The sequence below is a fragment of the Gymnodraco acuticeps genome, unplaced genomic scaffold (assembly GCF_902827175.1).
Source record: "Gymnodraco acuticeps unplaced genomic scaffold, fGymAcu1.1, whole genome shotgun sequence".
Classification (NCBI taxonomy): domain Eukaryota; kingdom Metazoa; phylum Chordata; class Actinopteri; order Perciformes; family Bathydraconidae; genus Gymnodraco; species Gymnodraco acuticeps.
In genome coordinates this window covers 2418447-2479394 of record NW_022990023.1, presented here as the reverse complement: position 1 = coordinate 2479394, position 60948 = coordinate 2418447, and the positions used below count along the sequence as shown (strand labels likewise).

Sequence of the window (60948 nt, the reverse complement as noted above, 5' to 3'; positions counted from 1 at the left end):
AGCATGTTCACCACTTAACATCAAATCTTTTATATTTGTTCTTAATTTGCTAGCTTTATTTAGCTTAGCCTTTCTGCCATGTTGCAACCTCTCAAGTTTTTCCGCAAGTGCTTTGGCAGATAGTTTAACTACCCGCTTAGTGCTTTCCGCATCACTACAGCTGGCCACGCTATCCAGCTTGCCAGCTGCTGGCAGCACGTAATCTGACGCTCTGTCAGCTGCTGGTATGTCCGCAGCGCGCTGCTCCATATTTGAATGTCTTAAAGTCAAACGGATTGTCACAAATCAATCAGTACAATACAAGCGCTTATTGTTCATCCCTTTCACAACCAATGCATTGGAATTACGCCCCTTATGTGTGCACACAACTTAATTCCTATGGCCATTTAAACCGGTTGTAGCGCGCTACACATACCTCCTTAGATGAACGTAGTTCCGTGCCAAGCGGCGAAAAGCTTCCCGGCACCATTCAGCGCGTTGCTCCTGTCGCCTTCCTGTGCAGCAGATGAGCAAACGAGTTGTAGCCGTCCTCCTCTCGGCGTCAGGAGGCTGCTAACAGCTGAGCAGCCGGCGTGTTGTTTTCCTCCTCTCGGCGTCCGGTAGAAGGTGAGCAGCCGCTCTCAGCGTTCGATAAACGCAACGAAAAAATGTCTTCTTGTGTTACTCCAAAAAAGGCTAGTTTTTGACTATTTTACTCCAAAAAAGGCTAGTTTTTGACTATATGTAGAGGCTAAGCCAACGCTTTAAGCCTCTGAGGATCCGCTTGGTGGGTGTAATTGACGCACACCTTGTTTGCTGCCGAATTAAATGTCAGAACCAACGTTTCCAGTTCGAAATAGTCCATTTATTTCCCTTTTTTACTGGTTTCTTTGTTTAATTCACCACACGATATTTATGGTTTACACAATACCTTTTGCTTTGTTTTTAATCCTCTGTTTGTGTGCTCTCCGTGTGTGGTCAAAAACTGTATGGGCTTTCCGGCGGAACCTCTCACCAACACACATAGGTTCCTACCTTTATACCCACATGTAATTGGCTCCTACATGTATTAAGAGCCATTTTTTGGGAGGGATTGGACCAAATGTAATTGGATAGAGAAAAAGTGGTAAACTTATCACATGCATCAATATGGCCTGAAATTTACAAAATTCTGAGACAGACCTGGCTGTCAGTGAGGTCCTTGTTTTCTGTGAAAAATATTGTTTCTACCTTCAGCAGGAAATTGAGTTTGTAAATCCTGGAATGTGTATGCTAAATACACTGCTTCAGATTGAATAGAGTGCTCCTTGTGTCATTTAAAAGGTTTCAACTTTGCAAGCTTGTAAAAGCTGAAAGGCAGCAGCAGACCTTTGCAAAGCTATCTTTTACTGCCGTTGGGTGTTTTTATTTTGCTATAAAAGTTTGAGTCCAAAGGTGTGTTTCAGTGGGTTATTATCAACATTTTGTCTGACAAAAATACTATTTTTTATTAACTAATTTGCTGAACTCTCAAATTAAATGTTCATCAATCTTTTCTATTCTTTGTTTGTGATGTAAATTAGCCAAATGTATTGAATGGGGATTTATAAATTCCTCCCACTAATTACAGTTCAAGCAGTTCATATAGTATTTTTTAGCAAATGGAGTTCCTACGTAACTGGGAATGTTGAATAAGGGCTCCTTGGTGTAGGTCTGCCTGTGTCATGTTCCAGTGATCGCAGACAAACAAGAACCTGGTGCAAACAGCTTACAAAAACAGAAAGAATGAGACCACCCCAATTGGTTCCTTGCCAACAGATAAGGACACACGGCAGAGATGATGAATGAGTGACCAGGACATGTAAACGATTTGCAGAGAGCTGGCATGTGAATGTTTGACAAAGGACCAAAAGCCACAAAAAAGAGGAGCTACCTCAGGAGGAACCATCGTACCGAGCCTTTTCTGAAACATTTTGGTTTCTGGATTTTAGTTTCCTTTAGGCCTACTACCTAAACTGCAGTCATGCCAGGTGAGGAAAAGTTGTCGTACCATGAAGCCATTGAGAGGGCGAGCAGCTCTTTGTACCGCTTCCCTCTGCTCCCAGTCAGAGGAATTCCTCTCATGAACCATATCGCCAACAGCTGGGACACTATCTGGGCTTTCCGTCCTGACCCCTCAGACATCCTCATCGCCACCTACCCCAAAGCAGGTAGGCCACTCCAATTCTATAAAGAAATCAGTTTTGATCAGGGTCATTTCTTTGTGTCATGTATTTCTTTTGAAAGTTTTGTGCTGTGATTATAAAGCGTTGTTATGAATAAAACTACACAACACTATGGCTATATGGATGTTAAATATTGCTCCTTCTTAACAAACTATGCAAAACACCCATTGCCATCATAATGATCAATTTTAATATATATTAGTAAAATACTCATGAGTAACTTCACTTTGATACTTTTGTACTTTTGACCGTTTCTCACAGAGTAGTTTTGCTACTTTGACCAAAGTAAATAATACTTCTATCAGCTAACTAAACAGGTATTTAAGGAAAAGTACATAAACTAGTAAGCTGGTATTTGACCCCAAACTTTAATACAAGGAAAGTATCTTTGTATAAATCAGAGTTCATTTGTGTTCCTGGCACATTAGGGACCACATGGACCCAGGAAATCGTTGACCTGCTTCTTCACAACGGAGATGCTGATGCCTGTAAACGAGCCCCAACACCGGCACGCAGCCCTTTCCTTGAGATTGTCTCCCCGCCACCAATCCCATCAGGTGTGAATTCATGTGGTTATGTTACTTTACAATTGAATTAAGTCCATCTTCAAGAGCACTTTGTTCCAGCAGCTAACGCTAAACTGCATTTATGACTTCCAAATACATCCTCAAACTAGGTCCTTCTGTGCCATGTTACCAATCAATTCCAGGAGAAATGTCACCTTAACCCATACAAATCTTTCTTGCCCCAATGGTAGGCTACTGTAGTCAAAAACCTGCTTTATCTATGATTTAGCAACGTTCATTCATGCTAAGAGTGGGACTCACTCTCACAAACATAAGCATACAATTGAATAAAATAAAATCTTGTTCCCTGACCTTATGTTGAAGGAATTGATCTTATGAAGAACATGGATCCTCCAAGAATCATCAAGACACATCTGCCTTTTCAGTTGTTGCCTCCTGCATTTTGGGAAAACAAGTGCAAGGTAAGACTGTCAGACTATAAGTGCAAAGTCCTCCAGTGAATTTAATCGTCTTACATGGGACCATAAAGGTTGATATAAAGCATGACAATTGGGCAATTGGGTGAGAGGTGAACAATACAATGCCATACAACTCTCCTTAGGTCACCTGATTTTCTGCATTGTTGTTGCTAATCCCTTTTTAAATGTCCCTGCTGATTGTGTTCAAAGACGATCTACGTGGCACGCAATGCCAAAGACAACATAGTGAGCTACTACCACTTTGACTGTATGAATAAGACCCAGCCTGAGCCAGGACCCTGGGAGGGATACATATCCAAGTTCATGAGGGGAGAGTGTAAGTGTCACGATCTGTCTTTATGGTGTTTTGTCTTGTCTTGTTTCATGTTTTATGTTGAAAGGTCTTCACTTCCTGTCTTGCCTGTTTCTGTCTGCGTTGTGTCTTGTTTAAATCTGTCTGTGGTTCCCGGTCGTTAGTTTCCCTGGTGTGTCTAATTTACCCGATTGTGTTCACCTGGTGTCCCTGTGTTTTCTCCTCCCTCCTCACCTGTGTCTTGTTTCTGTGATTAGTCTTGTGTGTATTTAAGTTCTGGTTTTTCTGTCTGTCTTTGTCGGTTCGTCTTGTGTCATGACTAGTTCGTCGGTGAGTGTTCTGTTTTGTCTTTGTTTAGCACCTAGCCTTGAAATAAAGGAATTCTCACTTTAATCTGCATTTGGGTCCTACCTGCTTCACACACCGTGACAGTACGAACCGACCACAAAATGGACCCAGCAGATGATCCATGGGAGGTTGAATTACGGCATTTAACCTTCTATCTGGCTTGCTGCTTCGATTGGTGGAAGGGAGCGTCCAGTGTTCGGCAGAAGAGGGCCGCTCTGGTAGAGGCGCTCCGGTTGGCAGCAGAGAAACCATGTTTTGTTGAGTTTTTACCTGACTGGATTTTGGACTTCCTTCAAGCATGTGATTCCCGGCCTGCTAGCCCCAGGCATGCTAGCTCCCTGTCTCCCAATTCCCAACCTGGCACCATACGCCTTGGTGGGTTCCGCCTGAAGTCAACCCGTGCTTCTGCCCCAGTTTCTGCTCCTGTCCAGGAGTCGTATTCCGGAACTCGTCAGGCTTATGGAGGTCCACGGAGTATTCAGGAGGCTGCTAAGAGGAGTCGTCGCAAGGCCAGGCTAGCAGCCCGAGCCCCAGCAGCCATGGTTCCGGCTCCAGTACAGGACCCAGCAGCCATGGTTCCGTGCTCCAGTACCATCCCACATAGCCATGGTACCGTGCTCCAGTACCACCCCACACAGCCATGGATCCGTGTTCCGGTTCCTTGCCCAGCAGCCATGGTTCCGGCTCCAGTGCCGGCCCCAGCAGCCATGTTTCCGGCTCCAAAACCGGCCCACACAGCCATGATCCAGGCTTCAGCTCCGGACCTTACAGCCATGTTTCCGGCTCCAGAACTGGATCTTACAACCGTGGTCCCTGCACCAAAGCTGGCCCATACAGCCATGGTTCCGGCCCCAGTTCGAGCCATGATTCTGGCTCAAGTACCGGGCCCAGCAGCCGTGGTTCCGGCCCCAGTTCCAGCCATGGTTCCGGCTCAAGTACCGGCTCCAGCAGTCATGGTCCCGACTCCAGCACCTCGTCTCCTGCTGGCTCCCCAGCCGACGCCAGCTCCCCGAGTCTTGTCGGCGTACCGGCCGACTCCAGCACCTCGTCTCCTGCTGGCTCCCCAGCCGATGCCAGCTCCCCGAGTCTTGTCGGCGTACCGGCCGACTCCAGCACCTCGTCTCCTGCTGGCTCCCCAGACGACGCCAGCTCCCCGTGTCCTGTCGGCGTACCGACCGACACAAGTTCCCTCTCAAGTTCCTACCCGAGTCCCCTCTCAAGTTCCTACCCGAGTCCCCTCTCGAGTTCCTACCCGAGTCCCCTCCCCTCTCCAGTCTCCTCTCGAGTTCCCTCTCGAGTTCCCTCCTTTAGTCCCTCCTCTAGTCCCTCCTTTAGTCCCCTCTCTAGTCCCTTCTTTAGTTCCCTCCTCTAGTTCCCCTCGCGAGTCCCCTCTCGAGTTCCCTTCTCTAGTTCCTCCTCTAGTCCCTCCTCTAGTCTCTCCTCGAGTCCCCTCTCTAGTTACCCTCTCGAGTCCCCTCTCGAAGTTCCCCCTTGGTTCCCCTCTCGAGTCTCCTCTCGAGTCTCCTCTCGAGTCCCCTCTCGAGTCACGTCTCAAGTCCCTACCCAATGTCCTGGTCCGTTGGAGGTTCCGCTGGGGGTCCTGCCAACTCCATGTCCTGTCCCGTTGGAGGCCCCGTCGACTACTCCTCTGCCGGGGGTCCTACCAATCGTATGTCTGTCCCGTTGGAGGTCCCGCCGTCTACTCTCCTGCCGGGGATCCTGCCAGCTCCTTGTCCTGTCTCGTTGGAGGTCCCGCCGACTACTCTCCTGCCGGGGGTCCTGCCAACCCTTTGTCCTGTCTCGTTGGAGGTCCCGCTGTCTACTCTCCTGCCGGGGGTCCTGCCAACCCTTTGTCCTGTGCCGTTGGAGGCCCCGCCGACTACTCTCCTGCCGGGGGTCCTGCCAACCCTTTGTCCTGTGCCATTGGAGGCCCCGCCGACTACTCTCCTGCCGGGGGTCCTGCCAACCCTTTGTCCTGTGCCATTGGAGGCCCCGCCGACTACTCTCCTGCCGGGGGTCCTACCAACCCCTTGTCCTGTTCCGTTGGAGGCCCCGCCATCCTCTGTCTCGCCGGGGGTCCTGCCAATCCCGTGTCCTGGTCCTCTTCCGTGGGGGAACCTGCCGAGGCCTGTCCCACCAGCTCCGGTTCCTGTCCGGCCGACACCGGGTCCTGCCCGGCCTCCGGCGCTGGCCCGTCAGCGCCTTCCTGCCCGGCCTCCGGAGCTCTCTGGTCTTCGCCCTCGAGCCCGGCCCCCTGAGAGCCTCGGTCTTCGCCCGCGATCCCGGCCCCCTGACTCTTCCTGCCGCTGCCCTCGTCCTCGAGCCCGGCCCCCTGACTCTTCCTGCCGCTGCCCTCGTCCTCGAGCCCGGCCCCCTGACTCTTCCTGCCGCTGCCTTCGCCCTCATGCTCGGCCGCCTGAGTCCCCCACCTTAGACTCTGCCTTGCCCCCGGGCCGTCCGCCCGAATCCCCCTTTTTGAACTCTGCCTTGCCCCCGGGCCGTCCGCCCGAGATCCCTTCCTGGTCCTCTGCTGTGCGGTCAGCTCAGTCCCGTCCTCCTGACCCCCTCCACCCACCCTGGTGGCCTAGTGATATGAAACAATTGTTCTTCAATCCATGACGCCCTGTGAGAAACGTGGTATGATGACACCGAGACTTGTCACCTCCGGTTTAATCCAAGTGGTTAAACTTCCTAGATTATTTGTTAGCATCTCTCTTTTTGATTTGGGGCCAACAAGTAGGACTTCAGTTTTGTCCTCATTCAATTTAAGAAAGTTATCGTTCATCCATTTGTTTATTGCAGTTGGTAATGGAGTTTATGGCTGTCACATCATTTGGTTCAGCGGATATGTACAATTGTGTATCATCCGCATAGCTGTGGAAATCTATACCATATTCTCTGATGTCGCCGAGCGGTAACATATAGAAAGAAAAGAGTAATGGACCTAAACAGCTCCCTTGTGCAACCCCGTAGCGGCTTTCATGTTTCTCTGATGTATGGCCTCCTAGACTAATGTAGAACATCCTTCCTCTGATATATGTTTCGATCCAGTTCAACACGCAACCAGAGAAACCAATAAGCTTTTCAAGTCGATTTATTAGGATGTTGTGATCAATAGTATCGAAAGCTGCACTGAGATCTAATAGGATAAGGATGGAGATTTTATTTGCATCAGAGTTGAGTCTGATGTCACCAATTACCTTTGTGAGTGCAGTTTCCGTACTGTGGTATTTTCTGAAACCTGACTGAAATACTTCTAAGATGTTGTTTTCTTTAAGAAAGGAATTGATTTGGACTGAGACAATTCTTTCCAATATTTTACTGATAAATGGTAGATTTGATATTGGTCTGTGGTTTGCTACTGTGTTGTTATCCAATTTAGGTTTCTTTAATAGAGGCTTTACAACAGCTGTTTTAAAGGCATCAGGGAAGATGCCAGTTTTAAGGGATGTGTTTATAAGGTCCAGGACTGGAGATGCTATCAAACACTCGCTTAAAGAGTTTTGTGGGGATAGGATCAATGTCTGAGGTTGTGGAGTTTGCTTCTGAGACAGTTTTACACAGTTCGCTTAGTGTGATCCATGTAAAGTTACATTACATACTCTACTGAGATCGGTTTCATCTCCACCTCCACTAGTATTGATACTAGCTCTGATTGAAGTTATTTTGTTCTCAAAAAACAGAGCAAATTCCTCACATTTAGCTGTTCAGGAGGGTGGGGGGGGGGGGCAGAGACAGTGTTTAGCAGCTGATCGATAGTGGAGAAAAGGACTGGAATTTCCGGCATTTTCTGTGATAATATTGGAAAAATAATCTTTCCTTGCTAGTCTGATGGTTCTGTTATATGCAGTTAAAGCATATTTGTAGATATCACAGCAGATAGTGGTTTTTGTTTTCCTCCATTTTCTCTCTGCTGCACGACATTTCCTTTTTTCTTCCTCGACAACATTATAGTTCAACCAGGGGGAGGCTTTGCTTGTCGATTTCTTTTTAGTGGGGCAACAGAATTTAATACAGATGATAGTGCATCATTGAGATGTTCTACCATTTCATTCAGAGAGCTGTCGTGACTGTGTGGTTCATAGAGTCTGATGAGATCGGTGAACTTTGATTCAGCTTTGTCGTTAAGGAGCCTTTTTTGAACTATGACTTCTTTTTTTTGTTTTAGTAAGGGTTATTTCAGCATCAAAGAATATACAGTGATGGTCAGAGAGAGGTAGCTCAGTTATTGAGATATTATTGATGTTTAGTCCAGTTGTTATCACTAAGTCTAATGTATTACCATGTCGGTGAGTTGCATTTATTATATGCTGTGTTAGATCAAAGCTATCTAGTAGATTTGCAAGCTCTATAGCTTTGGAGTCCGCTTTTTTATTTATATGAATATTCAGGTGACCTTATCGTAACTGGTGACACATAATGAGATCAATTCAGAGAACTCTTGTATAAATAATGGTGAGTGTCTAGGTGGACGGTATATTGTGACAATTATGGTTGATTCAGTTTTTAGTTCAATGGCTAGATATTCCATCGACATGAACTCACCTAGTTATGTTATTCTGAACAAAAATGTTGAGCAAAAAATGGCTGCAACCCCTCCTCCTCTTCGGTTCTTTCTGGGCAATTGATAAAAGCTATAGTTTGGTGGACAGGTCTCTATCATTATTGATGTAGCTGTGTCGTTATTAAGCCATGTCTCCACTAAGCAGATGCAATCCAAGTTATTTTCTTTAATCAGGTCATTAACTAAAAAGATTTTATTATTCAGAGATCTGACATTTAGGAGGGCTAATTTTATTTGTTGGACTTCTATGTCATGAGAGGAGATCTGCTTTGGCTGGACTTTGATAACTTTGAGGTTAACGGCACGTGCAGGCCTATTAGATGGTGCATAGTTTTTACCATGCCATTGACTGGTTAAGATTACTGGTATGTTGGAGATGGCATGGCATCTGTACTATCGTTGTTTTTCTTCGGGCAGTGAGTCCACTGAGATTGCACTGAGTTCAAGATGTTGTTTCGTGCAAGTCAGTGGGTTGCTTGTGTCCATGCAAGAGGTTGTGTCATTCGATTTAGATGGAGCAGAGATTGGGGCTTGATTCTGTCCACTTAAGGAGGTCAAGAGCATGTGACTGATGTTTGCTGTTAGTAGTGGAGAACCTCTATAATTTGGGTGAAGTCCATCAGATGCAAAGCGGTCCCCACAATTCCAGAACATATTGAAATTGTCAATGAATCTGTTTGTGTGAGTGACAGACAGATGCCAGCCAGGTGTTGAAAGACAGGAGTCGACTGAATGCCTCTTTTCCTCTACGATAGCAAGCAATTGGTCCACTGATGGATACATCCTGATGTTCGGTTAGTGTATTCAGTAGCTTGATGAAATGTTTTTTAAGTGTCTCAGTGCCAGTTTTTTTGTGCAAAAAAAAAGTGTGGATGACAATCTTGGTGCGGTTTGGTTTATCTTTGAGGATTTCTGGTATCACTGATGACAGGTCCTCGACAGATGTGTTGCTCACACAGATATGATCTGCTTGTGCAAGTTTCACATGCTTTGTCATGGCATCTCCAATCAAGATAATATCCGTCTGTGGTGTTGTCCTTGCATTCCCCACGTCACTTTTTAGGCCGCCTCCTCCTTTATCAGTGTTGTTTGGGTCAGCGCCATATATATATATATATATCAACCCAGTCTCATGGCATTTCGTGTTCACCAACACGATTTTTAATCTATTGATTCGTGTTCACCAACACGATTTTTAATCTATTGATTCGTGTTCACCAACACGATTTTTAATCTATTGATTCGTGTTCACCAACACGATTTTCCCCTTTTTTTCGTGTTGCCCAGCACGATTTTAAAAGCAATGTATTTCTACTGGTAATGACGCTCATGGAAGCAAGGCATTCGTTTGTGTCGGCTGCCCTTAAAGGCAATGTGAGCGTCCATTCTCATTGGATAACGGAGAATAGTACACCCGGAAGTAAGTATTCCCCTTACTGTTGATTGATTTTACAGTGATATCTGCACTACTCATCGACTAAAAAAACACCAGATTATCCTTGTTAATTACACAACATTGATTGGTTTAAATTGTGTGCAATGCTTTTGTATTTTTCCCCTTCGATTCGGAGAAACAAATATTTTTTCGGAGTAAAGGATGGCAGAAGACACTACACTACCCAGAATCCCCAGCTATCGTTTAGGACTACACCATGTGCTCTGTTTGACAAACCCCATTTTTTTTCCCACCATTCATTCCAATGGCTGGCGTCTATGTCACGTGATCTTCAAATTTCTCCCTGCAGAAAAAAAACATGGCCGAACTTCGTTTTATTCTCGGTGAAAAATGCCTATTTTAAAGTTAGTTTGGCCATTAAAATGCGTTTTGATGTCATTTGATGCGAGAAATATGAGTTGTTATTTCAGATTATGTGTGCAGTGGATGTACATGATCTTTAGTTTGCTAGTTATTACGAAGATTACTTCAGGAAATTGCGTCCATAGAACGTTTTCATTGTTACCAAGGTGGTTGCTAGGGACGCTGCTATAGATATTATTTTTATTATTATTACTATTACATTGCATTTAGCTGACGCTTTTATCCAAAGCGACTTACAATAAGTACATTCGACCAGGAAGACACAACCTTGAAGAAAACAGAATCATATAAGTACATCAGGTTTCATAGAGCCAAACATTTCAAGTGCTACTCAACTGGCTTTAGATAAGCCAGTCCTTTATTAGTATATAAGTGCTTTGGTAATAGTTCTATCGCTCGAAGTGGAGTCGAAAGAGATGAGTTTTCATTCTGCGCCGGAAGATGTGCAAGCTATCTGCTGTCCTGATGTCAATGGGGAGCTCATTCCACCATCTTGGAGCCAGGATAGCAAACCCACGTGTTTTTGCCGATGGGAACTTAGGTCCCCCTCGCAGCGAGGGCGCAGCGAGTCGTTTGGCTGATGCAGAGCGTAGTGCACGCGCTGGGGTGTACGGTTTAACCATGTCCCGGATGTACGAAGGGCCAGATCCATTCGCAGCATGGTAAGCAAGTACCAGTATTTCTGTTATGTTGTGTAACTGTTTAATGGTGTTATCTTTATTGCTACCCCCTTCCCCGTCAATGTATAGTGTTGGTCCACAGCGCAAACATATTAGTTTAACAAAATCCGCATCTAAAGATAGCCTACGTTATTTTCCCCCGTGCAATTCCAGTCTCACATCTCACAGCACATCGTCATTAACAAATACCGGAAACAGACCGAAAACATTTTTATTTTTTTTAATAATACTTTATTCCGAGTGTGCTTGCTTTTCTCTTTGAAAAGTCATCACATAACGGCATTGTAATACACGGTTCGGCTGCATTAAATATTACATATCTGCCGTAGTTCTGTATTTATAGAGCCCTGATGAGAAGACTTCTAGACAAACATGAGGAACTGAAAACGTGACGTGGATCATAAATATATCAGCCATTAAACAACATCTTACATTTATTTTCACACAATACGTCTCCTTGCAGTATCAACACTTATTCGGCTGACTTTTATATTTGATTCAATTGGTAGATAGGCTGTATTTACACCATAAAGGTGCACAGCTGATATAAAGGTACACCTAGTGGTTAAAGCATGTTATTGAATTTCATTATATTTATTATTAGATATTAATAGGATCCCTATAAAGCAGTGGCGAGCAGTCAGGGCCCTCTAGGCCCTCTGTGAGGGCCTAAGATATTCTAAAAAATAATATTTGAAAACATTAAAAAAAAAACATTTAAAAAAATATATTTTTACAAATATTTTTTTCTTGTTACATTTTTTGTTTTACCAAAATAACTTGATTTAATTGTATTTAAAATAACATTTCCAAATAAATAAATCCTTCGAATCTGCCTGTTCAGTTTCTGTTGGAATGTGAAGGGTTAAATGCCGTCTCTGCGAGTTATGTGAAGACGGGAGAGCTTGTTGGTCCCTCTGTAGATTCACAGAGGGCCAGCTATAGTAACTCAATGAGAGAGTAATGTCAAGAGACAGTACAATTGACCAATCATATCTTCCCTTTAAATGGGCGGGCTTTATTTTCGCGGATTTTATGACAAGTTCCGCCCGCTGTGAGGTCTATGCAAGTGGTGCAGTGACGCGTCCTAAAACCCGGGAGTAAGCTGCGTTCGGATTCCCTCGACAGAGAGCAATGGGATTTCTCCATAGGATTTTGGAAAATAGCTTGAAATAAGGTCTGTGGGAAACAAACCTGTTAGATAAATGCACGTTTTGTTCAGCCGGATAATATCCACATGTCTACCCTACTTTTATTATTATCTAATCGATAGATTTATGATCGATAGATTTATGATTAGCATAAGTTTGTTCATGATGGCTCAGGGGGGGTCAGAGGGCCTAGGTATAAAAGTCACGGCTCGCCACTGCTATAAAGTATATTAATTACTCGTTATTCTCTACTAATAGTTAATTAAAGACTGTATATAATGACTATTTTGCACATCCCTTTCAAGATTTTCTAAGGTTTATTGACATATCATATAGGCCCACACAACTATGGTGTAGTTATGCATTGAATGAAAAACTTGGGTCGCAGGTTCCTCAATAGTGCATTACAAGACATCTATCAATATTTGTGCATACCTCCAGCAATGTTAACTATGTTGAAGCACTTATTTTAACTGATATTATACATAATGTATTATACTCTTATAAGATGTATGTAGATATTTCATCTCCGGCCTTGTCAGGTATTGAACAATCAATAAATAAAGAACACAGAATTGTTAAATATAAAACACAGAATTTGTGTGATTATACTAAATGATTTACAAATAAACACCACTGCATATTTACAACTGTTACACATGCTGATGTAACGCAAATGTTCCAACTTGGGATCAATAAAGTATATCTTATCTTAAGCTGATCGATGGCTACTGCCATATTTGCAAAATTTGCCTCTGAACCTTTGTTATGAACTTGGTTACACAAGGATAAGGACTCAAATGCATGACCCGGGAGCCAAAGGTAAAGTACAATTAAGATACTTTATTTGCACAAAAAAGGTAACAAAAGAAGATCACTCTTAAGAGATGACAAAAAAGGTTTGAGCAAGGCAAAACAGAAAATCACTCACAACGTGAGGAACTAAACTTATAATAAGTTTCAGGAGCCAACATAGGCTTTGAATCAAAACGAGCTGAAGAGCATAGCTCTGTCATGGGGACAGGACAGGACAAGACGAACTGACACTGAACGCTGGGAGACTGGGGAATTTAAACACTCAACAACAAGACACAGGTGAACACAATCAGGGGCGGGGCTGATACTGATGAGGGCGGGAGAACACATGAGGAAAGGGAGTCAAGGGACCTGAAATGAGACGTGACAAAAACAAAACATGAAGTGAAAAACAATACAAAATAAACATGAAACATGATTGACTAGCACTTTTGACGGTGCACAACAACCTTGACAAGTGCATGTTTCAGGCTTCTCAATTAATGTAATGTTATCAATTAACAACAGGGGTCACAAACATAAGACCAGCTGTTAAATAAAGCTCTTCTGACCTTAGCTGGCATGTGTGTATATATATTAATGCTGCCCATTATGGGCACAAGCCATTTTCACCCATTTATTAATTATATGTTTTAAATTTGAGTGTTTCCTACCCCCTAAACCTCCAGGGATGTACACAGTTTAATACTGGCAACTTCTTATTATGGGAAATACGAAAACGTCTTTTAAAACTACAACTCCCAGTAGAGACGTGCCATAGATAGAGAACATGTTGCGAAACAGAATAGCCAGCATGTGTAGTTCTGGGGACGGGGTGGGGGAGGGGGGGGACGCGGTGAACCCATTCAAATCCAGTTTTGGACAGTCTGCTGTGGTTCCATCCCATTTCAAGTGCTGTTCGAGGCTAGGCGTAACCCTCGGAGCACACTCTCCAATCACAGAGCTTGAGGACTATCACGGGGTTTGTCAAACAGAGCACATGGTGTAGTCCAAACGATAGCTGGGGATTCTGGGTAGTGTATTGTCTTCTGCCATCCTTTACTCCGAAAAGATATTTGTTTCTCCGAATCGAAGGGAAAAATACAAAAGCATTGCACACAATTTAAACCAATCAATGTTGTGTAATTAACAAGGATAATCTGGTGTTTTTTAGTCGATGAGTAGTGCAAATATCACTGTAAAATCAATCGACAGTAAGGGGAATACTTACTTCCGGGTGTACAATTCTCCGTTATCCAATGAGAATGGACGCTCACATTGCCTTTAAGGGCAGCCGACACAAACGAATGCCGTGCTTCCATGAGCGTCCATAGAAGCATATGGACATCCCGGAAAGCTGAAAATGGACGCTAAGGGCCCCTCCCTTGCGTTGAAAATGGACGCTAAGGCCCCCCCCCTTGCGTTGGAAAAAGCCGACACAGGGGACTTGACATAACGTCAACATAGGCCGACCTGGGAGTGAGGATGTGTTGCAAGAGGAGATACACCCCTATATTAAAGTGCATTTAGCGGTGATTGCACGTTTTGTTTGTTTCTGAACCATTCTTTTAGTTGACCTTTAAAACTGTTCAAAGTGGGACAATCCCGTATCTCAGTTGGGAGGCTATTCCACAATGAGCTGCCCTTAATTGATTGAACATTTTGACCGAAAGTGGTCCGTCTACGGTGGACCTCACAGTCTCCTCTGGTTTCTGACCTAGTGCAGCGTCCAGTGTGTTTTTTGTGGATGAATTCCCCTAAGGGGGGGGGGGGGGGGGGGCCAGTCCATGTAAACATTTATAAAAAAACACGTACTTTTAAAAGACTTAAAATTGTCAAAACTCAAGAAATTGTGTTTTTCAAGGATGGTACAGTGGTGGTATGAAGTTGACTTTCTGTCAAACACCTTGATAGCTCTCTTGTACAGCTGTTCTATTGGTTTCAGGTTTGTGGCACAAGCAAACGACCAGTATGTCAAACAGTATTCAATGTGGGATAGAGTCATGCAGTGGAGGTATGACTTTGCAGCATTGACAGTTAAGAAAGGTCTAATTTGTTTAAAATGTTGCAAGTTGAATTTAATGGTATTGGATACTTTCATCCTGTGTTAGGAGCAGTGTGCTGCCATTTTGAAAGGCGCCCGGGGAGCAGTGTAGGGAACGGTGCCTTGCTCAGGGACACCTCGGTAGCACTTGGTCTTGCCGGGACTTGAACTGGTGACCTACCAAGCCAAGTCCCTATCGACTTCGCCACCACCGCCAATATGTTTCTTAAAAGTCAAGTTCGAGTCCATTATGACTCCAAGATACTTGAGGTGTGGGACTAGTTCTATTTCTGCTCTGTTTAAAAACACATTGGATCCTTCGATTTTGACTGGTCGTTTACTGAACATCATGCATACTGTTTTTGTATTTAACTGTAAGCAAATGTCTGTGTGCATTGCTTTTATGTAGGCAGTGGGGCCTTTTGAAAATCTGTGCTTGGAGGCCCATTGTTAATCAGTTAATAGAACAACCTGGCAACCCAAAAGTCAATGACTTATGATTGATATACAGATGTACAGCAAAAAACACCTTACCTTTTACTGGCCTGTTACCATGAACAGTGATTGATGCATTTTGTCTCTGCAGTGGCGTGGGGCTCGTGGTACGACCATGTGAAAGGTTACTGGAAGGAGAGAGAGAAGAGGAACATCCTGTACCTCTTCTATGAGGACATGAAAGAGGTACAGAGAACATAATGGACTCTATAATACAAAGCATGATGTACAAACTCTTACCATCACGTTTGCTCTCCCAGAATCCTCGGCGTGAGGTGGAGCGCATCATGAAGTACCTGGACCTGTCGCTCTCGGATGAGGTCATCAGCCGGATTGTGGAGCTTACTTCTTTTGAGATAATGAAGGAGAACCCCATGGCCAACTACTCCTGCATCCCAACGCATGTTTTTGATAACTCCGTCTCCCCCTTCATGAGAAAAGGTGCCTCAATCAATCCAAAACCATATATTGATCATAATAATAATAATAATAATAATAATAAAGGTATGAGCAAGTCTGAACATGTAACACCTTTGAAGCTCCAGGTTTAAAAAGTGAAAGAGTGATCTGCATTGAGGGAATAATATATCATTTACACCTCTTCTCACGTCTGTTAACACACAGCGAGAAGGGCTGACAAAATACCACAAATATCTTATAATAATAAAATTGTTTAAGCTGCCAATATTATTTAAAAAGAAAACACTACTCTTTTAATATTTTGTGTAATATTCTGTTCTCCCTGCACTTTCCTTAGCTGTGTACAACACAGCAGCACCCCCTAGAGCATTATTCACTTTTTTATTTAATAAACAATGACCACTGGTGAACAAAACTGGATTTATTATCTTTAGACTGGATATTAAAATGAGATTATTTTAGTTATTGTTTTTTTTTTTCATGTATTATAGTCATTTTTAAAGTTTTGTCTTTGGGGATTGTTAGTGTGGGACATTTCCTCTGTTTTCTAATACTTGTTACACTAAACAACCAATTAACATAGTCGATAAGGAAAGTTGCAGCACTTCTGTTCAACAATAAACGCCATTTGAGCGAATCATTTAAGAACTTGCACCATAGATTATTGCTTATTTCCACAAACTGTATATTGATCTTCATATCTAACACTTTTTTTCTTCTCTTCTGCGTTTTCAGGTCAAGTGGGGGATTGGAGAAACCATTTCACACCCGAGCAATCAAAGATGTTTGCCGAAGATTATGACAAGAAGATGAAGGACGTCAATATACCATTTAGGAGCCTCATCTAAAGGATGTTGGGTTTTATACCAAACTAATGCCGCCTTATAAACCAAAGAATGAAGTACTGATTCAGGGAAGACAGAAAGACTGTCAGAAAATTTGACAGGAGCTCAAAACCAAACCAGCAGAGTAAAAATAAATAAGTTTCAGCTCAGGTGTTAATTGCTAGTGTTTAGATTAAGAGGAAAACCATTCAAAAGTATGTTTAAAGAATCAATAAAAATGTGCTCCATGATACAAGGACTTGAGTTTTTAATCATCACTTTATTGCAGCTTATCACGTAAACAATATATAAGACCAAAAGTGTTGTGACTGAGTGGACATGCCCATTTTATGACATGACACCTCCAACAGTCTGTTTGCATGGAGCCCGTAGAGAGCACTTGCAGCTGGAGGCATGTGCTTTTTCTGCCCATATGAAGCCATTTTGCAACCCTACACCACACTGTACAAAGCCCAGCCAGAGAAGGGAGGCTGCACGAGACACGAGCAACAAAGACTAGAATAAAAGTAATGAGCTGGAAAGTCAATCTTATGAAAATGGACAGAGGACACAAAAACACAACAGCTGAGAATATCCAAGTTTAACAAAAAAATCACTTTTAATACATACTTTAATTTCTGAGAATAAAATCCTAAATATTTGAATAATTTATCGACAGGGACAGTTCCAGCCATTTTAATCAAATCTTCTTGCTTATATAGAGGCTATGTTTATGTAGATTTTCTTGACAAGTTTTCTTGTTTTCTTTCACAAGTTGTTCTGTGTTTTCTCCTCTCTCTTCTATTGGTTGGCCCTCTTTGGTTTTGATCTTCCTCGTTTCCTCTCCAATTCTTTCTCTCCAACCCTAAAGATCCTCTTCTTCTACATCTCTATTTTTTATTTTCTGTACCTGTTGAAGAGAAATAGGATATTTTAGAGAAGGACATGATTATGGGAAACATGATTTGGTTGACAATGGATACTGAACACAAGGACACTTTTGACAAATCAAATAAAACAAGCTATATTTGCAGACAAACAAGACATCATGACATCACTAAGAAAGCATGATGCTACCTATAAAATAACCTGTACAACGTCTCACTCAGATACAAATCTATTTCAGGTTAGGTGCATTGCAATTTAAGCATAATAAAACAGTGTTTATTAATGTAATTGCTGTCATGCATTATCTGGTTATTATCCAGCCCTTGTTGATAAATACAACAAAGCAGATGCATCCTAAATGATTTATTCTATGTTTATATATGCTATGCTTTTTGTGGGACACCAACAATATCAAGCCTTTTTACAAAAGTGGTACCAAAACAGGTATTGGTCACACTCCTGCCTACAGACAGAAACTCAGAGGTGATGAACGACTTCTGAGGATCTCCACATTCATTAGTCATCATGTCACCTTGTCAATTTGGGACAGATGTTGAATGCATTTAGTAGAAGGGAGAAGCCAGAGAACCCCATCAATAGGAGTGTGATAATATATAAAGTAGACACTGCTAAGGACGGATGGCATAATAACATACGGGACAAAACAGACGATACACCAACATGCACACAAACTACAGATTACTTGAGTTGTGGAATACCTTGATGTAGTTACACGCGGGGGGGCGGGTGAGTCTGGATATCAATAAGGGATAAGTGAGTTAATGATGAGGGAAGGGTGGAATTCGGCAGATGAAAACAGACATTATCAAACATGATGAAGTGATAAAAGAGATGATAGTACGAGATGAAGAAGAATTAAGTTAAAATATTAATGAAAATGAATTTAAAAAAGATGATAGTATTAATATATTAAAATTATGTTTTTTTTAAAAAATAAAACAGAACTGTTATTTTAGGTATAAATTCAAATATGTTAGAGTGAGAAAAAAAGAGACTACTTACAATCAATGTAGTTGCGGGCCACAAACTTCAGCACCTCATCAATAAGGATGACGGGGAAGGAAAGCTTCAGGACCACCAACCACTGTTCGACGTTCAGATGGGTCAGATGGAAGACCATCTGGGGGGAAAAAGAGTAGGGAGGAGTCAGAACTGATGGGAGACGACAGCGGAGAGCAACTACGACAAAAGGCACACGTCACAGAGGGCGATGTTTCAATATAAGACGGCTGACTTACGGGCATGGGGTCAACATAGATGATCACGAAGTGAAGGGACATGGAAAGGGCCATGGCCATCAGCAGCCAGATGTTGACCCATGGGGGCATGCGCAGCAGAGACTGGTTCTCAGACAAGCTTAAAAAAGAATAAAGAAAAAGTTAATAAATGTCTGTGTTTACCTGGAGAAAAATCACGAGTCATCATCTCTTGTGACTCAACATTACCTGTTGAGAGCGTTGGACATCTCAATGGTGACCAGCACAGACAGGGCCATGGTCATGGGAGCGCAATGCTCAAAGATCGTGCACTCGACTCCGATGAAGTCCTCGTTCTCAGGGCAGCACTGCATGAAGTGGGACTGTACAGAGGAGAGGGGGGTTATTTAGTGACTGCTTGTAAGTTTGTTTGAAAGATAACTTCTTCTTAAGATACAGCCCTTTTCATACTGGATTACTTCTAAATGATTTGATGAAGAGAAAATTAATTTCCATAGTGAATATTATGCTTTTAAAAGCCAAGAAGGATAAGTCTGACCCATAGGTTAACGTAATGGAGAGACAGGGTTAAAGAAAACGTCCTTTTAATGGAGAAAATCACGGCAGGATCACAGTTTGACAAGTGTTTTAAAATATACACCACCATTATTACAAGCATTGCCAAATGTCTAGTCATCCTTTTCTCCTTTTTTACTTTATTTTTTATAGCATTGGATTCCTATAACACCAGTTCTTCATTTGGTTAATAATACAGTCATTGTATTATCAAAGCTGTTTATGAAGACAATGAAGACGTATTTTATAAAAATGATGAGATTAACATTTTAGAAGTTAAATTGTATATTGAAATTGTATATGTGTCTTTTTTTCAAGTTGTATGCTCGTTATGTAGATTGATTAAATAAGAAATATGTTAAAATAATTAAAGAATGGTAAATTACCAGCTGGTAGTAGGTGACACCGGGTCCCTCGGCGTCATAGAGGAACCAGTAGGCAGCACCTCCAACAGTTGCCATTCCGACGTATCCTGTGAGGGAGACACATGACGGAGTCAGTGTAGGCGGGGGTTTTTCAAACCGAATACAAACATGGCGTCCAAAGTCCTACTTACCACCAATAACCATATATCTGAAGAACAACCATCCGGAGATCAGGGGCTCCTTGGCGGAACGTGGGGGCCTGCCCATGATGTCAAGATCTGGGGGGTTGAAGCCCAGGGCGGTGGCGGGCAGACCGTCAGTGACCAGGTTGACCCACAGAAGCTGGACGGGGATAAGAGCCTCGGGCAGACCCAGGGCGGCGGTCAAGAAGATACTGAATGAAGAAAAGGATAGTAATCAGACAAATGGACACAGAGAGAGAAGGCTGAAGTGTGTGAATCAGAGCTTCAGCCACTCACCAGACGACCTCACCAACGTTGGAGGAGATGAGGTAGCGGATGAACTGCTTCATGTTGTTGTAGATGGCTCTGCCTTCCTCAACAGCAGCCACAATGGAAGAGAAGTTATCGTCAGCCAGGACCATCTCAGAGGCAGACTTGGCAACGGCAGTGCCAGAGCCCATGGCGATGCCGATCTCGGCCTTCTTCAGGGCAGGGGCATCATTCACACCATCACCGGTCTATGGAGGGAGGAAAGGACGCATGAGTTCAACTACTCTCAAACAAAACACATGTACGGACAAATAACCTGACACAAAGCCACCAACACACTGTGCTCTTACCATGGCAGTAATATCATCGAATCCTTGCAGGAACTCAACAATCTTTGACTTGTGGGATGGCTCCACACGGGCGAAGCAGGAAGCTCTCTTCACGGCCATGGTCTGTTGCTCCAGGGGCAGATCGTCAAACTCACGTCCGGTGTAGGCCTTTCCTTCAACATCCTCATCCTCGGTGAAGATGCCAATACGACGGCAGATAGCGATGGCGGTTCCCTTGTTGTCACCTGGAATATGGAGGAGGAGAGGTTTAGTGAAATGAAATGAACGTTTCTGGGATTAGGGTTACAGTGTATTTTTGATCAAATTCAAAACCCACAATAACAACTTTATATTAAACTTTACACTTTGGTTTAATTTAGATTATACATTTTCCTTACTCAAAAATGGCAAAAAATCTTATAATTATATAATTCATTAATAATTGTTCTACAAGAGAACACAAGGAATTTAGTTGTTTTGATATAATTAGTGATAGTATTTTATATAGTCGGCTATATCTCAGTATGTAGCTGCATATACATAGAAAATACAGTTTAGTTGTAAAAGTGTGTTGCAATGGCACCATCTACTGGAATGTCTAGTATGTTTAATTTTCACAAAAATTTTTTTAACCAAAATTCATGCTGTCTCCTATTTTCAATTCTAGTGACATATTTAAATTGAAATGAATTTGTATTTATTTTGGCCTTGTTTTTGTAGCACACAATATCATTGTTGTGGTCCTTCTCTTTTCCTACATAATATGTATATCATGTTTTAAGTTAGTTCAAGTTTACTAACACTATTTTTCATTGGTTATTTACATCTTAGTTTCAGTTTGAATGTACTGTCAATACTTAAGTTGGTTTATATCTTCCATATGTATACACTTATATTACAAAACAAACTGAACTTAACTTGTTTTATGGCATCTGGTTAGATGCTAAGTGCAATTCGTTATATTAGCACTTGTTCTCTGTGCAACAAAGATCTATCAAATCTAGTCTAATCTAAATCTAAAATGACGGCACATTTCTGAATTGATAATCCTTCCAGCCCATAATACTAACCAGTGATCATAATGACACGGATTCCAGCAGCTCTGCAGAGCTCGATGGAGCCGCAGACCTCCTTACGGGGGGGATCCAGCATACCCACAATTCCAACAAAGGTCAGGTCAACCTGAGGAGAAAAGCGTGAGTTCAGTCAAAGTGTTCACATGTAGTCAAGGTTACATCCACACATCTCTTTATGGAGGCGCTGGGCTCTCACCTCGTAATCGGCGAACTTGGTGGCGTCCTCGAGGTTCATCTCATCCATCTTCAGGGGGGAGTCACGGGTGGCGAGGGCCAGGCAACGCAGGGTGTCACGCCCGGTTCCCCACTCCTTGATCACACTCAGCATCTTTTCCTTGATGGCGGTGGTCAGGGGCACGCGGGTAGCTCCAACACGCACGTATGTGCACCTGTCAATCACACCTTCTGGGGCGCCCTGTGGTAGAATACAGCACGATTATCTCATGTTGAGTTGAATGCTTCACCAACAAAGTGCAGCTGTGTGATCAAAGGCTGTGAAAGAGACGAGCAACTTGCCTTCACGAACATCTTGGCTCCACCATCACCCTTAGTGGGAGTGCAGTACACGGACATGGACTTCCTGTCACGGGAGAACTCAAGAGTGACGTCCTTCTTCATGAGCTGCTTGACAACCTGTTGGATAAAAGTTTTTTTTATTAGAAAGGCAGATTGGTACAAAGTAATAGATTTGCGATGGTTGGATCAACCTTGTCACATCCAGCTACCGCTCATAAATGTGAATGTTCAACAACATGTAGCAAATGGAGGGAGGAAACTTACTGAGCAACAGGCGGTGGCTCTCTCAATATTGGACAGGTTCTTCACGTTGCTGTTGAAGACGTTCATCTTCTCCACCAGGCAGGACAGGGCGGTCTCAGTAGCCTCACCAACCTTCTCATAGATCTTCTTGGTCTGGAGAAATAAAGGGGGGATGCAGATTAATTATCTGTGGAAAGTCACAGGATTTCTGACATTTTCCTTATTTTTAAAAATAATTATTATCCTTGTGTGTATTCTCTTGGGTGAGCCTTAATTTCCCTGCGGGGATCCATAAAGCTCCATCTTATCTTATCTTAAGCACCCTGCATGACCTTATGACTTTACCTCGTTGTAGTCCAGAGTGGAGTCGTTGCACAGGGCGCAGATGGTTGCCATCTCAACAAGGCCGTCGTGTGTGCTGCAGTTGGTCTTTGTACCACCCTGGGAACTGAACAAAAGAGAAACAATTAGAAATAAGTGAGAGGCGGTTCAAGTGCACTTTTATGTATGCCTGACACTGGGTTTGAACAAGGAAAAACAACTTACACCTCGCCCTCGGGGGTGTACTTGGAGCCAGAGATATCGAAAGCATCAAGTTCAACATGGTCGCCATCAGCGTTCTTGATGATGAACATCTGTGGGCGGAGGACACAATCTTAATTGTAGGCCAAACTGTTGCCAACAAAATCACCTTTCTGAGTGTGAACAGTGTGTCACCCACCTTGGTCACACACATCTGGTTGGTGGTGAGGGTGCCGGTTTTGTCGGAGCAGATGACGGAGGTGCAGCCAAGAGTCTCCACAGAGGGCAGGCTTCTGACGATGGCGTTCTTCTTGGCCATACGGCGGGTACCGAGAGCCAGGCAGGTGGTGATGACAGCGGGCAGACCTGAGAGACACATCAGGGGAAATGTGAAGCAGTGGAGGAACACAAACACTCTGTCTGCAGAGGTGGGGAAGGTGCTCAGATCTTGTGCTTGAGTCAAAGTAGAAGTGTAGGAATACTAAAAGTCCTGAAATTAAAATGTTGCTCAAGTAAAATTAGAACAAGTAAAATATACTTCAAGTACCAAAAGTACTCATTATGCAGATTGGCCCATTTCAGAATAATATATTTTATGTGTTTTTGATAATAACCTAAAAGTGTCATCAAAGCTGGTAAAGTTACAGCTAGTTTGAATAACTGTGTATATTGTAAGGTAGCTTACAATGAATGAAAAAAAATGAAATACTGAAGTAAAGTACAAGCACCTCAAAATTGATCCTAAGTATAGTACTTGACTAAATCTACTTTACACTACTGTCTGTCTGTCACTTTCTGCTGTTATTGGCATGCTCCCCTTACCCTCAGGGATGGCAGCCACGGCCAGAGCCACAGCGATCTTGAAGTAGTAGACAGCTCCACGGATCCATGAGCCACCGTGGACGGGGTCGTTGAAGTGGCCGATGTTGATAGCCCACACAGCAACGCAGATCAGGGAGATGACCTTGGACAGCTGCTCGCCGAACTCGTCCAGCTTGGCCTGCAGGGGAGTCTTCTCCTGCTCAGTGGCAGCCATCTGGTCACGGATCTTACCGATCTCAGTGGAGACTCCGGTGGCGACAGCAATACCGATGGCCTTGCCAGAAGCGATGTTAGTGCCCTACAGAGGAGAGAGGTACAGGTATAGGTAAGGATAAAGGCTAAACACTGAAACACAGAATACATGGATGTTGGTAAATCACTTACAGAGAAAAGCATGTTCTTCTTGTCCTGGTTGACGGCCCTCATGTCGGGAACAGCCTCAGTGTGCTTGATCACACTGACGGACTCACCTGAGAGGGGAAAACACAACATTTAATCAAAACTGACAAAAGAGTTTGGACAGAAAAAACACATATTTAAGGTTTCTTGAAAGCTTACCAGTGAGGATGGACTGGTCAACACGCAGGCAGGTGGACTTGATGGAAACAAGCCTAATGTCAGCGGGGACTTTGTCACCAACTGTTGGGAATAACAGAGAAATCGTCAGTAAAACGTATTGAAATAAATGATTCATAAAATCATTTTTTACATTTAACATAAAATGATTGCAACTCTAGTGAATATGTATATTTTCACTTGCACCTCCATAACCTTCGAATGACACACATATTTAAAATTAGGATTGAAATTTCTTTAAATTAAGTAACTTTTTTGTGCTTAATTCATGACATTTTATAATTAAATTTAAACTAAACTGACTGAAAGGCCCATTGAGAATAACCCACACATGGTGGAGGAGGAGGGGGGGGGGGCAACAGGTGTACACTGACAAATGAACAGAAGTGTGCAATGGCAGCTAGGGGAGAAGAGGTGTGGCAGGTGCTAGTGGGGGTATTTATACTCAGGATTTCCTTCAGTCAGCATGTTTTAACAGCAGTGCTACTCACATTTCCTTAAAAAGACACGCAGCTTTGCTATCAGTCACATATATCCTGAATATTTGTGTCCGTCTTCCTTTCCCTTAACAGAAATGTAAGCAACACTCTGAAGCTGAGTGGTTTCTTTAACTGTGTCATTGAAATTAAACGGTGAAGACTATTGGACACAACAGGGATTTTACCACAGATCTGTTCATTTACAGATCAGGTTGTACTTTTAAAAATGATAAATCTTGGCATTTCTTACCACAGACTTCAACGATGTCACCAGGGACAATTTGTCTGGCCTTGATCGGCTGCACACTCTTTCTGTCAGCACGGTAAACCTTGCCCATCTCAGGCTCGTACTCCTTGAGAGCATCGATGGCGTCTTCAGCGTTACGCTCCTGGGACACACACAGACAGAATAAACAGTCATTTAAAAGTCACAACAAAACAGCGGGTTCAGCTTGATAAAGACGTATACATTTGTATACAATTTTGAGAAAGAAAAAAAACACATTTTTATCCTTGAACGTCCTCTAGCAGGATTTGAGTCAAAACATTGATATACAACATCCTGATGACGAATGAGTACGTAATATGTATGATCTTAAGTTACGATAAATATTAGGTATTTTTTCCCCCCAAACATACCAGTTATTGTGTGGACAGTGGTGCCCGGATCTATGTAAAATATGTTATAAATAACAACTGGGCCCAGAGATATTATTTGGATGGATGTCATTTTCTCAATAAAGGTAACCAAATTAAATTCTGCTATTTGATTCGAAGAGCATGACTTGCATAAAGTGAATCATCTAACACCTGTCTGCTGGTTACATCATATCTATCTTCTAAAATTAAAATTAGAGTCTACTTATGTTGTTTACAAAATATTTACTCTATGTTGTAACATTAACTTGAGAGCAACTAGTCCAGTTGAGCAACTGATCCTGGGTATAAGGCACAGCAGTAACTGGAGCCAGTGTACTTTCTGTCATCATCTTATTGCTCAACGTGCCGGGCCTCGTCACTGACCTGCCATACTCCAACAATGGCGTTAGCGATAAGGATAAGAAGGATGACGAAGGGTTCCACGAAGGCGGTGACGGTCTCTTCACCTTCCTCAAACCAGGCCAGCACCTGAGGTCAGAGCATAAAGAAGAAATCAGTGTTGGTGTGAGCACACAAGTGGAGACAACAGTGAAAGTGGGCCAAACCGCTCCTGAGACACAATGTGCAAATATGTCCAAATCTGTATATAATGTACTTTAAATGAACAATTACTAGTGTTTAAACATTTGGATTGGGCCTGAATTAGAATAGTCTTCCAGCTTTGAAATATTCTCTAAAATGTTTGAATCTGAAAAAGAAGGGGATACATTTGAAGGGATTGTGGAGGCTCTCTGTGGGCATTAAACACGTGTATGCATTTAGCATATTTCACAGTAGTTTGTAATAGCATGCAAGAATGTGAAAAAAAGGTGTGATGATTTAAAGGTGTAATTATTCAGGCCTTGTCAGTTCCCATATTTCCAAGTGTTAATGCCTGTTATTTTGATATTAGTACATCATAATATAATTACATAATGGTCCTTAATTTGATCTCAGTGTCCCGTTACTCCTTCTGACTTCAACCCTCTCTCTGTGGAGGCCCTCCGTTCCGTGTTTCAAGCTTGACCTTTCCCGAAGGATTCAGTTTCTCTCCTCAGCTTGGGGCTTTCTTAAAATAAACCCCCTCAGCCCCCCTATACTTCCCTGACCCCCATCTCTCACTGGCTCCTCAATATTCGCCTTCTAAGGCCATCATGACAGCTGCTCGAAGGGGTGAAAGCTGGGTATAGGAATGAATACACCTCCTACAAGCTTGCAATCTGTCTCCCTCCTCTCAAGTTGTCATCCTCAAAAATAAATGGAGACATGAATGATCAACTGCTGCATGCTTTTTTACTACTGTAAGAGTAAGTGTGGTGGGTTTTAAAGTTAAATGCATTTTAATGACCTGTTTTTAAGATGGTTATCAAAAATTGTTATTGTGCCAAAAATGTAATTGTGACATTCAGAAGAGTTTATTCTTCTAAATATGAATTGTAAAAGTGTGCACCTGTTCTTTAGTAGATAACAGTAAAGTGTCTGATCCCACGTGGTGTCAGTGTCTGGATGTGTTGCTACTATCATGTCGACTACAAATCCTACTGCCGTTACTTACAAGGAACATGACAGGAATAGCCAGAGTTTAGAATTACTGACCTGATTAAAAAATAACTACTAACACTTGTTCACTTACAAAAGAGATGCAGGCAGCCAGCAGCAGGATCCTGACGAGCAAGTCCTCAAACTGCTCACTGATCAGCTCCCAGATGCTCTTACCTGAGCGAGACAGAAGGGGGAATACAGAGAATATAAGTCAAGGGATAATTATCACAGAATGAATGATATTACTGGATGTGAAAGTGTATTTGGGTCCAAAGGGAAGAGTTTAGAGTATATCATGTATGGGGGAAATCCAGTGTTCATATATGTGTTGGTAGTTGTATGTCATTAGCATGTAGGCATCACACAATCAAATTGCTGCCTGAATGTATTACTTTTACAACCCTTTTGAGAGCATTAATGATGGTCTTCATATCTGGGTTGAATTAGGTGTCTGTAGGCTCTTGTTCGGATTCAAGAACCTTGTAAATGTGGCTGGATAGACACTTACCCTCCTCAGCGGGCAGCTCTGGAGATGGACACCAAGGTGAAGGAAGAGAAAGAGAAGGAAAAAAAGGATGTTGAGTTAAAACGAATAATATTAAGAGAATAAACATGGTGTTATTCAAGTAACATTTTCATCAAAACTTTGGCAGAAAAAGTTAAACTTCGTTGTAGAGAATGATAAATGTTACCTTTAAGATATTCGGTTTCTCACATTCTCTAACTTCCATCTTTTACAACAAAAATGTACTTGCTTTACACTATAAGCGCTGTATGATAAAAAAAATCGTTGTACTGTATCAGCTTTGACTGACCTAGACCAAACGAAACCTCACTGCAGTGCCTCTAACTTTCTAAATTCCTTAATTCTAAGAAAAAATAAACATTACATCAAATTGCAGCTGAATAAAATGTTCCAAGATTACAGAAACATTGCTGTAAAAACAAAAATGCTTTAGAGGTAATCACATAATATTATTCGCTGTCTATCTTGCCATTCCACTGGGTATTGATTAGCAATCATATTAATAATAATAATGGATTACATTTTTTAATTAGAGCGCTTTTACATTAAGGATCATTTAGGAAGTAAGCCATCTAGGGACCTCCTCTTTATCCCCGGCCTAAAATTATCCATCTCTGCTGTTAACGCCTGCCCCATATATCACCCAGGAAGCTTCTTGAGCCATCACCTGTCTCTCTCGCTCTACAGCCATCTTCTTTGGCCATCTTTAAATAGCTCTTCAAAGCCCTCAAAGTCTCTGCTTCTCAATGTCCCTGCATTTCTACCAGCTGTTGCAAATCCTCTCTAAAAAGGCATCTCATGCAAAATCTCAGCCCAACTCAACTAGTATCTCCACTTACTCACATCTCCACAAACTATCCAAGCAAATGTACTTTGTGAAATATTAAAAATGCAAAAAACATTCATTTTTCTTTAACTGTGAAGTGAGAAGTTTCTCTATGTGGCCTAATTGCCAAATATTAACTTTCAGAAGGCTTCCAACCCCTCCCCAATGCCCGCAGTCTCACCATTAAAGCCATATTTTTCCAGGTTCTTCTTGAACTGGTCGGGAGTGAGCCCAGATTCCTCATTGACCCCGAAGTAGGACAGGCATTCTGCCGGAACCTTCGCGTGTGCGTTCTCCATCCTTTCAGATTAGACGTTCAATGTTCACCCTTGTTCCACCACCCTCACCTATAAGCTGGCACACTCCTATTCAGGAGTTCTGATCTGACAGAATGAGCGAATGTCTGCATACTTTTTCATGGTTTTATACCACCAAGGGGCTCAGGATTGGTGGACACCCCCCTGACACACGCCCCCCAAATTCCAGCATGGGAAGGCATGGTGGGTGCGAGGGTGGGGGGGGGGGGGTTTGAGGTGGGGCAATGGGGAGGTGAGATGGTGGACTTGGACAGGAACTGAAGACAAGGCTTGGAATTGGAAAGGGGGGGTGGGGGGTATTGCAGGAGAGTGGTGGTGAAGGGGAGGGGGTGCACCAAGGATGAACATGAGATCTGTTTTTGGAACATGCATAGTCAGTGGAATAAGACGAAGGGAGAAGGTGAGAGAGTGAGACAGGAGATCATCCAGAGGGGAGGAGAAGGGGAGGGGGGGGGGGCATTGAGTGACAGCTCAACTGGTTTCTGCTGAGGAAGGTGGCTGAGCCGCGGAGAGAGAGGAGGACGCTAGTGAGAGATTGAAGAAGTGGGAAGCATCATTTAGTACAATAATTAGTTGGCACTTTTGCTTTTGAGAATGTGAGTAATGCATGTCTGCCAATTGACACATAAAGTTCAAAGGTCATATCTGATACAAAAACTGCATCAGCTCCTCTGGTCAACACATGCACATTTAGGTTCTTCAGATCCACGCATAATAACAGAACTGATAATAAGCCCAGTTAAATAAGACGTGGGAATGATCAGGAAAAGTGAGTGTGTAGTGGAGGAATGATGAGCACGGGTCAGGAATGCCCAGAGGAGAGCCAGAGTGTCACACTATCGCACTGCAGAGGAAAATCCCCAGCTGCAGATACAGAAGGATCAAGTTTTATTCCTCTTTTTTATGAGGAAAGGAAGGCAGCGGGGAGATATAGAGCGGCTTAGGTAGATTCACGACAGATGATCCGGGACACACATTTCTATTGAGTGAGGCACAATGGCCTCTTGTGGTGGATTCATAGCATTGTAACAGTTATTGGGAAATAAGAATACACATGAATACACATAGAAACTCATAATGTGACTATTCATATACCTGGGTTCATTAGCTTAACTTTGCCTGTTCCAGTTACATCTCATTTAGTGTAAATTCAGCATTAACCATATTCTTTGGCTCAATCTCTGTTGATTTACAATTTGTTTAAACAGCAGTAAATGTACAATGTACAATGTGGTGCAGACAGGAATTCAAGTTGCTGTTGCTAATCAATACACTGACAGGTGTTCCTGTAAGAGCAGCAGTGGTCACTGCTCACCACCTTGGATAGCTACAGGCCACATTTGTGCTTCAATCTATTTATTCCCGTGTTACGTTGTTGTGCAGCATCACAGTGCCAGCCAGAACCCAAAAACGATTTCATCTTACTGTGAAATAGGCTTTACCCCTAAAAAAAGGCACTTATTGGCATCAATGGCATAACATGTCACATTCTCCTAAAGTTTATTTTTGGCCAAGTTGTTCCAGAAAAGTGTTAACAGCTGTCAGGGTTTTACTGTATGACTGTGATTGATTTAACTGTGTCGTGTTTCATTTGAATGCCACTGTCACTCAAAGTGGGGCAATCAAGCAAATTGTTCTCGGGGAAAAGAAAACATATATTTGGGAACTTCTCAGAGGCCTTTGAGATACAGTGTGTTCACCTATAGATGTAGAAAAATATGACTATTAAAAAGTTATAATTAGGTGTGTCTTTTAGCCTGATTGAAAATGTACATTGAATAGTAATAGCGTGACATTTGGCTAATAATATAAGTATTAAATAATGTGTTTGAGCATCATAATAACAATATGGCTGCTCTTTAAGTGTTGCAAAGTTCTCAATCACACTTTGACACTACACTTTCTTTTATAGCACACAAATGCTGCTGACACTTTTATTATCTAACTTTGTATTCAATTAATTATTCATGTTTTAACACCTAAGTCCTCAGTTCAAGTGAGGATTGTTCTTGTGACCAAAGACTCACATCATGGTGTTAACAACTATTGTGTGACCTTTAGGATTTCTCACTAACTAATAAAGATGAAGATTGCCCTCTCAATGATATACTTAATTTGAAAGACTTATTCTGACGATTTGATATGTAATCATCAGATTTACAATGCTTTTCATTGAGGTTGTTCTTATAAGCTAACATGATTTGTAAAGTATTGTTGGCTTGTCTATATTTCATACAGTAATAATTGCTGTATGGATATTGATACAGTGAAGGGAAAACACTGCAGCAAAGTGGATATGTCTATTAATGGAGGGTTTAACTCTTGTGGTACAGCTGAAGGGCCGCCTCTTTGATTATGGAAATGGAAATAAAACAAATAAAAACAATATATGTAAACAAATGTTTTTCAATATATAATCAGCTTTACATTGTATTTTAAGTTCTACATTTGTAGAAGCAGATATACATTACTGAAAAAAAAGAATACATTTACAGTATATACATGTATTATTAGCCTATTGAAAACACAAACATGAGCTTCTGCTGCCCCTTCACTGACAGTTTCTAAAATAGGGAGCTGTTTTTGTGGCAGCTTTCATGTTTCCAATCAGCTGCTGGTGACAAACTGACCCGGCCCTCTCACCTGCTGTACAGAAAATAACTGTCCATGATGTATTTACAATATGCACTTAGTTCACTGCATGTTTTAAATGCTAGCACAGTATCGCTTGATAAAGTACTAAACGTCTTTGTAAAGCTGTACAATATGTGCATGAAAAATGTATTGCAAAGTCAATTTAATTAGAGAAATCATGAATGCTATACACAACTATAAAGTTGCAAAACACAATATTAAAATGGGAAAATTGCCTCTAGTGAGAATTGGGGCTATTAAACACTAAAAACACTCAACATATCATATTTTAGTTTTAAAATGGGCACTGAAACCTTCATATCTAAATTACAGACGGGATCTTGTTATTTTATTATGTCTCATTATCAAATGTATTCCTTTGTCTTCATGTCCAATTACCTGTTTCAAATAACTAACTAAAAAACATGTGTTTTTTTTTAGGATTCAAGTAACTTTTGAAGATTATTTTGTGTATTTGTGTGTAATAATTTCACTGAAATTCCAAATGATATGAAAATGACGAGTGTGCAAAATGTATCGTGTAAACTTACAATCCACACTACATATATCTACAAGCTATCCGTGTGTGTGTGTGTGTGTGTGTGTGTGTGTGTGTGTGTGTGTGTGTGTGTGTGTGTGTGTGTGTGTGTGTGTGTGTGTGTGTGTGTGTGTGTGTGTGTGTGTGTGTGTGTGTGTGTGTGTGTGTGTGTGTGTTAGGGCTGCTCGATTATGGCAAAAATCATAATCTCGATTATTTGGGTCAATAATTGATATCACGATTATTAAAAACGATTATCCATTTACTTTGAAAACATCAATTTATTGAAAAACTAAAATTCAACAGTATGTTTTAACAATTGATCACCCCGAACTTGAAGTATAATTCAACTGAAAAACCAATAAAATAAATAATTGAAAAAAATAAAAATAAAATAAATAATAATTTTATTTTGATTATGTTGTTTTCATAATCGTTGCAAGCCAAAATCGTAATTGCGATTAAAATACGATTAATTGAGCAGCCCTTGTGTGTGTGTGTTAGGGCTGCTCGATTATGGCAAAAATCATAATCTCGATTATTTGGGTCAATAGTTGATATCACGATTATTAAAAACGATTATCCATTTACTTTGAAAACATCAATTTATTGAAAAACTAAAATTCAACAGTATGTTTTAACAATTGATCACCCCGAACTTGAAGTATAATTCAACTGAAAAACCTGTGTAAACCTAACTGGAAGTCAATTAAACTTCAATCAGTGACCCATATCAATCTGACATTAGCTTTATGTCCTAAGGAATATTTGTTCCAGAAATGTCGCTAAAACATGTTATCCCATTTTGTTCTGCCAGTGTTCCCATCTCTGTTTCACGCAGTCGTTCTCCAGGCCTCAGCTGTTGTGCAGCCGTTCTGACCTCTGAGATTTGGGGGTCGGCCTGTCAGTGTCTCTCTCAGGGTAGAGCAGTGACATTTAACTCAATATCCCAGAAGGATAAGGTTTCCCCCGCCGTCCCCTCCATCTTCCGCCTCAGTCTATTGCTGAAGTGTCAGTAGCCTGTGGGTGAGGGGACTACTACAGCGTAACTCCCGCGAGTTGGGACACCCGTCACCTCGTCCTCCCCACCGTGGCACTAACATGCCACGCCCTCGTGCCAGGCTCAGGGATCACCATGTGCCGCCTTAACCCATCGAGGCCTCCCCCCTCCACTTGTGAACACTATACATGTTCCAAGTTCGAATCAAGTGTTAAGTACTGCGGCCGTGCAGCTGCAGCACGCTGATCTTATGCAACTAAGTCTGTCTCTGCTGACTTGCACGGCACATACGAAGTGAGAGGGACACGGCCACATTTATCACTTAAAGACACGGGGTCGGGAAAGACTGACATATTTCCTAAAGAAGGTTATTGTGATTAATGGCACCTTCTCAGGTTGCACGTTGGATGGTGTCCAGTTGGTCTACATCATCCATTTGTAAAAGGATGTGTATAATAATGTAGAGATTCATTTGCTGGTACTGGTTACTACTTTGTCAGCCAAGAAGTGTAATTATAGTAGCATATTCATTTAAACTAGGCCAAGGCCAAACTCACTGTTTTATCTGGGAGTGTTAACAAAAGGGAAAATATTTGTTAATTTTCCCTTGGACTAGCTCACTCACTCAACCTTCCACCAAGTTTCAGGACAAACAAACAAAACTACCCCAAAAACACAACCTTCTGTAAGGTAACAACACTGTCCAACTGAAATACGTTGAGACAGCATAATCTTTTCGGCACTTTCATCCATAAACTGTAGGTTTTATTCAAATCTGCAGCTTTTATGCACATGCTATATAAATTAGGCTACCGGAAGAATCACTGACCAACAACATGAAGTCAAATAACACGTGTTTTTTTTTTTTTACAGTGAGGACATAATTAGTACTGTGCAATAAGGCGATGGATAAAGGAGCTACACTGTCAGTGTTAGCGGGGTACTTGTTACAACATTAGCTAATAGTAATAATAGAAGTGGCAGCTGAGTCTCTGAATCCAGAATTCCTCAGCAGATATAAATAGAGCAGGTGACACTGTGCTGCTTGGCATGGCACCACGACAGCTTTGCGGCTTTTTATTTCACAATGCTGAACCTTTAGCTCAGACTCGGAAGTCTCACTTTTAACTATTGGGATAAAAAAATACGACTGGATGTTAGAGGGCGCATTCGACTCCACGGTGTCGTTAGGATCCATGTGGTAGGCCTACATCGGGCTTGAGAGTTCCTGGATGTTCACACCATTCCTCACACTTAGGGGTACTACATAAGCCCCAGGGGAGCCGATAGGAAAGTGAGCCAGTTGATCAAAAGTGGCTTTCATTCTCCTGATGGCTCATCAGTACCTTGGCCGGTTCAGCATTTTCATAATGTGGTTAATTCACTGGCAGAGACTTTTTATTGGGAAACTCAAAGCCTGGAGAATAGAGCGCCTCTCGTTAGCTTCACTGGCTGAGATAAAATCATTCTTACAGCTGCCTCGAGTCACTCAATGTACATTTCATTATGATATGAGTTTTATTCTATATAATAGTTACTCAAATCTGCTTGCAATTCATAGTTTGATGTTCTTCTATAGAGGTGGTGGTAACATGTTACACATATTTTGTCACTTTGAGCATATTTTTGAGTAAGTTCTACTCGAAGCAGTTTTAATGCCCTATCTTTTACTCTTTTTACTCAAAAACCTTTCAAGAGAATACATTTACTTCCTCTTGCTACTAAACATTTATTTATGAAATGACGTTGATGGAGTCATTACAGTTGTATCCTTGCTACATTAACCCAACTGTCCAATCTGGAGAGTATGGGACATTTAAGTTTTTTTTTGTTGTTGTTGTAAATACCTAATTACTGTCACTTGTATAATCACTTAGATGACATATTTTACTTCTATTGGAGTCCTTGCTTCAACGTTTTTTTATTAAGTATCCTTTCTTCACCTCTGGGCTTACAATAAATTCACTGGTACAGTTCCATTGATTACAACAATCCCATTTTTACAAGGGAACAAATAGTACACCGTAGTACCGTTCAACATGCAAGTATGTTTCAAAAACAGCAGGCTGCACAGATTTTTTAAATGCCTGTACATGAACAACATCCTTCTGGAGTTTCACAATAGCCGTCATAAATTAAACATCCTAGTATTTCAGCCCAGCATTGCTGGATGCAATAGTATGTACAGTATTTAGTATCACCTAAAAGATGAACTCTTGGACATATACTACATCTTCAATGTCTTGTCTATTTTGAGTACTCATATATCTAACCAAGACACTCTTTGGGGATTCACTGCTCACACACTCAAAACAGTAGACCTACACAGGGACGAAACTAGGACACGTCTGAATCGTAAAACTGACCATCACAAACATTTGAAACATAATCTGAAAGAAACGCGCAGAGAATCTAAAACCACATAACTAGTGACACATTGTGACGTACAAGGGTGATTGCAGGTCTAATGTCCCAATATAAATAGGATTGTACTCCAAGAGGAAAAGGAGAAAGTGTGAAACAAGGGTTTATGTAAGAAGCACCGTTGTGGCCTAGATGTGTGAGGCCTAAATAAGCCTCACACATCTTGTCTGTACATAGAGGTTTGGAAAGGATAAATATTGTTCTTGCAATATGGTAGAAATAAACGGTTCAAGGATGCTTAAAGAATGTGTTTTCTGGTTGACATACAGTGACCCTACTATACTAGATAATTTATTTGCAGTTAATGCTTCCGTTTAAAATAAATCGTATTCAACCGCCCCGTATCCTTCACCTTTCACCTCCTTTTTCCTGTAAAAGGAAGCTAAATGATAGACAGGGCGTCTTAAAGAAGGGTGTTGATGACAGCAAGACGAATGAATGCAAAGAGCCGGAGAAATGCCTAAGAAAGAAACAGGATCCTGTTTTGATATATATAGAATGAGCAAGATAAAAGGGAGAAGAACTACTAGAACTGAACAACCAGAGCCAGCCCGACCCATTAAGCGACATAAGCGGCCGCTTAGGGCCCCCTATAGCAAAAAATGAAAAAAAAATGTATCTCAGTACACCATCCGCCGTGATAAGTATGTTTAATTAATGTTGTTAATATGCCTAGATTGCCTGCTCTCAAAGTCATGTATTATATTATTGAGTCAATCATATAATACATTAACCGTGCTTTACCTGAACCTCATTATGAGAGGACGGCAGGATTGTAACTTCCCGTGTTCAGTGAATGCAACAGAGGCAAGGCACCAGACCAACCAGAGTTGAATGGAAATAAACATCTGTCTTATTGGCTGACAGGTACCTATCCTGTGAGCTGTGACAATGTTTAAAATAAACTGTCAGTCGGACTCAGAGTTTTTGAAGATGGACATAAGAACATTTGTTCTTAAAAAAGATGACAATTCTCAAGTGGTGGCTCACACAATAACCCCAGAACCAGCACTTGAGCCAGGAGAACAAGGTATGTAAATGTCAGTAAACTTCCAAGTTATGCGAACATGTAAGCAAAGCATAAATTACAGCTACGTTGACGTTACTTTGAATCGCGGGTGTAAGCTAAACAGTTAGCAAGTAGCTATAGCTAGCCAGATATATTAAATAAACACTTTGTCATACAATCTAAATGTTATGTTTTTTAGAGTTACCTGGTGATTTCAAAGAAAGCTCTCTGGAAAATGTTGACTTACTGTTCGACATGAAGCTAGAAGCTACCTTACAGTACACAGTTGATCCCGAGTGCAGTCAGTTAAAGTGTTTCATAGTTAGCTTAGCTAAGCATCAACCTAGCACTGAAATATATGGATGTTATGTGACAGTATTTCTGAGAAAAAATCAGCTGAAATGGTGGCATAGTTGCCACTGCTTTACGTGTCGACAGCATGTTTGAACGTATTTGCAGCAGTACATGTGGCTGTTTGACCACTGACGTTGCCATAACAACACCTGAATTTAAATGTGCAACCTCTTTTAGTGACAGATTTTTGCATGAAATTATAATTCTTCTGAATGATATTCCTATTGACAGCTAGTTTCTACGTGAACATTATGAGATGGACAGCCAGAGAGAATAAATGAAAAACAGGTATGAAATACTATATGACAAAACAAGAATACAGTTTAAAAGGGGAGTGATTTGTAAAATATCCATTAAAAAAAATCTGTTTACAGTTCTGTTTCATATGAGTGTTGAGAGATGTATCCATAGATCTCTCAATTTTGCTCTCAAAGTGCACCAGATTGATGCTTTTAACTTCAATATTTAAAAACAAATCTTCCCGGGGGAGCATACCCCCGGACCCCCCTAGAGGAGGTGAGGACCCCCCTAGAGGATGTTAGGTCCACGGTGTTTACATGCTTATTTATACAATATGTGTGCTTATGCTAACATAAGACAAAAGTTGGTTCCGTGTTGTGTGTAGTGAGAACGCACTAGAGTGAGGGGGGCCCCCAAGCCAAAGCTCGCTTAGGGCCCCCAAAAGTCTAGGGCCGGCCCTGTAAACAACACACATATTTAGTCAATATAAATGTATAAATTGTGTGTTTATGTACAAAATTTGGCAACAAAAGCCGATACCATAGGTATTTCTGTTGGTATACAACCAGCTCTTACCAAATATTAACCTTCCCTTGGGAAAATATAAAGCACTGAGCATTTAATCAACCAACGCTTACGGTGGTTGTTACAGTTCTGTGGTCTGCCTGGAGGACCCACACGTAGCTCAACAGCACCTCTGTGTGGACAACAGCTGAACATACAGAATAGTGTGGCCTGATTAGACCTCCTGCCCATAGCAGAGCAGTCAGCTGATGGCCACCACGAAAACATTTTTAACCTAACATTTTTTAAGTCAGAGACATTTTATACTAATTTCCATTTTATTTCATTTAAAATATATATGTCAAGGTAAAGCATATCCCGAGAGCCAAAGAGAGTAATATTGAACATATTAAAAAAAGTAGGAAATGTCAAAAAAATATAGAAACTATTTGTTTTGTGTTTTTGTTCAAGTCCAACATATTTCTTGGTTTAACTTTTCAAAATGTGAGGATTTGGATCTTTTCATTGTTGATGATATAAGATTTGGGACAAAAAACATTAATATCAACAAGGGCTTGTTAAATTAATGATTTGGTCCTCACAGTATTTTATACTGTGAGGACCAAATCATTAATTTAACACTTCAATAAATAATGAGTCCTAAATTGCAGACATAAAATTATTTGATACATTTTTTACACCCAGTCTAGTATTAGAAATAGTTGACTTTATCCTATATCTCTTTATATAGCTTTACTGCAGGTTTTTACATTTGACAAAACTGTAAGCTCCAACTAACATTCATTGTGGCAGAAGCTGGAAGAAAAGAGACTTTGTAATGATAAGCAGTTTCAACAATTCAATCCTATACATTGTTCAAACTCAGGCAACTCGTAGTACTGCGGACTGATCACCAAACAGTTATCTGCAGTAGATTAATTGCAAACCCACTTTTATTTTCAGAAAATAGATACACGGTTACATAAAGAATAAATACAAAAAATGACATGTAGACGTTGTAGCTCAGATTCTCGCTTTATTGGTCAACTTGATGAAAGACTACAAAACGAATTCACAAAAAATCTCTTTCAAGTAATCAAATCTGTACAAACCTAAACTGTATGGGGTTTTTACAGCTCTGGCTCATATGAATCTGAAGAGACATATGCGTGTGTGTGTTTGTGTGTGTGTGTGTGTTGGTGTGCAAGCATGTACTTGCTTTTCTGAGACGAGGTGACATGCTCCTTCCTGTTCAAGGATGCCGATACGTCATTCTCAGAAAGGCAAGCCGGATCATGAACACACGCGCACACACACACACACACCTGCACACACCTGTGTTTGAGATTTTACAGTACAGAGGACAGGGAAAACAAAGTACTTCCCCCCTCCACAAGTACACACACGCCACCTGCTGGCAAGGGTTTGCAGCTGAGCTCATCACATCAGCGATCTCCCACTGTATCGCAAACCCTGCTTTTTCAGTCAAAATTACTGTACAGACAGACACTGTGGTTTTAACCTTTCCACGGGAGGAGTGGTAAGAGAGAGAGAGGGGAAAGTATAAATCTCTAATACTCTCACACAAAATGTACACGTGCACACATGATTTTAATGCTCACCGGCAGACGTTCGTCACCTGCGCACGCACGCACTCACTCAGACAATTCATAACATTAAATGTTTTTAAGAAGTACAGATAAAAAAGGAAAAAGCCCTGGGTATAGGTTTGATTTCTGGCTGTTTGGTGAAAGAAAGGAGAAGAGAGGTAGAGAGGGCAGGAAGGGCGGGGTCGGAGGTCGAGGGCAAATCTACTGTTGTCATTTCTTAGCTTTCCTGGGGGGGGTCACCGGGCGGCCAGAGCCCATGCCTCCTCCACCACCGTAGAACAGCTTCTTGTCTGCAGGTTTGAGAATCTGTAAAGAAAAGGCAGCGATGATGAAACTGAGTAAAGATGAACAACAGAAACATTATAAAATGTGTAGGATGTGTGTGTATTTTCCTGCGCACCTGGAATGAGCACATGAGGGTCTCATCGACGCTCATCATGGCTCCGGCGTTATCGAACTCCCCGCAATAGTTTGGGGCTGAGAACAGAGTCACCAGCTGTCTCTTTGCAAAGAACTCATATCCGTCCTCCACCACCTGGAAACAGATTAACGACATGAACAGGTTGTTTGTATATTGCTTGTAAGGAGTGAGGGTGATTTAAAACATTTGCTTCTCATCTGCACACAATAAGTCCGACACAAAAACCGGTCCAGATCGTAATTCATTTACAGCCTTTTATTTACAAAGGGCTTAAACACATTGCTGTCACTGCCTACCTGGTTATCAGTAAAACTGGGCTGAAATCCAACTCTGCTGGAAGTAGGGCTGCTCGATTATGGCAAAAATCATAATCTCGATTATTTGGGTCAATAATTGATATCCCGATTATTAAAAACGATTATCCATTTACTTTGAAAACATCCATTTATTGAAAAAAAAAATTAACAGTATGTTTTTAACAGTTGATTACCCTGAACTTTAAAGGGAAATGGAAACACTTTTCAAACTGCTTTCCATGCGACAATATTCCCGTTAGGAAATGTATTTATCTAGTCTATTTCCAATGTAAACGATCGAGATACGAATTTATTTTTTGAAATACGTGCCTAATGACCATGGGCGCTTCCATTGCTCCGGGACTTTCCCAGTGACGTCACTGAGTGGGTACGGCTTCCTGGGCCAAAGCTCAATAACAAACAACATGGCGTGCAATGCACCAGTAGTTTACATTAAAAGAAAACGGTCGTCGTCAGGAGTTTATTGTCTTGCCCCAGGCTGCACAAATGGATTTTATACGAAGAAGGAAGAAGTACATTTCCATAGGCTGCCACTAACGGATGAGAAGCTGCTCAAAGCATGGGTTATTTCCATGAAACGGTCGGATCCCCCGCTGAATCAGTACGCACGTGTGTGCAGCGAACACTTTAAAAATGACGATTATGTCATATTATCGGATTTGAAGCCAGGATCTGTTCCCACAATATTCGATTTCTCAACGTATGCAGTCGGGAACACCGACCGTCCCAGCACGTCGGCCGCGCAAGACAATGACAGTGTCAACAAACGTGAAGTTCGAGCCACCAAACGAGTTGCTTCAGCTGCCGAGAGAGAGGTAAATATTGCAGCACTACCAGATTACTAGCTCACACATGTATTTACTGACACAGTGTGACCTTATTAATTAACGCTAGTGCTGGGGGGAAACGATTATTTTGAAAACGATGAATCGGGCGATTATTTGATCGATTAGTTGACTAATCTAACGATTATTTTTCTGTTGTTCAATTCATAAAAAACGTAATGTAAAAAAAACGTAATGTAAAAAAAAAATGTTTCACGATACTGTGTCTCAGGGGATCTTAATATTTAAGAACCTATTAATGTGTTATACCAGATTAACGGAAATAATCTCAGCTAACTGACGATACAAACCATGTTTACCAAAACAAAACACAAGTCTCATAAGAAGCATCTAAAGACCCCTGAGCGAAAAATGCTAACGGACATTGGCACAGAACTCAAGATAAAAGTACCCTTATTACTTATCGTAGCTGCACATACAATATATCCGATTAAAGCTGAGACTCCACAGATTATGTAGGTATATAGTATCATCACTGAGTGATCCGGACTCGCGACAGGGGAAGCAAATACAGTCATCACAACACGTACCTTCACAGAGCTTCTCGGGAGATCGTCTCACCACCGTAATCTGATCAAAAGACGTGTTCAATGGCAATAAAATGAGAAAAAACGCGGCTGAATCGGTTAATCCATAGGTTTTTAACGTCTATGTATAAAAAAATGATTGAATTTATAATCCATAATTCCATTTTATGTAAAAATCGGAGAGCAAATGCTAGCTGCTAATGGTAGCCACCACAGCTAGCTGCTGCTTCTGCTAGGCTATGCAGCAGTTTCAGTGAGATATAAATATATAAATATCTTTGCGTTTTGGACTAACTTTAAAATATTCCCATGCTTTTGAAGACCTAGGGCGAGATGTTTTTGTTTGGGGGCTTCGTGCGCAATCCTGTGAGGAGGAGGTGGTAGCCGTTTCAGTCTCCATTGTGTTTGAAGTGCGATTGCGAACTGCTTGTTGCTTTGGGTGACCCACGTGTGTGTAGCGACGCGTCGACGCGGAAATATGTCGTCGACGATATTTTGAAGTCGACGCGTCGCTACAGCACTAATTAACGCAATCGCTTCCAAACTAAATGGTAGCTATTATTATGACGTACAATGGAGAATTGGGGGTGTTCTATAGCTCAACTAATTAAACTGGCATACACACGCTCATCTGTCGAAAACAGCCCTAAAAAGGCTAGTATTGCTGGACTAGGTGTTCAATGGATGGTATTGCCAAGATGTATGAGGTGTTGGAAAATAATACAAAATATATGTCAACTGACCACTGAGACCGAGTCGGTACTGGAACTGGTGGTATCCCACTCGGCGAGTTCAGAACCGTCGGTACTTTCGGCGGATTCCGGATTGTATGCCACTCTAGTATTCGACCGAATCGGTTCATAAGCATAGGCCATGGGATGCCTGGTAACTGTAGATGCTTCCACATCAATGTCATCTCCCGACGAATAGTCAAATTCATCGTTCAAAACTAGTGCTGTAGCGACGCGTCGACGATGTCGACTTCAAAATCTCGTCGACGACAGATTTCCTCGTCGACGACAGATTTCCTCGTCGACGCATCGCCACACACACGTGGGTCACCCAAAGCAACATGCAGTTCGCAATCGCACTTCAAACACAATGGAGACTGAAACGGCTACCACCTCCTCCTCACAGGATTGCGCACGAAGCCCTGCAAAAAGCCCCCAAACAAAAACATCTCGCCCTAGGTCTTCAAAAGCATGGGAATACTTTAAATTTAGTCCAAAACGCAAAGGCATTGTTATTTGCAGTCTTTGCCAAATGGAGTTGGCATACCACACTAGCTATGTTGGAGCATTTAAAGCGGAGGCACCCCCTTCAGGGCTCGAGCTTAAGGACGTCCCGTTGTGGAAAAAAAAAATTTTGGGACGAATTTGGGACGAGAGTTAAAATAAAAATACCCTGCTAACTCTACTACAAAAGGCGATGAAAATGAAACCGACTGCACGTTTTGTGTAGCACATTAAACCTCCTTGTCAACATAAACACACATGCACATTTAGAAACCAGCGAAATACACACAGTAGCTACAGCTGTGCCACTGGCTGTGCCCGCGAATTCCTGGCCGGGTCTAGCTATGTACTGAGTGTGTGTATTTCGCGGGTTGAGTGATGTACAATGGCATCCCGTGGAGGAATTCTGAAATGTTTTACTGTTAATCACAAAAACAAAAAAAAAGTTAGTCGAGAGCCCTGCCCCTTGTCTCTCGTGAAGGGAACAATGATAAGTAAGTACTAACTTTGGCTAAATTAATTCCACGTTTGTGTAGTGTGTTGTGCAGCTTGAGTTCTGTGCACTTCGGTAGTGCTAACTATCTTATCGCTCTCCGTGCGGTTTGTTCGTGCTTGGTTGGTTAGTAGTTAATATTAGCTACCTAGCTAGCGGCGCCAGCTGTGTGTTAGTTAACGTTTGTCAGCATTTAATGTTGGCTGGAATGGTAGCTAGTTTACGTCTGCAGTACACCGCTATCTAGCCACTACTAACCCGGAACGAACTAACTGCACAGAGAGCTAACTCATGTTGTGGTCCTTTACGAGTCAAACATAACATTAGACTAACGTTAGTCAGCTTATGGCGCGTTTCCACTGCAGCGGGTAGCTCGCTTTAAGCGTGCCGAGCCGTGCAGGGCCCGTTTTTGGTTGCGCTTCCACTTGGCCTAGTTTTGGCCCGGGGCTACTTTTTCACCTTTTTTCTGGCCCGACTAATGGCGCGTTTCCACTGCAGCGGGTAGCCCCGTTTAAGCGTCCTTAATCGTCCTTAAGCGGCCAGGCCGGTTTTTGGTGGCGTTTCCATATAGCCTAGAACCGGCCAGCGGGTACTTTTTCCCTCTTTTTCCGGCCTCATAAAATCGTGGTTCCCTCAGACCAGGGCTGAACTAGTGACGTCAACACTCTCGACTGCTGATTGGTCAGAGAGAATCGTCACAAGATTGCGCGCGAGTTCATCCCTAGCGTCGCATATATATCTAGAAGCAAGCTTGCAGCATTTTTATAAACAGCATTTTGTAAACGGAGGAGCTACAAAAATGGCTACTTCTAAGAAAAGCACACCGTGGTCGACCGAGGAGGTGACGACGTTCCTACATCTCATTGGGGATGATAAAATCCAGCGGGAGCTCGACGGAACAACTCGAAATGTGAACAAAAACAAAGCCGATCGCCCCGCCTACACTGCGTTGCTAGCCCAGGTCCTAAACTGTAATGGAAATGCGCCACGGCCTGGGCCGGCCAGCGAGGCAGCCCGAGGCCAGAGCGAGGACGCTTAGGGACGCTTAAACGGGGCTACCCCGCTGCAGTGGAAACGCGCCATAAATCGTGGTTCTAGGGCCAGGAACAACCAGGCTGAGTCGGGCTGAGTATGCTAAACTAGAGAGAAGATCGCTGGCAAGGGAGCTACAACTACAACAAGATGAACATATTTGACCGTGATTTAATTGTAATACACGTTTCAAAATGATGTCGAAGTAACAACATACTGATACCGGTTAGTAAAAACCATGAATTAATGCTTTGATAAGTCTGCAGACAGACGGCAGGCGAAAAACCCTTTTTAAAATGCGTGTTTTCTAAATGTAGCTTGGCTAAGCTAACGTTATATATGCTCCGACCGTCCACACTCACAACAACGGCCTATACAGACATAAACAAACCAGCGACTGTATTCGCCATGACACAGGCAGTCTGTGGTTTGTACTTGTTTAACTTTTGTCAAGTTTCTGAACAGATATGAGGAGCTGTGAGCTCTGAGTGCTAAGAGCTAACGGCTGTGTTGTTTTTTGGGGCGCTCATTGAGCAAAAAAAACTATTATTAAGAATGTTTTGGTATTTATTTGAGATACATTACGTTTTTTATGAATCGAACAACAGAAAAATAATCGTTAGATTAGTCGACTAATCGATAAAATAATTGCCCGATTAATCGTTTTCAAAATAATCGTTTCCCCCCAGCACTATTGAAAACGTCGATCTCATTGCAAAATTCCTCCATCGCTGCCATATCTGCTACGTTGTGTTGACTTCCGGTATGGATACCCGGAGCGAAGACCCACCCAGTGACGTCACCATTTGGGACTCCCCTAATGGCTGGTCCCGGAATTCCCCACCCGGCCGGCGGATAATTAATTTTCTTTTGGCGAGTAATATCATATACAATAAATATTACGATCAATATCCATTGTAAAATGAATAAACTCCCGGAATATTATAGCTGTAATTGGTGTTTCCTTTCCCCTTTAAGTATAATTCAACTGAAAAACCAATAATAAAAAATAATAAAATATTCGTTTTATTTCGATTGTTGTTTTCATAATCGTTGCAAGCCAAAATCGTAATTGCGATTAAAATACAATTAATTGAGAAGCCCTACTGGAGTGACCATAGGGCTATCCAAGTGCTTCAGCAGCTCCACTTCACTTCAAAATGCCACTAATAGCTGGACATGCTTATTCGATAAATATTCTATCCTTGCTTTAGTTACAAAATTAGTTTTGGCGGAAAGGAGGAAAGACTCACAACACATAAATATAGGAGAGATAATAATAACCATCCGGCCTTTTTAACATAAATAGGGGTAAAACTACTCGCCACTGTCTGTCAAACTGCTCTGAGCCCATTGAGATGTTTCCTATAACAACATGACTGATTTCCACACCCTTCTACCAAGAAACAGAGGAGTGGTGGCTAACACTATAATTTATTAACTTTTTGCAACATCTCTACCAACTTGTATTCCTTCAGGACTGATGTTATGCACTGACCTGATGGGCCCGACAAATGAGGTCCATGTCGTGTTTGTGAAGGAACTTGGTGACCACGTCGGCGCCAAAGGTGAAGGAGACGCCACGGTCGTTCTCTCCCCAGCCCAGCACATCTTTGTCTGGGTCGGCCCACAGCAGGTCGCAGAGGAGGCCCTGGTCAGGCACGTCAGTGGGGCGCATGACCCTTCGCACCTGCTCCATAGACTGGAGGTCTGGGGACAGTCCTGGAGAAGTTCACAGAGAACATTTCAATGTTAGAAAGCGAGGAAAACATACAGTAGGTTCGGTTCTATGATAGGTTCTGCTCGTTTTCATTTCTATATGATCAAAATGTTTGGATTTGGGCTTAAACTGCAGTGTACCAAACAGAAGAGAAAGTCTTGCAAACATACAATAACCTTTCTGTCGTTGTGTCTTTTGTAACCCAATACGTTTTAAGAGGGAAGAGATGTTTACTCTCATGATGAGGAGGGCCTTATGCTATTTCTGAATTACAAGTACTACCAAACACACCAAACCATGCCATTTACACATCAGCCCCGTCTCTACATGCATTTCAAATGTCACAGGCTCTGGACAGATATGTGCTTCTTTCTTTTTGATCCTTTCTGTGATGAGATTTTACGAGTGAATGACCATGGCATATTTTCTTTTTCTTTTAATGTGCAGTTGTCAAGAGACCTTACCAGGTCACAGAGTATGTTAATTTGTAAGACATATGAACTGTGTTAAAGCCTACATTACTTATTTTGTTAGATAGAAGGCACCGTCCAGCAATGCAAAGGTCATAAACAAGGTCTTTTTAAGTTTGCATGTATAACAAAACTGTGTTCCGCATGTTAGCAGAACTTTGTTGTGATTAGAAATAAAAAGTGCTATTTAGTCATGACTCCAACAGGATAAGGAAACTAAATATACCCAAACAAGAACTGAATATCCCACAGTACTGCAGGTATTAAACAATAATGTTGACAGTAACAACAGTGCAGAGGCGAGTTTGTTTGTGTGTGCACTCTGGATGGGTGCCAAATTAACTATTTGATGAAGATACCTCCATGGCAACAGAAGATCTTCTCATCAACAATGGCTGCAACAGGCAAACAGTTGAAGCAGTCCGTGAAGGTCTTCCACAGCTTTATGTTGTATCGCCTCTTACCTGTGGGAGGAAAGCACAAATACGTGATGACAATCTAATCTCGAGAGCAATAAATTCTCGGCAGCCGAACCTATTGCACAACATTGGAAACACAATATTTTCCATAAACCTGGTTCTGCTAAATAGCAGAGAAGGGCATATGATTGTTTACTGCACATACTTCCTTATCATGCTCTTTAGCCTGAAGCCTGGTGTACTGAGAGCTTGCAGTGTGACTTTTGTCAATACCTTTTCTACTCTTAACACTGCTTTCTCTTTTTTTAAAGTTCAATCAATCAGACTGAACACCAATAACTTTCCTAAAGCCTACAGGCTTGGGATTTCTTAGCAAACTAATAGTAACTGTAGATCGTAGAGGCAAACTAGTGTCTGCTTGTATCTGGATACATGCCACATGACTTACACTCATCGTAGAAGCCATATATTCTGTTAATGGAGGCGCACTCGTGGTTTCCTCTCAGCAGAAAGAAGTTTTCTGGGTATTTGATCTTGTATGCCAGCAGCAGGCAGATGGTCTCCAAAGACTGCTTGCCTCTGTCTACATAATCCCCCAGGAACAGGTAGTTGCTCTCTGGTGGAAAGCCCCCGTATTCAAACAGCCTCAGCAGATCATAATACTGCCCATGGACATCACCTGGGGAGACAAACAGACGTGCATTATTAAAGGGGACGGTCAAAGGTGTTATTATCTTATTTTGGTATGAGCATAACAAATATGTCAGGAACATGCATAGAAGCCCAACAACACCCTGCAAATAAACAACAACACTTTGTGATTATTTTAAATGAACACTCTTCTGAATGTGATGCTTGTCTTGTTTTTTGTGATGACAACACAAAACCACTTAAGCAAGCATTAAATGTGACTAAGACTGTCCCTTTAAAACTATTATTCTTCATTAAGTGGCATCAGCAGGATGACACAGGAGGGCAACTCCAGGGAGACATGAACTGCACAACAGCACTGCCCTAGCAAACTAGTTTTATCAGCTCATCCCTATAGTCCTATAATTATGTTGCAAGGTCACAGCCATGAACGATATAACGCAAATCTAAGCTTTCTCATTACAGTCCAGCACGTTACGCTACAACATCCACCTAAGAGTGATTGTAAATGCAATGTGACCATACTTAAGAATTCCCCAGACTCTAAAGTACACAACTAAGCCTTACCACAAATCTTAAGGGGGGCCTCAAGTTCGAGCAGGATTGGCTGGCTGAGGAAGATCTCCCGAGATTTGAGGCAAAGACCACGGATTTCATTCTCTGTCAGCTGAACATTTTTGCCAGGTCTGGAGCCTTTCACTGTGAGGAAAACATACAAGAATGAGAAATTAGAAAACAAAAGACAATAAACACAGCAGAGTTTTGTATTCATATGTGCAAAAGGAGGCCTAGCTAACTAACAGTATCATTGATAGCCAAGTCAGATTCAGGATTATGTTCTTAAAACGGGAAAACACACCCTACCAACAAATTCACATGTTTTGAGTAAAAAAAGGGCTGGCTGCCATGGGCGGTTAGCTTGTGTTAATGTGTACTGTCTGCATGCTGTTTAGTATTCAAATATGGACTCCTTCCTCCATCATTCAAGCAATCATGATTATATAAAATATGTTACATTTAAAGATGAAAATGTGGAATAAATGAAAAAGTAATACTGTGAATTCCACGTTTTTCCAATGAATGCTGAAAGCTTAACTACAACCAAAAGTAGCCATTTCTTTTTTACCAGTAGTTATTTTTTTCATTATATAAATGCATTTCACCATGCCCCATTACCCCTACATTCAGCCACAGAGTAGTATTACATATGTGTGCCCTTTTGCTCAAATACATCTCCAACTTGTTTAGATAACATATATATCAACAACAAATACCAGTAATCAGGACCACTAACAATAAAAAAGGACACCTGGTGATATTATTGGTTTTGGATATATGTACTCTTGAAACACGCCAACTCTATGAACTACTCTTAAGGAAATATGCAAATAAACTGCTCCAGTTGTTTTACATCTGTTTTAAGTAATAATGCAGGTCAAACACAGCGGCTCGCACACTGTCTGATATGTGAAAATACTTCACGGGTAGAGTCCAACAAATATATAGCGCGTTTACTGGGTACTGTATTTACTGTTTAATGAGCGGGAACAACAAAAGGTGAATTTGCTGCTAGGAGGATGCTACTGACCAACATAACTGGCGGTCAAAAGCCCGTGTTTCGTTAGCAAGAGATAGACTCTGGCTAGAATAGCATAGGTGGCTATCGTTGTCTAGCATCTGTTAGCTAAAATGGCTACCTCTGTGAATACATATCGAGCAAAAAAACCGCCTTACCTTCCAACAGACGTTGTATAATGGAGTCGATGTTCAACTTATCAGCTTCGGCCATGCTATTCCTCTATTTTGGTCGGGTTTTAAATCACTCCTACGAATTAGAGACCTAGTAACTGTAAACGGGCTACCGAGTTACCGTTAGCTCAACTAGTTAGCGTTAATCGGCTATCGTTAGCCCGCTAGCTAACCTTGGGGCAGAATTGGCAACCTCAAAATGTGAGGCTTGGTGCTGGGTTTTTAAAGATGTGATGGCTGGCATGTACTTCAGAAATCCGCATTCGTCAACTATGTTCCATCAGATATCCGAATTCAGTTAAACCATACGTATTTTCTCGTGACAACGATATTTCTGCCGTAGCTACTAGCACCATGCCATGGACAAAAAAAAGGCTAGATAAGCGTTAGCTTAAAGCGAGGTTGAACGGAAAATATCTGACCGTTCCCGCGCTTCCATTGGTCAGTGTTGCCAGTAGGCGGTGCTTTGGGGAGTCATTATTGTCACTCATTGGCTGTTGCCAACGTCGGTCAGCATTTACTTATCGCAAAACCAGTGTAGAAAGGACAATCATTCTCGGTTATATCTCGTGTTTTGTTTGCATTACATTATAGATTGTGTCAAACAATTCAACATACAGCGCGCGTATGTCCACAAATACTCAAATATTCGAGCTTGTATCGTCCTGTATTTGTTGCGCAGCACAGCGACACCCACGGAAGTGACCAAGATGGGAAGAAACGACGACGTATTTCGGCATGACGCAATGTCCTAGCGCCTGGCAACACGCTACGAGTGATTCATTCTGAAGTTAGGAGTTAGCTAGGTTGCTATCTGAAATATAAACATGACTCTATGTCGGATTATCGTTAACCCATCCGTTTTATGCTTATAATACTGTTGTTAACATCATACAACGATCCAAATCATGAAGCTGCTTCATAAAGACATTGAAAAAGATAGTGCCGGGTGAGTGTCTGGCTAATGTTAGCTAGCTAACTAGCATGCCATTTTACAGCTGATTGTACTTGTGTTGACTAAGACGTGTCTATATGTGGTTTACATTCACACTAACCAGAGTACTATTAGTTAGAACGGAAATAGTCCCATATGTAATAAAACATATAGACACAGGATACGGATATAGCTTTAATGACCGATCGTAAACAAAGCTAGTAAACAAAACCAACCCTGATTGTGTTATTGACCTACAATTAGTTATTATAACTGGATCAGCATGGGTCTGCGTTATTGCCCTAAATAATAAATAGACAGCTTTAGTATTTCCACAGTTTAGTGATAATGAAAACAACTCTTGACTTATTATTACTAACATGAATGACACCAACTCAGAACCTTATTAATTGCATGTTGTTCTTCAGTCAGGTGACTCTGATGCCTGATGAGGCGGAGGATATGTGGCACACCTACAACCTGCTGCAAGTGGGGGACAGCCTGAGAGCCTCCACCATCAGGTAACCTCTTAGTACTTTTACTCCGTCTAATAAAGATGACAATGAATCGTCTTTGTGGACATATTATATTGGCGGTGTCATTGTTTGCATTCATGTGGTATCAAGGCAAAGATTGAGCTTCCGCCGTCATGACAACCACTGATCAGATTTGATTGACATCCATTACAATCAATGCAGCCAGCCATGCAGATGGACTTTGTAGTAACTTAACAGCTGATGGATAGTTATAACACAAAGCTTTATTTACACAAAATGTACACGGTTTGCAACAATTATGCTTTTGTAAGACATACATATTTCAAGACCAACTTTGTTCCCGATAGCATCAGACACCATATTCTTTATGCACTTAGGAACTTTTTGACTTAGCTTCTGATTAACTTTGTGCCTTAGCACAACACACATTCAAGTACGGAGATGTAATGTTTCCAATACCACAGTGTCCAGTTTAGCTTTACTAAAACGTTGATAATTCAATCTGGGTTTGTATATGATTGTGCTTGGTTACTAGCTTTCCAATGTTTTTGTCTTGCTCTTTTTGTGTATCGTTAGGTGTTTTAGTCTCATATAAACACAGAGAACTAAAGTCCCTTTCCTCCGTTTTCACAGGAAGGTGCAGACAGAGTCAGCTACTGGAAGTGTGGGCAGCTCTAGAGTTCGCGTGACTCTGACCTTATGTGTGGAGACGATCGACTTCGACTCCCATGCCTGCCAGCTCAGAGTGAAGGGCACTAATCTTGAGGAGAACCAGTATGTCAAGGTCTGATATTTTTGATGCAGTAATAAGAGATCATTACTCACATAGACAGTTTTTCCTCTCCCTTAAAAATGCTTCACACCTGTGAGACACATGACTTGTCTTTAACAGCAAACCTTTTTTTTATGAAGGCTGGCCATTGTAGACAGGCAATATATATAATGTATTTAGTGACATAAGCATCATTATATGTTAAATAATAACAGCAGTGTCTTTTTGTTATTTTTCTTCTCAAACATCTGAAGATTATAAACATAATAATGTTTTTAAATCACAACACGTTGTTCCTTCTTTTCTATTATTTCCCAGCCATACTCTTAATTTGTTATTGTCTTAATGTTTACTTTTGTGAGATTTAAGTAGCTGTTGTAATCATGTTCTTTTCTTCATTCATCAGATGGGGGCTTACCACACCATTGAGCTCGAGCTCAACAGGAAGTTCACTCTGGCTAAAAAGAGCTGGGACAGCATCGTGCTGGACAGAATCGGTATGCAGGTGCTAACATATACATTTGTCTGAGATTACAATTAGTTTGTAAGGTCAGAATAATCACAGCAGAACCTATTGCCTATTCTTGTTTTGGGTTCGTTTAATCCCAAACATCCCACATGCACGTCAACCAGGACTTGTAAACAGTAATCACATGGACACACATCTCTTGTTTACCTGACAGAATATCATGGGCTCTAGATGCCCATCTGTCTCAGTCTAAGCATCTATTTCTTGGTAAACATAAGACATGCATGTTAGATTAAGTTCCTGCATTTAAATCAGAGTTGTTTACACTCCCAACAGAAAGCCTATAGTTCTCTTGAAAGAGGATTAAGACATTTGAGCCATATTTGGTGCAGTTATTTGCACTTCAGTTTGACCATGTTTCTCTAATGATAAAATCAGCCAAACCACAGGAACAAGTAATCTATGTTTGGAGAAGTCTTTGCGTATTGACAACTCAAGTTTACAACACTTTTGGTTTCATAATCTATTTAAACCACTTTAATCTTGACAACTAGAACACATAGATTTCCATGTTTTAAATCTTACATAACATAGACGTTTGTCTCTTTCTGTCAAACACGTAATGGTGAACCGAGCCAAAATAGTCAAAACAACACAGGGAGTCCAAATGGACATTTAAACAGTTTAGACTGCTAAGTGATGAGAATCAGCTGTTTTTTACAAGTGATTTAAATCCCTTTAGTTGAAAAGTTCCAGATTGGATGTTTTTCCTTTTATCAGCTACTCTCATACCACTTTTGTTCTCACTGCATCCCATAATGCCTCGCTCCAGGTAGCAATCATCCCAAGTTAGATGTATACACTCAAAGCTAATTATGAATGCACCGCCTGACTGACAGGGGAACATATCACTTGGGTTTCTTTCACACACAAAAAAAAACAGTCCACTTGTTAATTTATTTACATTGCCAACAAAGAGAGAATGTTGCCATGGGAACAGGATAAGGAGACAGAGCAGGAAATAAACTGACAGCTGGGGTCCAATGAGTCATTACTGCTGTAATCTTCACCACCATGACTTTCACTTAAGTGTTTTAGAAATAATTTGCAGTAACTCAAATACATTTAGCAGTGCTGCAACACATTTTTTGAATATGTCACAAAGTACCCACATTTGTCTTCTCAATTCTTTTAGAGCAGGCCTGTGATGCGACCCAGAAGGCCGACGTGGCAGCGGTGGTGATGCAGGAGGGGCTGGCTAACCTGGTGCTGGTGACCCCCGCCATGACACTGCTCCGAGCTAAAGTGGAGGTCACCATCCCTCGCAAGAGAAGGGGGAGCTGCACTCAGCACGAGAAGGTAGGTCAGCTTTATGGAGCTGCACTGCTGTAATGAGCTCAGAATGGGTGTTGATGGGAGAATAAAGTCAACAAGTATAGCTAGTGTGTTGGCCCAACCACCTCTGATTATTAAGGAAAAACTCCTTTGTCAAGTCTTTTTAAATTAAAGACTTGTTGAGAATCAGAAACAGGTTTATTACTAGGTAGGTTGACACGCACGAGGAATTGTACTTGGTGTCGTGGTGCATACATAAAAGTAAAACAATTAAAAACACATAAAACTGTTTTAAGAAAACTATAATAACATAAACAAATATTTGACATTTTTCAAAATATAGCGGTATTTACATTGAAATGGAATTGGAATAAAATATGTGTAGTAATACAAAAACAAGATATTGTGTGCATTAATGTAATGCATAGGGCCTATGAGATAAGAAGCACTGTCAATAGACCGAGTCCTGCTCAGGGCCAGTTCTGCAAGCCTACACCCGCAGAGATCCCTACCGAAACAACTGATTACCCATAATTATCTCCGAGTCAAATCCTGACCTGGCCTGTTAATATAAGTCCCATGACCCGACCCGTGATTAAACACACAGGCTACACAGTCACTTGCTTTAAAAAGCTTTATTCTTACTCTGCTTAAGCTGCGTTCTCCCTTCTTGAACCACAAATCCAGCTGAGGAACGTTCTCTCTCCCTGGCTTTGTGCTCCATCAAGGGGAGAGGGTGCAATACATTTAAAAAACCTGCTGTCTGCTTATGCTTGATGATAACAGCTGATTCAGATGTCAGAATAATTCAGTCATTTTCATTTCTGTTTCTCCAGAATAAAAACTCCCAACATAATTTAAGCGTTTACCTGCTGCTAATTTTAAATGTATGCCTGTATCCTTTCTTGTGAATTTATATGCATATGTATTTTTGACTCATATTTAGACATTTAATTCTCCTTTTTATTTAATGGATTTTCACATATACAGTATAATAGGGTAGATGAATAACTGCAAAATTAAACTACAAAACAATCACATTTTAAATGTTTTAAATGAAATGAAACTAAAGCTTACTGGTATTTTTTATAAAATGGTACCATCTCAACATGAGTCAGCATTAAGGTAAGAGTCAGAGAGATGGAGTGTGTGTTGTGTATGCATAATCACGTATTTCTGAGGTCGTGAGACACCTAAAGTGTGATTTAAAAAAAAAAAAGAAAGCACATCAAGCCCCTCATGTATTTAGATCTGGTGTATTTTTCCTGTAGTCTGAACTGTTTGCGTGTGTTTGCAGGCGCTGGAGAGGTTCTATGAGGCTGTCATGCAGGCGATTCTTCGCCACATTAATTTCGATGGTAATGCTGCTGTGTACACAGACACGGACATAAACACACACACACAGTATGTTCCTGTTTCGTGTCGCACACTTCTCCCTTTTTCATAGCTTGTTCCCACCACATATTTCACGGTTGTTTTATCAGAATCATTGTTGTTATTGTTTTCACATAATCATTGCTTGAATTAAAGATAAGAAGTTTTGATTTTCTCTTCCTCTTAGTGGTGAAGTGCATGCTGGTCGCCAGTCCAGGCTTTGTGAAGGATCAGTTCATCACCTACCTCTATAAGGAGGCGGTGCGACAGGACAACAAGGTCCTGCTGGAGAACCGACCCAAATTCATGCTGGTCCACTCCTCATCAGGTCACAAGTACTCACTCAAAGGTATGACCTGGTGGGCCCTGAGAGAAAAACATTTAAGGTCACCTATTATGCAAAATCCACTTCTCCATGTCTTTTATCCATAAACAAGTGTCCCCTCTGTGGAAAGAGATTCTGAAAGTTTCAAGAAAAAAGATTTGCTCTCTTTTCGTCCTGATCCATTTTTATAAAAACCTGTCTGAAAATGAGCTGATCAGATTTTGGCCACTTTATGATGTCATAACGATTTTTTGGCTTGTGTAACCATTAGCCAATCAGCAACCAAGGTAACCCCCCCCCCCCTCCTTATCACCTGAATCTCCTCCTAGAGCACCATTGTGTTCTTTTTAACCAAATGTCTCTCAGAGGGGCGTGGGGAGGGGCTCCTTATTTTCATCTGAAGTAACAGACAGAGAATCAGCCCTTTTGAAACAGGGCTGAAACAGAGGGGATTATGGGTAATGCTGCAATGATCTGTTTGGTATTTCGAGCCAAACACTCCAGAGACATGTTTTGTATATATCTATATATTACCTATAATATATTAATGAAAAACAGTATAATAGGGGACCTTTAAACCTCAACACAAGGTGGAAACTAAATGAAGTGCTTGTTGTTTTGCAGAAATCCTGTGTGACCCCACAGTGACGAGCAGGCTGTCTGATACCAAGGTGCATATGATTTAGTATCTTTTTTTATCCTCTTGTAAACAAATGCTCTCAAGCTGACATGCATGTTTTAACTTTCAGGCAGCATCAGAGGTGAGAGCACTGGAAGATTTCTACAAGATGCTCCAGCATGAGCCTGACAGAGCCTTTTACGGGTGAGTGATGACGGGGGAGAACAGTAAACAGAGTCATCCCTCGGCCACGCTGATAATAAACGACCTTTGTTTCGGTGCATCCTCACAGAGTGGCTCATGTGGAGAAAGCAGCTGACGTCCTCGCCATCGACACCCTGTTGATAAGCGACATACTGTTCAGGTACACACTGAAATGACTCTATCAACATCTGTTTTAAATACACAGCACATGTTTGCTTCATACAGAAAGAGGTGTTGGGTTAACCTAGCTGCTGATTTATGATCAGCTGTTAGAAACCAACGTTTTTCAACGAATGGAGTTTCTTATTTCTATGCAATCAAAAAACGTATGCCACCAGAATTTTAAAGACATTAAAATACAACAATCACATAGAAATCATTCAGCAATTTATAATATGTAATCTATTCTTGCAACTCCTTTTGGCTTATCAGTGAGGTGAATGTAGTAAACACATCAAATCTGCTCTGTGTAAAACAAATGTTGTGTCTACATGCTTTCATCCAGACATCAGGATGTTCCAACGAGGAGTCGCTACGTTCGCTTGGTTGACAATGTGAAAGATAATGGAGGCAATGTCAGGTACTAATTATATTTTAAAAGTATTGGTTCTCTGTATTCTCTGCCAAGCATCCCGCTGATGAGTTTCTCTTTTTTTCCCTGCAGAATATTCTCAAGCCTTCATGTGTCTGGTGAACGTAAGTTTGAAAACCATTCTGACTATTTATTTAACATTTAAAGACAGACGTTTTCTATTAACACATATAGTAGCATCATGTAGTTGTGTATTAAAGGTTCTCTGTGGAGTCTCTTGTAAATGAAAAAAGTTTAATTTTGGTGTTCCTCACTTTGTGACATCATGATCCCAAAGAAAAATGTGGTTACGTTACGGTGTCCCCATTGCGGAATATAAATATATATATAAACAAAGGAATAAAGAAATAAAAAAACAAGTACGTTAATTATACTCCATAGTAATTATTTGTATTTATATGTTTTTACTTCAACACACACAAACAGTGTTAACTCATTACATCTACTAACTGTGTGCAGCCGAATAATAGGACACTGCATGCAAGCATATCATCGTGCGTGATATAACTAAAGAGGATCTGCTCTTAACCTGAATTCCCCGAGGGGATTAATAAAGTAGGCCTTCTTCAAACATTGCTCCACAGTGCTACTAGTGGTTAAACAAAACACCTCTATAGGCGCGTTCACACCAAGTACTTTTCCCACAAAGGTTCCTGAGAACTCTTTAGTTCTCATGAACTAAGTACAGATCGCGTTCACACCGGAAATTAGTCCCTGGGGGAGGATTAGGCAAATGACGCTGACGTCACTTCTTCTTCTTCTGCTTTGGGTTTACTGGCAGGCCGCAAACAACTTCACGGCGTATACTGCCACCCGAAGTCCCCGGAGTTAGGGACTGGCTTCAGTAGAAGCTGCTGGGACTCCCAGCAGCTTCTACTGAAGCCTTCCGAGTAAACGGCCAGAACGCCGACACCTCCTCATCTCCACCGCTCCCATGTTTTATTTTGTGTTGTCATAAGTTAGTCTCTCTGCGTTTCTGCACTGGGCTGATGCTAATGCTAATAATGCAATGTGAGGATAATAAAATGGCGGCTTCACAAAAGTTTTTGGGAGTTTGACGGGGCGTGGTTTGCAATCCGCCCAGCCAATCAGACACAGGAACCTTTTTCTCCCACGAAAGTCCCTGCTCTCTAGTACCTCACACTGCTCTCTAGTACCTCACACCAACGCAACTCCGGTTCAAGCTCCGTGCTAGAGCTTTTCAGGTTCAGAACCGGTTCTTCGGTTTAGCTCCGGCTCTTTTCACAGTGCCCAGAGTCCGACTGGTGCTGCGTCATCGTTTGCGTGATGACGTAACCGTTTGCATGCCTGCTTCATAAAGCCAAACCGCGCGGAAACCCCTCACAGCTGACACAGACAACAACAACAATGGCCGATTGTGCTCCAGCTTCCTCTCTACCTCTTCGGAAGACCAGATTCCAGTAGGTAGCTGGTCTCTTGAGTGGACCACTGCTGCTTGTTAAGTTTCTCCATCGTTGTGTATAAACTGGATAAAACGCCGGCTTTTTGTTGTTGTTCAGGAGTTGATCCCGCCCCTGCCCCCGCCTCGACGTAAGCGTGACGTATGTGGTGCTTTTGCTCTAGCCGGAAAAAATGTTGGTGCTTGAAACGAACCGGATTCCGGAGCTAAGAGGCTGCTCCGCTGCGGTGTGAACAGGAAAACCCGGTGCTTTTCAAGCTCCAGCTCCGAACCGGCCCTGGAACACCGTTGGTGTGAATGAGGTATAGCAGGGACTGAAAGGGGTAAAAAAGGTTCTCTAGAACTAATTTAGTTCCTGGGACTTTTTGGTGTGAACGCAACTAAATCGTAGTTCTCAGGAAAAAGTACTTGGTGTGAATGCGCCTATTGTATTGCCTAACTTGTATTGACCAGTATGAGTGAAATGACGCCAACATGCTATCAGGTCTGCACTGTCAATGTTTGATTACTGGCTTTAGGAGGAGTATACTGATGTCCTAATAGCACACTGACCTGATAAGAGTCACAACACATGAATGAAGGCCCCTCGTTTTTCTTTTTGAAGACGTACAGTTTCTCATTTGTGTTGAATCAATTGAAGTTCTGGTTGTGTGTCATCACCTTGATTTATTTGTCTCCTCAGAACTGACTCAGCTGAGTGGAGTGGCTGCCATCTTGCGGTTTCCCATCGCCGACCTATCAGAGCATGAGGACGACAGCAGCTCAGACGATGATTGATTGACAGAAAAGAAGGAGAAAAGAAATAGAAGGGGGTCGTGTTGCAGATAACACAAGAATGCATTGACTCAGCGTGTTGTAAGACAATAAAACTGCAGGTATTCTTTATTCCACCTCTGCAACATCCAGACCGAATGAAAGGTGCCGGTTAAGGTTGCCAATGATAAGGAATGTCATATTTTTTGCCAAGTCCAAATGAAAACAGTTACAATCATGACATTTACCAATATGAAAAAAACTGTGATTTTTCCTTTGTATATACAATTTATTTCTCTTTCAATTAAACAACAGAAGCGTTCAACCAGTTGCGTTGTTTCACTTTGTCGCACACGTGAATGTAATGCACAGAGCCAGATGTAAAAATATATAATTTATACAATATTTTACATTTAAAAGCTATTTTGGTTATGGGTAATACGACCCAAAACTACTGCATTTTAACAAACTAAAAATCAAGTGTCTTCAGGATTTTTTATTTGATAGTGTTTGAGTTCCACAGTTACAACACTGTCAGTTCCTCTTCTTCTTCCCTGGCAAGACGTCAAATTGCAAACTTCCCTTGTGAAGAACGTCAGCAGCTAAGACTAAAGTGCAATATTTAAAACAACCTTCCTCTCTCCTAAATTTCATTTCCTATCAGTTCATGAGTGTGCACTTTATACGCTTTGCTCAGTAGGACACTGGAAGGTCTTAATCCATTCGAAATCCTCCAGAGTGCCCCAGTGCAGGTAGATAATGGAGCACACCACCATGACATGCATTATCTGGTGACTGTTGCCCCAGTTGTCAAACAGGCCGGGGACGAAGCGCTCGGGGATCTGGATGATGTTGACCAGCCCCCCCACTACAGCCAGAGTGTCCATGATGACAAAGAGACGCAGTGAGTGAGGGCTGCCCACCCCGCTGCCGAACACCCTGAACAGGAAGAGCAGGAAGCGGAACATGGCCTGCCAGATGAACGCTTGCAGGCGCAGGATGTTGGTGCGGGCCGTGGTGGCGCAGTAGATGCCGTACGCTGACAGGAGGGTGTAAGTCAGCAGAGCAGCCTGTCGCAGGAGGGGGTAGCAGAACAGGGTGATGTGGATGATGGGGAGGGCACCTGGGGACAAGAGGGGGGTGATGTACAAGTGAAGAAACAGCAGGGAAATAATATAAAGTAAGATACATTTGACACACCTTGATTTTGAGTTTCAAATGTACAAAGGTGTAGACTTGAGATGTAGATGTACTGTCAAGCCATACAAATGTAGACTTCTGTTTTACTATTAATGTTGTGAAATGTAAGACTTCAGACTCAGAAATCCTTTCTTTGTCTCTCCATGGGGACATTTACATGATTGCAACAGCAGATAGTGCAGGCAAAGTGAGGTTAAAATAAAAATGGCTTGTTACAAACCAGATTTCAAGACTTTTAGGTCAGAAATATAGATCAACAAGCCTTTGACATTGTACAATATCAGAATGAGAACACTGTCTGGGTCAAAATTCAATAATAATTCATTCTGCATTGGAGTTGCACAATGCTCACCCTGTCTGGGTTATTTTTGCTACAATGATCAGCCTGCTTAATATTATCCGTAACTTTGGGAGGATATTTGGCAACAGGAAAACTGTCTGTAATAAACAAAATAAGGACTATTTATTGGAGAAGGTTGTGACTTTGTGTGGAATCTCTGCTGGTTGCTTGTAGGCTGGAAAAATAGTCACATGTTGTCTCCCACAATGTTGGTTTCCCTTATTCTTTATAGTACACATTATTAAGGGGTTTTGATATCTTTGGAAGGAGCATGGCCTGCTGTTCTTAATGCTAACCAAAAAAGAAAAATATCAGATAGAAATTCAGAGCCAATTATCAACAACCTACCTAGGGTATTTACTAGGCAGACCCCGAACATGTCCATGGAGAGCAGGGTGTCGTACACATGTTCCCCTCCCACGTGGTTCATGAACACATGGTAGACCACGGAGCCCACTGTGGGGCTGAGGCAGGCCAGGTAATGGACCGCACAGATCCAGGAGCTGTCCACCTCCATCCAGGGGATACTAAAGGGCAGTAGCACCAAGAAGAGGAAAAAAGGGACGCCTGAAGGGATGGGAAAATGAAAGGGAAAAGAGGATGAAATTAGTTAAGTGAAACATTTTCTGTTAGAAAGGCCTGTAATTAAAAGCATTACCCTTAAGTGTTGTTATTGCAGAACATTACTTTCAGTGCATACAAAATGCTTGATTTGAAGTTTGTAAAGTGGACCATGTGCAATAGTCTAACTCTAATTGCATCTGTTTTTATATTGAGCAAATGTTATTAAATATCATGCAGAGCAATTTAAGGGATTTAATAGCGATGCTTCTTAAACAGGAAGCATGTGAGAGATGTGCTTGTTGTTCCCATTCCAAGAGACAACCTAATGCCCTTCACTTCCCCTTTGTAAGAGTGTTAGTGTTAATGAACTAATGGGATAGTCAAGCAGAAAATGGAGCAAGAGGAAGATAGCTTTCGGAAGTTCAAGGTTGGATAGCTTTTAGCTCATGCACAGCGTTTATATACATTTAAAATTGTGCTCGTCTTTGCACAGCTTGATTTTATTGTTGAAAGTGTTACATAAAATGCACACTTTTAAAATCTGTGTTGTAATTCTACGACTGCGTGCTATCTGTATGAAAACCTTTGTATCTCCAGGATGCTTTGCCCATAATAACTCATATGTGAGCATGCACAGCTTAAAGGTGTCAGGCAAACACACACACCTTCAAAGACCGCTTTAACAGTAGGTTATTTCCAGGACAGGATTCCCAGGGAAGATTACCGCTAATGCCCCATATCCTCATTACACATCCTCGTCAAGTATACAACGGGCCATAAGTGAGAGTAGTGACATTGGTGACCCATTTGTTTGTGCAACTGATAT

The 60948-nt window shown here is 41.7% G+C and overlaps 5 protein-coding genes across 8 annotated transcripts in view; 2 read left to right on the top strand and 3 right to left on the bottom strand.

The window, feature by feature from the left end:
• The first annotated feature begins 407 nt into the window (after positions 1 to 407).
• Positions 408 to 17163, top strand: sult1st6 (sulfotransferase family 1, cytosolic sulfotransferase 6). 3 transcript variants are annotated; one of them, XM_034214668.1, is made up of 8 exons: positions 408 to 606; positions 1950 to 2168; positions 2612 to 2740; positions 3074 to 3171; positions 3379 to 3505; positions 15469 to 15563; positions 15638 to 15818; positions 16533 to 17163. In XM_034214668.1, the coding sequence occupies exons 2-8, from the start codon at positions 1982 to 1984 to the stop codon at positions 16643 to 16645; spliced, it is 930 nt and encodes a 309-aa protein (XP_034070559.1). In that variant the 5' UTR covers positions 408 to 606; positions 1950 to 1981; the 3' UTR covers positions 16646 to 17163. The 3 variants fall into 3 exon arrangements, with proteins under 3 accessions (XP_034070559.1, XP_034070557.1, XP_034070558.1); XM_034214666.1 differs by having other exon boundaries at positions 1777 to 2168; XM_034214667.1 differs by lacking the exon at positions 408 to 606 and having other exon boundaries at positions 953 to 2168.
• Positions 17164 to 17217: 54 nt separating this feature from the next.
• atp2a1l (ATPase sarcoplasmic/endoplasmic reticulum Ca2+ transporting 1, like) lies at positions 17218 to 28629 on the bottom strand. Of its 2 annotated transcripts, XM_034214593.1 has the most exons (24): positions 28397 to 28627; positions 27372 to 27389; positions 26955 to 27037; positions 25706 to 25810; positions 24933 to 25071; positions 24186 to 24266; positions 24012 to 24097; positions 23628 to 23925; positions 23005 to 23171; positions 22830 to 22918; positions 22629 to 22731; positions 22305 to 22436; positions 22041 to 22157; positions 21721 to 21939; positions 21519 to 21630; positions 20470 to 20693; positions 20147 to 20367; positions 19859 to 20061; positions 19689 to 19774; positions 18976 to 19109; positions 18769 to 18886; positions 18533 to 18650; positions 18229 to 18262; positions 17218 to 17531 (listed from the first exon to the last, which is right to left on the bottom strand). In XM_034214593.1, exons 1-24 carry the CDS (start codon positions 28512 to 28514, stop codon positions 17519 to 17521), a joined length of 3018 nt encoding a protein of 1005 aa, XP_034070484.1. In that variant the 5' UTR covers positions 28515 to 28627; the 3' UTR covers positions 17218 to 17518. The 2 variants fall into 2 exon arrangements, with proteins under 2 accessions (XP_034070484.1, XP_034070486.1); XM_034214595.1 differs by lacking the exon at positions 18229 to 18262 and having other exon boundaries at positions 28397 to 28629.
• A 9625-nt stretch (positions 28630 to 38254) lies between these two features.
• Positions 38255 to 49096, bottom strand: ppp1cab (protein phosphatase 1, catalytic subunit, alpha isozyme b). Its single transcript, XM_034214660.1, has 7 exons — positions 48710 to 49096; positions 47543 to 47674; positions 46773 to 47003; positions 46265 to 46369; positions 45214 to 45437; positions 39246 to 39380; positions 38255 to 39151 (listed from the first exon to the last, which is right to left on the bottom strand). The coding sequence occupies exons 1-7, from the start codon at positions 48762 to 48764 to the stop codon at positions 39056 to 39058; spliced, it is 978 nt and encodes a 325-aa protein (XP_034070551.1). The 5' UTR covers positions 48765 to 49096; the 3' UTR covers positions 38255 to 39055.
• A 179-nt stretch (positions 49097 to 49275) lies between these two features.
• On the top strand, positions 49276 to 58343 carry pelo (pelota mRNA surveillance and ribosome rescue factor). Its single transcript, XM_034214652.1, has 13 exons — positions 49276 to 49673; positions 50087 to 50179; positions 50789 to 50939; positions 51334 to 51424; positions 52592 to 52755; positions 54029 to 54089; positions 54293 to 54454; positions 55055 to 55101; positions 55180 to 55253; positions 55342 to 55413; positions 55759 to 55833; positions 55918 to 55949; positions 57948 to 58343. Exons 1-13 carry the CDS (start codon positions 49633 to 49635, stop codon positions 58040 to 58042), a joined length of 1158 nt encoding a protein of 385 aa, XP_034070543.1. The 5' UTR covers positions 49276 to 49632; the 3' UTR covers positions 58043 to 58343.
• Positions 58344 to 58624: 281 nt separating this feature from the next.
• LOC117544852 (progestin and adipoQ receptor family member 4) overlaps positions 58625 to 60948 on the bottom strand; it is a 2645-nt gene continuing 321 nt past the window's right edge. The window contains exons 2-3 of the mRNA XM_034214329.1: positions 59907 to 60125; positions 58625 to 59141 (exon numbers count right to left, since the gene is read on the bottom strand). Coding sequence (XP_034070220.1) covers positions 58699 to 59141; positions 59907 to 60125 — 662 coding nt within the window. The 3' untranslated portion in view covers positions 58625 to 58698. The remainder of the gene's footprint in view (positions 59142 to 59906; positions 60126 to 60948) is intronic.

What these genes read in the sequence shown, in the direction of transcription:
- sult1st6 (XM_034214668.1), top strand. Translation starts at nt 1,982, where the DNA reads ATGCCAGGTGAGGAAAAGTTGTCGTACCATGAAGCCATTGAGAGGGCG. An exon ending in CCCGCCACCAATCCCATCAG is followed by an intron (nt 2,741 to 3,073) that starts GTGTGAATTCAT and finishes CTTATGTTGAAG; the next exon opens with GAATTGATCTTATGAAGAAC. An exon ending in CAAGTTCATGAGGGGAGAGT is followed by an intron (nt 3,506 to 15,468) that starts GTAAGTGTCACG and finishes TTGTCTCTGCAG; the next exon opens with TGGCGTGGGGCTCGTGGTAC.
- atp2a1l (XM_034214593.1), bottom strand. Translation starts at nt 28,514, where the DNA reads ATGGAGAACGCACACGCGAAGGTTCCGGCAGAATGCCTGTCCTACTTC. An exon ending in TGACCAGTCCATCCTCACTG is followed by an intron (nt 24,098 to 24,185) that starts GTAAGCTTTCAA and finishes TTCCCCTCTCAG; the next exon opens with GTGAGTCCGTCAGTGTGATC. An exon ending in TCGATGATATTACTGCCATG is followed by an intron (nt 20,368 to 20,469) that starts GTAAGAGCACAG and finishes CTCCCTCCATAG; the next exon opens with ACCGGTGATGGTGTGAATGA.
- ppp1cab (XM_034214660.1), bottom strand. Translation starts at nt 48,764, where the DNA reads ATGGCCGAAGCTGATAAGTTGAACATCGACTCCATTATACAACGTCTG. An exon ending in GGCCCCCCTTAAGATTTGTG is followed by an intron (nt 47,004 to 47,542) that starts GTAAGGCTTAGT and finishes TTGTCTCCCCAG; the next exon opens with GTGATGTCCATGGGCAGTAT. An exon ending in CCCTCATGTGCTCATTCCAG is followed by an intron (nt 39,152 to 39,245) that starts GTGCGCAGGAAA and finishes TTTTCTTTACAG; the next exon opens with ATTCTCAAACCTGCAGACAA.
- pelo (XM_034214652.1), top strand. Translation starts at nt 49,633, where the DNA reads ATGAAGCTGCTTCATAAAGACATTGAAAAAGATAGTGCCGG. An exon ending in GCTGCACTCAGCACGAGAAG is followed by an intron (nt 52,756 to 54,028) that starts GTAGGTCAGCTT and finishes GTGTGTTTGCAG; the next exon opens with GCGCTGGAGAGGTTCTATGA. An exon ending in CCTGACAGAGCCTTTTACGG is followed by an intron (nt 55,254 to 55,341) that starts GTGAGTGATGAC and finishes GCATCCTCACAG; the next exon opens with AGTGGCTCATGTGGAGAAAG.